The sequence below is a fragment of the Amphiura filiformis genome, chromosome 1 (genome assembly GCF_039555335.1).
Source record: "Amphiura filiformis chromosome 1, Afil_fr2py, whole genome shotgun sequence".
Classification (NCBI taxonomy): domain Eukaryota; kingdom Metazoa; phylum Echinodermata; class Ophiuroidea; order Amphilepidida; family Amphiuridae; genus Amphiura; species Amphiura filiformis.
Window position 1 is genome coordinate 28,623,673 of NC_092628.1, and position 71,654 is coordinate 28,695,326.

The 71,654-nt window shown below is 39.1% G+C and overlaps 2 protein-coding genes across 2 annotated transcripts in view; one reads left to right on the top strand and one right to left on the bottom strand.

Moving 5' to 3' along the window:
- Positions 1 to 925: 925 nt before the first annotated feature.
- On the bottom strand, positions 926 to 47,536 carry LOC140139292 (PHD finger protein 14-like). The gene is given in 22 exon segments (XM_072161101.1): positions 926 to 4,049; positions 8,262 to 8,348; positions 8,351 to 8,378; positions 14,631 to 14,737; positions 16,891 to 17,028; positions 25,875 to 26,028; positions 26,724 to 26,855; positions 27,296 to 27,477; positions 27,927 to 28,033; positions 29,259 to 29,622; positions 29,625 to 29,675; positions 29,865 to 29,907; positions 31,712 to 31,806; positions 33,903 to 34,014; positions 34,464 to 34,519; positions 34,984 to 35,096; positions 40,118 to 40,173; positions 40,632 to 40,702; positions 41,298 to 41,317; positions 41,320 to 41,466; positions 42,177 to 42,299; positions 47,387 to 47,536. Coding segments are annotated over 22 exon segments (2,787 nt in total). The 5' UTR covers positions 47,475 to 47,536; the 3' UTR covers positions 926 to 3,536.
- A 15,389-nt stretch (positions 47,537 to 62,925) lies between these two features.
- LOC140139393 (guanine deaminase-like) overlaps positions 62,926 to 71,654 on the top strand; it is a 24,969-nt gene continuing 16,240 nt past the window's right edge. The window contains exons 1-4 of the mRNA XM_072161186.1: positions 62,926 to 63,444; positions 64,572 to 64,660; positions 67,011 to 67,182; positions 69,819 to 69,906. Of these exons, the coding sequence (XP_072017287.1) occupies positions 63,295 to 63,444; positions 64,572 to 64,660; positions 67,011 to 67,182; positions 69,819 to 69,906 (499 nt within the window). The 5' untranslated portion in view covers positions 62,926 to 63,294. The remainder of the gene's footprint in view (positions 63,445 to 64,571; positions 64,661 to 67,010; positions 67,183 to 69,818; positions 69,907 to 71,654) is intronic.

Below are 71,654 nucleotides of genomic sequence, written 5' to 3' on the forward strand. Positions count from 1 at the left end.
ACAGTATTGTAACTGTGCATCCATCCACTGTTTGCTTTGTAATGGTGCATCCAACTGAAATTACTATACCTATAGCATCACAACTCATTGCAATATCGCACAGGTAAATCAGAAACGTGTTTGTGGACTTAACATGGTTTGGAAACAAGCTCTTCATTTGTTGCTTGTGTATTTTGTCTGTCTAGGCTTGTGTGTATCTAGCATGGATCAATGTTTCAATGTCAGTATTACTACATGTATCTTTATGTATTGCAACATTTCCATTTTGATAGTCTTCACAAAGGATAACAAAAAAAGTTTTCAACGGTAGCAAATTTCAATAACAAAACATCAATAACAAAACATTGGCTGGACCCTTGAACTTCCCCCAGGAACTTCCATGCTTTTCCCTTTTTTTGTGCGTTACATTTTCAATGTCATGTTCCGCTTTGTTTGCATTACAGCGTGTTCCCCTAATGATAAAAGTGGGTTTTCTCCCACCCCCACGTACCCATTCCCCCAGTGTACAGACATGGTCAAAATGTTATTCAACAACTCTTCCTATACCTTTGTACAGGAGCCAAGCATTGTTAATTGGCGATGAATCCAGTACAGTCCAGTAGCGTATACACAAGGTTACGCGTATCCGCTGCGCGATAGCGTGTAAAATTTGTCATGCCTGGAACTTATGCATAAAAACCACCTTAATATGTTGGAAGTAGCAGCTAATAAACATTTAAATTTAAATACCGCTCTATTCTTTACTCTTATTGCTGATATCAACAGAGAAATCACCGATCTTCTTGTAAGGTTGCGTTGAAAGAATCCTGTGAATTCAAGGATCTTTAGCTTGTTTTCGTTGTTGAAAGGGATTCAATCATGTGTCACCATTGTTCACCACCAATTAACAACTTGCGTGTCTGTCTGCGTAGTTTACTTACATCGTTGTTAATCGGTGATGAACAACAGTGAAACATGATTGAATCCCTAAGGTAATCACAGCTGGCACATAAGTAAGAAAGTTTACCACAATGATTAGGTGATGGACAGTATGTGCTGAAATTTGATATTTAGCACTTCTAGTAAATTTAAGAAAAGAAAATATTGCCAAGTACCAATTGACCAATACAACACAGAACAACATTACACTTGTTTGCACATAATTACTACACATATAGAGTTTCCTAGTTTTCATTGATACATATGACATGATTTCAAGCAATCGTGATCAACCAATTTTCAGTATCAAGTTACTGATAATGAACCCGTCAGATTTTGATCAACAATGACGTTTCTGGAAAATAAGCAATTGAAACATCTCCTATACTTTGTTCAACCAAAATTATTAGGTTTTTGTTAATGTAAGTGTCAATAAAGCAAGTCCCAAATTACTTTAGCGTAAATTCACATTCAGTCAGTCACCCATTATGTTATGGTGAAGGTACTGCGTCCAACTGTGTGTATATCAATCCACAATGTTATGAGTCTTGCAACATACATGTATATATGAAAGTTGAACAAACTATAGGGATGCTTTGCTTTTCCATCATTCTGTAATTACAGTATTGATAGCTATTGATAGAAAAAAGGACATTCTGCCGATTCAGATTTTGTGGTATAGTTAGTCCTGGAAGCAAGACTTCAGCCTTCTTAAATAATCATTATGACATCTCAGTATCCTGAGTTGCGGTTACTGAATTATGGTATAGTGTTGTATATTAGAATTCATAAGTCTCAGTGGAATCTTGTTATTTTTACTTCAGTCCAGGAGCAAGATTGTGGGTCGAAACCTCACAGATGCTACTGATAGCATACAGCAATTTTAAATCCTAAAGAATGATTAATCAAATATGGATGGAAAAATACCAAATTCCACTACAACATTTCTTCAGTTTCCAGATTTAATTCTTATTAATTATTTTTATTACTTCCGTAGTGTGTGCTGTGCACGAGCATTAACACAGATATGATAAACAGTCATGCCGATTGGCTGATCAACGGTCTTGACAACAAGATGGTTGACTTATTGGTTGTCAGCGCGTAGTAGAGGAGGAGACCTCACCACTTCTGCGTAATCGCCACTCAACAGTGCGTATCCGGACCACAGAAGTAATAAAAAATTTACTTTAGTCAAATGCTTTTCTTCATACACTACTTAAAACAAATTAAAGGATCAGAATTATTGACACTTTTCAAAATTAGCAATAACATTGCAAATCAGAATTTAGTAATTGTTCAAGCAATAAAACACTTACAATACCGAGTATTCGCCAGTGAAGTGGTTTAATACATAACTCCCTGGTAACTGGATCACGCACCTTTTGGAATTGGTAGTACATGCCATAGACTTTGTGTTGCGATCATTTCGATCATGGTGCAGAACTCAAAAGCGTGATCCAGTTAACATGGTGATAATCGGATTACACGTAACACTTCGCTGGCGAATTGAAGTCCCATGGCATTGAAAAAAAACCACATTGGTCAGCACCATGATAGCAGAAAAGGAAGTGTGTATATCACGATTGTCAGAGTCAACAATGTGCAGCATTGGGCTGTTCCAGTTGAAATCCATACACCCCCTATGTAAGATGTGACCTTAATCTCCTACCCAGAGGGTGTACATTTCAAATAGAGTCATCCGTTCAGATAATCTCATTTGGAATTCACACTCCCTACAAAATTAAGGTCATGTCTTATATAGGGTGAATGGATTTCAAATGGCATAGTCCAAGAAGAGAAATTGTTTTGACATTGATTCATAATAAGTTGTATAAAATTTCTCTAGGTTTAATTCACTGATTAAGCCAGTGTTTCCCAACAAGTCAGTTACAACCTCCAGGAGTTGAGAGACTATCCAGGTCAATGTGGCACACATGACACAGGTCTGACATGGGTTGTGAGATAGAGGACTGACTTTGTGTCCACAAAATGTTGGGAAACACTGGTTTAAGCCCATCATACATGGAATGACTGCAAGTTGGTCACTACTTTACATGGTCCTACTGTTTAACACTCATTACTGTTTAACTGACGGGCATGAGACTGGATTGATTTGAAAAAAAACTTCCGAAATACATATTATCTGTTTCACCTGCGTTGACACCTCTGTCACTTTTGAAGAGGTGTTAGTGTGATTTGATCAGACAGGTGCCCAGTTCAATTCTTAGTAAATCAAGGCTGTATTGATTGCAGATTTATTTACTCCATTGCCATCTCACACACAAACCTCGTCTGACAGCGAATGGAATTTGTGACGTCACAAAGTGTCACCGTAGCTGGAGCAAATAACAGACTGAAAAACGGTGTAAAATTAGAAAAAATGACCCAAAATTGGGTTGAAGATGGATTGACACATAAATTTGAGCAGCTAAAAAGGCTAAGCTGAAAAACCAGGCAGTTTTGCAGTAACTCATCTTTTTAAATTGCTTAAAAGAAATTTTACTCTTGCACAAAGTTTGTCAGGAAACTGAGCTCATTGTATACAAATGAATTTGTTATAAAAATAAGTAAAATCAGTCTCACAAAAAATACAAAAAATAGCCCGCCCTAAATCATGCTTAATCTAACAAAATTTCCTCAGCTTCAACTATATCAACCTCATCCCCAGAGGCAGAATTTGAGTTGGTTTTACTACCCTTTCCATCATCCCCATTCACTGTATCTTTGGATTTAGTCTGTTTTGCTTGAACCTTGGAGCTGCTTTTCTCTTTTGGACTACTTTTCCCTGATTTAGGGGTACTTTTCCCCGACTTTGGACTGCTTTTATCCACAGACTTTGGACTTGTCTTGTCAGCTGACTTGGAAGGGCCACTTTTTGTTTTTGGATTCTCTACTTTTTTACTGACTTTACTACTTTTGGTGCTAGCTTTCTTACTGTTGCTCTTTTCCGCTGATTTTGAAGTGCCTTTTGTTTTTGTGGCCAATTTGGGGGTAGTGTTTTTGGCTTTTGATTTAGGTGGTGTTTTTATAGTTTTCTCTTTTGTTTTTGGTACTTTAGGTGTAGACGTGTGGTTTGGTGGGTCCTCTTCTATTACATCCATTTCTTCTATTGAAATCACATCACTATCACTCTGCAAAATGAAAAGTCAAATATTTACCATAAATTAGTGTATTACATGCACATAAATTGAGTAAATTAGTGTATGTTGTTGTTTTTAATGAAGGTTTATTTCACTTAATTCGGATGCCATTGGGAACTAAGGCACCACATCAAATTTGGTCCTATAACGCTTTCGGTGACTGGTTAGGTACCGATGACTCTTCTATCATACCCCTGGTGATTGTTCAGGGTACAAAAGATTTCCAATGGCACCTATAGGGTACCGATAGCGCTACAGGACAAAATTAGATTTTGCACCTTACAAAGGTACTCATACAAAGATGGTGCTTATTATATTCTAAAAATTAAATCAAATTTAAGTGTTTTTATCATCTGTTTATCTTGCACCAGATGTAGGGCTCAAATAACTTTTGACAAAGTGTTTCTAGTCCATTGCACATAAAGATATCCCAGACCATTTAAATTTGGATATTATTCTGCAGTTTGAGGTGTGCAAACAAACAAGATGTCCTTTTCACTACCCATCCCCACACACAGACAAAACATACATGAACCAAACCATAACTACATTAAATTCCAGAAAAATACAGCAATTTCTTTTTGATTACAAAATAGTATCCCGTTTTATCTAAAAGAAACATAGCTAAATCCTAATTATTTAGTAAGACCTACCTGACAATAAAAGTCAAATGTTACTCTTTGGCCAAATTTTGGATATAAGGGCCAAAAACATGCATTTTTAGCATGTTCTTTGTATGCTGTGACAATCAAGCCCAAAGACATGCACAAAGACTAATTTCAAGTTATGCATTCTAATTTTTGGAAAAGAAATTTATTAATCTCATTTTCAAAATTAACATAAAATATCAAAATTAAGAGCAAACTGTAAGCTTATACTCAAGATTTTGAATGCATATATTTTTTTATTTTTGTGACTGCAATTGTAAGAAAACATAAAAAATCCGTTTACCCTCCATTTGCAAATATTACAACGTGGCTTTAATTGCCAGTTGGTGTTAACTAAAGGATTAGGATTTAGACATATTTCATTTGGCAAAACAGGATAACAATTTGTCAATCAAAAAAAAAATAGTGCTGTATTTTTTCTGGAATCTGAAGTAGTTATTCTAATTGTCCCAATGAACACAATAAGAGATGCTAAGCTAAACTAAAACCAAAACTGAACTGAGTAAAACTGAACTGAACAGAACTAAATTATTACAAGCTAAGGCTCATGCAAATCCCATTCATCTTCTCCCCACAAAATATAGAATAACAAAGCAGTAAGGTCCCTGCAACATACACAAAATTATAAAACAAGTAACTTTTGCAGCAGCCAGACTTCATTGCCAAAGAGTCTTTAATTTCAAACGGGAGCCTCCTGTGATATTGGTAAAAATGGAATCCTTTGCTAAAACGGTAACAAAGATTGTATTGCCCTCATGACCCATTATTGAAAATAACGCACTGTAACTTGTCAAAAGCTTCACACATTGCACCTAACCCATTATTTACATTTTTACTGTCTAGGTGGTGTATGGATTCCAACTAATAATAGCCCATTTTAAGTAGTTAGGGTACTTGCCTAGAGTATACAAGTTAAGGTCAAGTTTCAATGCACTTGAGAGGAACTGACTAGATTAAAAAAGTCCAAATTTCAATTCAGATTTCTTCTCGTCTATGGTATCTCACATGCACAGACAACCAATAGCATCAATTTGCCTTATTACAACAAACTGTCTATTATTCAATGGAATATAAAAGGTCCAAGTCAATATCCAGAGATGTCACAGGCTGACCCAAAAAAATCCTGAACTTGCCAAGCGCAGCGAGCGAAGCTCTCGCGCAACACGGCCACTTAAGGGCCCTGTTAGGGGTCGAGGGGGCGAAGCACATTTAGCACCACAGTAAAGGCCATTTCAGAGGGTAAAAAGAACAGTTCAAAGCTCCTGGCTTGTTCTACACTTTTAATAAAAAGTGCTTCCTTCTTCCAGAAAACATGCTTTAAAGTTTTCAGTTTCCTATACTTTTATGTACAAGAGACACTCTTAAAAAAATGGACAATATGGCTGATGTTGATATATGTGAAGCAGAAAGATAAGACAATAGGGCCACTCAAAAAGCGAAAAAAAAAAAAAATTAAAAAAAAAAAAATTTAAAAAAAAATCCGGAAATTTTTTTAATCCCCAAAATCCGGAAATCCGAATAAATCCGGAAATGTGACATCTCTGAATATCCAAGCATCAACTTGTAATGGGTTATTGGTCATTGGGAATGAATAGAGAAAAACAACATGCTGCAATAAGCTTTGCTACACTATAAAGAATGCTCTCACATGAAGCAGCTATGCAACTATTTCATTTTCACAGGCTACCTTCTTGCACTCTCATCATTATACTTTGTTCAACTTATAAATGGCAAAAATCATTTCTAACTTATGTTTGCTTAAACTCATAAGGGCAAACCAGCCAACTTGCATAACGCAACTATAGTCTGTATGGCCATGTGTTTTGAACTTGCCACCCTTAGCGTTACATCACAAATATTATGAATTTTTACACCAATGAAGTTTCAAATTAGAATATCTCCACAACTATCAACCCTAAACTAGCAAAAGTATACATTTTTGGAAAGCTGAAGGCAAAAGCAATTTTAATATACACATTTCAACTCACTGTACAGGGTGACCTTGAAGTTATACAGGGTGGAATAAAAAAAAAAAAAAAAAAATGGGTCATTTAATGCATTGCTTATTACTAACTTGCAGTTATAAACTGAAAGTAAACAACATTGATTTGGTTAGAGGTTAGGGGAGCCTACTGACTCTGGAAGAAAAAAATCACAGCTGTTTGGTAATCTCGAATACAGGGTGTCCCAAAATAGGTTCAAATTATTTTTACAATTCAACATATTTTGAACTGAAACATTTTACCCCTAACCCATACAAAAAAAGTAAGTCCATATTTAGATTCCTCATCAAATTTCCTCTCAGAAAATGTAAACTTTGACTATGATAGGGTAAGTAATTAAAAATTTACAGCAACTTTTAGATTTTGAAGACATCCGCATTGCTTACTACAGTGTTTAATATGAAAACGGGTAGTTTTGTACATAAAAGTTTGCATTTTATAGACTAAACCAATCATAAAGAGTTAAAAATGATTAAAAACAATTAGCAGAATTAATAATCTTTCAAAAGAGCTCTTAACCATGTCTGTAGCCCATATGGATGCAAAGATATGATCAGTTGATTCAACGCACACACACAAAATCTTTATTTCCCATAGACTTTGCACATACCGCCACCGCCTCATCCGCCACCGCCTCATCCACCACCTCGGTCATTCTGAACTCAAACAACTCTAACTCCACTATCTTGGCTGATAAACAATTCTCCTTTGGAGGTCTGTTAGGGCACTTATATAGCTACAAAATGACACCAAACACACTTCAATACCTTTCGTTTAAGCAGAGATATAACAATTTGAACGAGTCTCGATTTGGAAAAGCGTAACAACACCACCATTTTTGGGTGGCGAGTTCAAAACGCGTGGCCGTATATCTTTATCCAGGGATGAAAGTGGCCTGAAGTGACTTGGCAGGAAAAGCCTGAAAAAGCGCGTAAATTTGGGCTATAAAGCCTCAAAATGGGCTGAAAATAAATAAAAGTGCGTTAATTTGGAGTAGCAAAGGGCCTGAAATCAGGCAATTGCCTGAAAACTGACATCCCTGCTTTATCGAGTCAGTAAATTAGATATTGTTTTTTATTGTATCTTTAAATATAAAGATATATATTTGGTTTTACTTTACTGACTCGGGAAGATATATGAACTATAGTCTGAGTGCTGCGCCCAACTTCGTGCACACCATTCCAATGATTCTATATCAATCCATGATGTAATGAGTCTTTCTCATTTATTAGTTGAACAAAGTAAAGGAAGAGACATTCAAGTCATGATTGGTCCCATGTGCCAAGTCACACCTGTGCACCAAGCTCACAGTCAGTCTTAATAAGAGCAGGTTGTTTACCCCCGACTCTCACAATCCGTTCCAGTGAAGTTTGGGTATGCGCAATCTAAGTACAAACGCCTTCACCAATACTATCTATTCCATATACATGCACATATTAACCCCTTACCATGCGTAACTTTACCTTTCTCATCCTTCTGTCTATAACCTCTTGCATCTCTTTAACCGCTGTTTGCTTGCTGCGTACACTTACCTCAGAGTTGGTATCACAGTCTGTGCAGAACCACTGATAGCCTCTGATCTTGGGAGTGCTCTTGCACGGAGGATCTAGACAGCCAAAAAATGATAGCAACGCTTGCAACCGTCACATCTTAGGTAAAAGATGCACAGAAAACAGAAAAGCGATTCAAACTAAAAACACAATGCATGCAGCTGCAGGTGGCTGAATGGGTGGGTGTTCAAAAGATGAATTGGGGTGGGTGGGTGATGGATGATCTATTACAATAATATCATTGTGGCTTTGGCATAAAGACAAATGGCTATTTCTGCATTTGGGAAATTTGTTGTTATCATGATTCTAGGGGTTAACATGTCCCCTCAAGAATTGTGGGTAATATAGAGACTTGTGGTCGGATATCATCGTCTGTGAAGAACATCCCTATAGGGTTTGTGTGTAAAATTTGGTCAATTTCAATGTTGAATTACGAGAATCATGGGGCATGTGATCGTAAGTTAATACCGAAATTGAATACAGATCTCATGTATTCTTGAATCTTGGGATAATATAATATAATATAATAATAATAATTTATTCTTATATAGCGCATTACATCAAAGACCACAAGGCGCTTTACAATTAAAACATGTGTACGTAAAACAAAATACCCATCAAATACATCAAAATCACCCACCTCTGGATTCTTACAATAAAACATGGAAGTTGATCCAATTTTACACACAAACCCTATGAGGATGAACTTTGTGGACGGCAATTTCGACCCGGAGTCACCATGTTACTGGCAATGCTGAAGGGACATGCTACCCCAAGATGATTCCAATGAATTGGAGAATATTTTGAGGTGTTGAAATTATGTTCTGTCATTGGATATAGTGCCTTCAAACAAAATTCTCAAAAACTGTGCAGATCAAAGCAAGTCTTATTGCAAAAGCCATTATGATAATACAACAACAACATAACTTAAAATATTCAATTGCAAAACTACTTACTTGTGGATAAATGAATATTAAATGAATTAATTAAAATAAAACAAATAAAGAAATAAAAACAATCAATGTGAAAGTGCAAAGAAAATGGGTTATCATGAGACAAAGTAAATACATGCCCATCAAATGTCTATATGGGGTCAAATTGGTGTCAGTTTATGGTTGGTCTTAACCCTGGAATTATGGACTCTTTTGGGCCTCGTAACTGCTCCATTGTTTTTAGAATGGCAAATATTCGACAAATCCATCTGGGATGTCCAAATTTTGTAAAAATGCTCAGTTTTGGAATAAACCAACAAATCTTTTCAATTTTCCAAACATGAAATATAAAGCTAGGAGCCTATTTTTAACTGCTCAATTAAAAGTAAACATGATGGACTTGTCAAATATTTGCCATTCTAAATATTTATTCTTTTTACCAACAAGTTAGCAGTTATGAGGTACAAAATTTTTCATAATTCCAGGGTTATAAGACCAACTATGAATGACAGATATGATGGGAAATTCTGCTGTGTGTTTGACATGCATGGTGGGCAGTGTGGTACACAAAATTTGAGGGCACATGTGGTCTAGTACGTGGTAGAGCATAGGACTGATAAACATAAAATCATAAGTTCAAGTGCACACACATGTGCATGTTTTGCCCTTGAGCTAGCAAGGCAGTTAACTGCAATTCACTCCTCTCCACCCATGTGTATAAATGGGTTGTGCTGAAGACTATACTTAGTTTCGCCACTAGTTTGGCAGTGGCATTAGTCTCTTGCACCACAAGGGCGCTGACAAGCCACCCTTGTACGTACATGTATACGCTATTAAGTTAGCACACACAGTTTGATCCTGCAACCATCAAAATATGCACACCTCTACATCACTACCTAAATTGAGGTGAAATGGAGTCATCCATTCAGGTAACCCCATTTGACATTCACACTCCCTGCAAGGTTTTATAAAGTCTATAAACCTACATATTGCTTGTAGACCCGCTGTGTTTACCAAGGTTGATCATACATGGTATTGCAAAGTCTGGAAATGAAATTTCTGGGGTGTATAGATCTTAACTAGAATAGCCAATTACAAAGAATCTTTTGACCCATTCACTATGGGGAGATAAGCACTGATATGCGATTACCCAGTTTTCCCTTCCATTTGATTTTCTAGTAATATACAGAATGCCATGTACAAAATAATCTATTTTAGATTAATTTCTGTTTATGGCTTTCCATGAAATCAAGCTATATTCCATTCCTTTTAACCTTATGATATCATCAAATATGGAGAACAACTGAAAAAAAAAACATGCGAGAATATGGGTTGATGTTAAAAGGGGGGGAGAAATCAACGAAGGTTGGTAAAACAAGAATTGACTATGCAACTGAAATAAACAAAACGATAGCTTAACTGCGGCGAATGTAAAACTTAACACCTATTACAGGGATGCATATGTGCATTTTGTATCAATTTACTTAATGTTTACTAGCATCATCTTTATATATTATTTTCTGTGTACTGTTTGCAAGATCTGATGATTACAAAGTGTTATATAAATTATCATATTGCTTTGAATGCTAATTTTTGTTGCCTTTTGTCTAGCTCTTGCTATATCAGGATCAGGCTAGAAAAAAGTTGGGTTTCCTGTAGTAGATGGTCTGAAATCCAAAATGTGAAATGCATTTTTCTATTTTTATTTATTTTATATTTTTAGAACTGGAATTTCTGGTAAATTATGTCTCAAACCACAATATTGTCAAACTAGTGCAACATAGGCTAGATATGTACATTATCAATTTGATGTTCATAGGATTTATTGATTTCTTATTGCTTGTAAACAAAATGCATGAGAATAAAATAAGAAGGGGAACAAATGAAACGGCAACCTCTGGTTTACCAGACCCGTGCTATACCATCTAGGCTATCCATCCAGCCCTATGAGTCTCCGAGTATTTCTATTTTATAAAGTACTAACTTCCAACTTTTGCCATGTTCAAAGACTTTTGTCTGACACGGCGTTTATTTTATAGGCCTATTGGTCTAACGGCACGCATCCAACACTTTACTTGGGAAACCACTTTTATCCGCCCTATGATGGATGGCAATCCCAATTGCCAATATCTTTCCTCGGGCGCTGGTCCATAGTTGGCAGTGGTGATACAAACCCACCCTTTTATTTCAAACCCACCCTTTTTATTTTATACCCTTTATACCAAAACTCGGAAACCCACCCTTTCTAAACGTAGTTACTGAGCTGATCATAGATAAGTGGTTATGGTGGTCCAGGAGGTGCAGATTTGCATCCAAAGAGAATTACATATAATGAAGTTTCGGATGACCAAACAGAATGGGATTTCCATATTTTTTTTGTGTTTCATTTTAGTGTCATTCAATCGGAAATTACAGTAAGCTTTGAGATTGCAATTGTTGACTTCTAAACCCACCCTTTTTATCAGTGACCACGCTTTATATTTGGACACACATTTCAACCAGAAATTTTTTAAACCCACCCTTTTAAGCATTTTGTGGTCCCTTCAAATCCACCCTTTCTAAAGCGTGGGTTACCAACAGTGTGGTCAGAGCCATGAAACCGTGCTGTTGTGTGGCCGGATATCACACCCACATTACGATACAACCCAGGAAGCAACAGTCGAGGGGATAATTTTTTTCTTGAAAATGTCATTTTTTTCTGGATTCTGAAATCAGCGACAGGAAACAAACTTGGCCTCAGCTGATCTGACTTTGACTACATGACTGGGGATCTTTTGTACAATTTATTTTGTTGTTTTCACTTTTAAAGGATAAATGCATTTTTCAAAATCAATCAGATAAGACTCCAGTTCAAACAACATGATAATTAACAAAATCAAATATAACAAAATCTAAACTAAGAAATCACTGATGATTAAAATCCCTGTTATCATGTTCAAAATAAAAATTCATGTTGAAGTGCAAAATGTGTCAACAAGAACACAAAGGATTACAGTACACAATATGTAAGCTAGTTCAGCAGAACTTGAGAATAATGGATGCCACCCCAAGAGAATATGATTAGGGCTAGGGTTAAGGGTTAGTATCATCAGGATACAGTATCAGAGAAAATATCTTACACTTCCAATAATGCATTTCTCCCATTTTAGTTTTCTTTACTGATTTGCTATGTTGTGCCACATGGGTCAATTCTGTCGGTCGGACATCCGGGCTATCTCTAGTCTCGGGCCCAAACTGCATGTGGCTCACAGTTTGTTGTGAACAACAGAAACCGGCTGTGAAGGAGGCTACATATCGATGTTGCTGGAGTGACATTCAATTTCGGAAAAAAGCGACACTCGACCATGGAATTTAATTTTAAGTTTGTCAGTATATAAGCGGTAAATCAAGTAAGTTTCTTTCACTCTGAAGACTTAGAAACGGTTGTTTGATTCCACTGACTATTTGCGATCGTAATTTACATTACACCAATGACAGAAATCATCAACAAAAATCGAATCAGGGACTTGTTTTCACTCGAACATCATCAACCGGAAGTGACGTGACACAGACCGACAGAATAGTTACGAAATATGCTTCTGTGAACTGAGCACATCCAGATCTTGCAAACTTGACTATCGATCATGTTTAACCAGTCTATTGACAAAAACAAAGAGAACCTGTACAAAAGTAATGGGAGTGTCATTTGATGAAATGATGGGATGTATCATGTTGCAAAGGATTCTGGGAAGGGTACGTTATCTTCTCTATGTCAGTATCTTGAGATGAGCATTCATTTAGGGTTACGATTAGGGTTAAGATTTGGGTGGCGACCACTATTGTAAAATTGCTTTGTTGGTATTCATCATACAAATTCAATGTGGACCTGATTTGTTTGGCTGCAAGATATAAATGAAGTCAGTTAAACCATTTGCCCTTATAGAATTTGATAATTTTGATTTGATTTGATAACAAAAACGCTATCTAGGAACACCATCACCAAAATTCAAGATGGACATGTTCATCGCGATTGAGAAATGTACACCAGTAAACAGGTCAAAATACTGCTAAATTATGATCCTTGAAGGAAAATAATGAGAAAAGTTGGCAAAATATTAGGTAAAAGATAAAAGATTTGGCACTGCATTTTGCTGAAAATATATTGGAAATGGCCAATATATATTTTGAGTCAAAATGAGCTTGCTTTTTCACAGATTTCATGTAGTATTTTCTGTTAAATTACGCTGTGCCACTGTGCACAAACCTAAATATCTTCCTCACTTTGGTGAAAATATAAAAAATAGCATAATTAACACTTTTGACATCATCAAGCCACAGTAAATAAACCCCTGTTTGTGGATGCAAAATGGGAGAACTGACTCATTGACACAATTTGAAATCATGTAATCTGTTTTCATTTTCAAATGTGAAAGTTATACAGAACACTTGTATGAAATAAGAAGACAATTTAAAACTCAAAGTGATCTGAAATTAAGTACATTGCTTTCTCTAAATAAAATGAAACAAGATTCTACTTTCTAACAACTTGAATGATGAGGACCATTTGAAGAGCTTTGTTTCAAAACCCCTTACATCCACTTGAGCAATTTTGAGAACACATCATAAAATCATCAAAAAAATCACTGATATAAGAGGGTTTTCAACAAAAGCAGTTTTTGCTGGGATGCTCATCCTACCCAAGCATCCGCCACAAACTGCTTTTGTTGCAAACCCCTTATATCAGTGATTTTTTTGATGAATTTTGATGTGTTCTCAAATTGCTCAAGTGGATGTAAGGGGTTTTGAAACAAAGCTCTTCATTTGATGTCTGGGAAATTCACACAGCTGGTCAAATTTTGAATAATATTACACACGTTTCCAGAGAAAAACAGCTCTCTTGCCCTGATTGACGCACACACACCTGGCTTTGTAATGAGCACCATAGGCAGGAATTTGTGTTCCCTTTAAAATCATTCATGAGTGCCAAACGCAGCTTCGTCTGAAATCAGCCAATCAGATTACCAGTCTGCTATAATGATGCTGGGACAATTGACCTTTTCCGTAAATCTCATGCCTTTGCGGGTAGACCTGAGATGACGTCATTTGACGTCACTGCAAAGCAGTGAAGTGTGCAGTAACGATATGCGCACCGGCGTGACGACATCACAGATCTACCAGCAAAGGTTAATGGCATTTACCAAAAAGGTCTATTGAATTAGACAATTGGGACCGTACTTGCGTGTTTACACTGTGTACATGCACCACAGACAAGAGAAGGCCATTCTTCTCTGAAAACTAGTGTAGCTATCATGCATCCAATGATACAAGTGATGTGTTAGTCACACTTTTCTGCAAATTTCCAGTCTTTAAATATATCAAAATCATGGGGAGTTCTGTGTGAATTTTCCGATACATTTATTATTCTAGTTATTGTGGATACCTGACAAGGTTTTTGTTGGCTCCGGGTTGTTTACATGATGTACAATCGGTGCGTACATCTCTTGCTTTTGGAGTGTATGTTTTGCGTGGTCTCTTTACAGTCAGAACCTGTGAGAAAAGGTCAAATACAATACCCATTGTTAGAACTGCTGCAGTCTCATACCATGAGTTTATACTTCCTGTACGAATACACGAAATCAGCCTATTGTCAAGACTTCATTGAGGGATTAGACAGCTTTATTCTGTAAGCTGTATAATCCCTGTCTTGATACAAGGCTAATTCTGATTATATCCTTCATGTAAGCCTACACAGAGTTAGCCTCTTGTCAAGACTTCATTGAGGGATTAGACAGCTTTATTCTGTAAGCTGTATGATCCTGTCTTGATATTATACTTGATTCATTTTACCTTGACAGTCGCGGGGGGGTCCTTTCTAACGTTCCAATGGGTCAAATAGGGCCCAAACTTACGCTAGAGTGAACACGATAATGCCATTGATTTTCTTACACGTAAAAATACGGCCAATTCAGAGAGAAAATCTTTGTTTCTCGTATAGGGCCTACTATAGACAATTTCTTTTTGTTGGCCGGCCGCTGTGCTACATCTTTTCACTAATTATAGATACTTCATAACGTGTTCCCATGTTGAAAGTTGACAAGCTATTTCTACTTGCTTTAAAGAGAGCACAATTGAATGAAGACGATTTATTTGTGCTAGGATTTCATTTAATATAACTATTTTTTATTTTAATAATACCCCATACCTAACCAAGAACATAAGAAAATATTATAAAGGCCATAAATATACGCATTCATGCATAGGGAGACAAACATGATAAAGTTAATCTGTTCTTTTCATTCTCGATCATTAACCGTTGGAACATTTCACATGCATGCTGTTTGCCTCAATGCCATCTCGGCAATCTCGGGCCATAGGCCTAAAGTAATTTAAATCGTGAAACCGATTGGTCAGCATAGATATTGAATAAAATTTAATCCCATCACATCAATTCAAAGCTACACCCTTTTTTGAAATACTGGTTACCAGCGACTTAAAATGAATTGACAATAGGCTAACTCAGAGTATGCTTACATGAATTATAGGCAAAATATATAATTCTCGATCATGAGAGCCAACCTGGGTACGCACAGGTATTTGCATCGAGCGTACTACGCAAAGACCAGCATTTATGGCGCAAACACAGCTTTTGAGAATTGACCAATCACACTGTTGTTACCAGGCAAGGTCAAGGTTTGGTCATGTAGGTCGTGCGATTGTGTTATTTTTTGAAAAGTACGCTAACGCAGAAGGTACATCCTCTCATGATCGAGAATTAGTTATTTTGCCTAAGGTAATACCCAAATATGCTACTTGATAGTGTTTCTACCTTCAATTGATTTACAATAGAAGAGGAATGACATTTAAACTAATTGTTACAAAGAGTCCTTCAAGAAATTTTGCAGACAACTATGGAAACAGAGAAAACTGAAACTGATGATCTTAAAAGATCTAGATGTGGTGACATACAGAAAGAAAGGGAAATGTGACTTATCACAATTCCTTTACTTCAGCAGGAAATGGATGCTTTAAGAAAGCATGCAGACAGCCTTGGATGTAGATCCAGCTGCAACTGATTTTGAAAGGCTATGGCTTGCAAAGATAACTTCTATAGTGGTTGGTGAAAAGGATGTGTGATTGAACATTTGCTCCATCCCTGTCTCATGGAAGTGGGAGAGAATTTGAAATAGATTGTAAACAGACAACCCTCTCCTATTATGGGTTGTTCCTACGGTAAGATCATTTAAAACAAACAAAAAACAAACAATGAGCCCCATTTCTTTGAAGTCATACTATTTTTTTGACCTTGGGACACCAAGAAACCCACATCTTTGACCTTGTGACCCAAAAAGGGTTGCGAACGGACTATTACAGACTAACCACAAACAGTCAAAGTCTCAGAATCACCAATAACGAGGGCCGATTGTTTCATGAAATGCGACAGACGAAACTGCTGCGCACATACCGCATATTTTTACAGTCTTTCATGTAAACGGAAAGACACGTAACACTGGCGTGATTGTTAGACACTCATGATCGAACAATCAGCCCTCATGAATATGCAAGAATTCACAGCATACAAAGCACAGGGACTTTGATTGTTGATAGATAGTCTGTAGTAGTCTGTGGTTGCGATCCACTGGTTGGGAATCCCTGACCATCAGCATCCTGTTCTAAAGATTTGAATATGGAACATAGTTTACCTCAGGTGAATCTTCATCATCAAGGTTAGCAATTGCTACTGCACTGGGAATCTTTGCAGGTGCAGCACCAATATCTTCTTCTGGACGTTTCCTCTTTTTCACAACCTTTCGCTTTCCTTTCTGTTTACCTTTCAATCCCTTTGAGCACATTTAAATAAACAAAGAGAGATCAATTCTAAGTTTTTTATGAGATTTCTTTATAGGAGACATTTGAATAACATACAAAACTTGTTCAAAACTAAAAATGGGGTATTCCTCAGCATGTTTAAATCCATAAACCTCCTGTGGAAGTCATAACCTTTAGGGGGTAGATTACAAAATAAAGTTACCCATTCAGGTAATTAGACTGCTGCGGCGAGTGCTGCCTTCAGTCGTCAACCGTCTGGATTGACGACTGAGAAAACTATGTGAAAAAAAAGACAGATTTTGCAACAGGATTCCTGTAGCATAGAGCATGCGCAGTTATGTCCAAAACAACCATGTGAACGAGTTTGTTGTTTTAGAACTTCAGAGCGCGATCTTGTTACAATAGGTCAGTCGCGCTATAGCGCACAACCAAAGTCGCATTGAATATTTTCAGAAGTCCGTCACGATATGGACTGTAAGTTAATCAGTCATCACTACGAAGCATAACACAGTACATGCGAAGTGCAGACGGCTGATTGGAATTAGTCTATCAGGTAACCTCCATTTCAAATTCACACTCCCTATGCAGAAGATTAAGGCCATGTCTTCCATAGGGGGAGTTTGGATAGCCCAATGTAATTTATTTTAGAGAAAATCAAAACATTTTCATCACAAGAACCCAAAATACAGACAATTTGCTTTTTCACGGTTTTGTCACAAGGGATTTTAAAGATTTATGTAAATATTATTGTCAATAATAAATTACGTGAATGCAAACTTGCTGACAATGTACGATAATTTAGAAAGTTGTTTTTGCTCTCGTGTTTGAGCAAAAGCTTATCATGTCTCACTGCCGTAAGAATTTTCATTCATTGACTGGTTGACCGGTGAGCCGGAAGTGTTGCAAAATGGGAGTGGTTAAATGTGAAAGGTCAATAACTTGTGTGCTGATTGGTCCATTGGTCAATATGCTGCTAAATAGTCCCAAACAAAAATGTTTGGTAGACTCATAACCGGTGCGATCTTACCTTTCCGATGTTGATTAAGATACTTCTTGCATCGATCCAAAGATGCGGAAAAAACCAATAGTCATTTTGTCCCACATAAATGAATAAATAACAAAAAAACCCCGCTCCCCCGAGTGGACTCACCCATTCGGTGACGTCACACACGATAATCACCCCTTATCCGACTTGGGCAGCCCCTACTCGCCAAACTTGTAGGCGGCGGGGTCGGGATAATCAACATCGGAAAGGTAAGATCGCACCGGTTATGAGTCTACCAAACATTTTTTGTTTGGGACTAGACTCAGTACACGGTCGATCTTACCGTTCGATGTTGATTAAGATACTTCTTGCATCAACATCTGAAAGATCGATCTAGCAAGTAACCGACGGATGGAGGTACAAGATTGGCCAGCATCTGATAAGGATCGGGAGAGTGGGTAGCATGGTAATCGCGAGGTCAAACTATTTCCCCCCCCTCACGGCCGGAAACAGAGAGACTACGTGAACAGACAAAAACCCTGAACTGAAAGTTCAGTGGTTAAGAATAGAAACACTGGTTCTTACCATGTTGGAATTCTGATTGTCCATAAAACACCTGATACCCCACCACCATATTATCTCGCAGAATAGCCCTGGAGAACTTATCGCCTGGTCGTTGGTTTACGTTTTTGTAGTAAACCGTGGAAAAGGACGACGGGTTCTTCCAAGACACAGCCTGACAAATCTCTTCTATGGGGACCCCACTATGGTAGGCACACGAAGATGAGATAGATCTGGTTGAGTGGGCCTTGGGGCGGCGTCTTTGCCGCCCCGAGTCCACCAACACCTGGACCAGCCACCGTGCCAGAGTCTGTTTAGCGGCTGGACCGTGCGGTTCTGCGTGAGTGATAAATAGCGGTCATGAGCCCCTCTTAAGGTTTGTGTTCGGCCAAGGTAGTGCTGTAGCGCCCTCACCGGGCACCACAACCTGTCTTCGGCTATTGACGAACCCTGCCCAATACTGGGGAGAAAGAGGGGCGAGTGTCGGAATGTACCGCTCATTTTTTGCAAGGAAATCCAGGCGAAGAAACAGCGTCGCTCCGTTGTTAGTAAATCACGGAGGCTGACTTGAGACTGCGTGCAACTCTGAGCAGCGCCGTCCGAAAGCCAACGCCAGAAGAAAGGCCGCCTTAAGAGTGGCGTATTTGGGGTCGCTTTTGACAGGGGCTCAAAAGGGGACCCTTAATATACTCAAGACTGTGTTGAGGTCCCATGGAGGACCACCTTCCTTTCGGTGGCGCTCGTTGAACATACCGTCGAGAAGAAGACTTAGGGACCCATCTGAATTGATAGTCGACCGTCTTCAAATCCCGATGAATCGAGAGAATGGCTGACTTATAGTTGGCTATCGTTGCCTGCGGAAGTCCTGACCTGAACTTTTCTGTCAGAAAATCTGCCACTAGAGGCACAGAGGCTCTAGTGGGAGATGTATTCTCTCATCGCACCATGCGTAGTAGGGAGCCAAGCGCTGACTATACGCACGGAGGGTAGACTCTCGTCTACCCCGGCGATGAGAGAAGCAGCTTCTGATGAAAAGCCTCCCTCCGCCGCACGTTCCTGATAAGGGCCATGCAGCTAACTGCAGGTGCTCTAGTGGTAGACTTGGTACCTCTCCTCCGGGCATCCGGAGTAGATTTGGTAACTTTCGGGGAGTACTCGCGGCTGTGCGCTAGTAGATCCACCATCGGTCGAAACCACAGGTGTTTCGGCCAGAACGGTACTATCACAATGACGTTGCAAACCTCCCTCCCGATCTTGGTCACCACCCTTGCAGTAGTGAGATCGGGGAAAGCGTAAGCAGTCATTCCTCCCAGTCTCACGGACAGAGCGTCCTGGCGAATGCCTGTGGGTCTGCGACCCTCGAGCAGTACACGGCAGCTGATGATTGCGATGAGATGCGAACAAATCTATCGAGGGTGGTACATCACCTCGAAGATCGTCTGGGCGACCTGCGAGCAAGGGACCATTCTGTAGGTCCCGACACCTTTCCTCGTGACAGATCGTCCGCGAGGATGTTGGTGACTCCGCTATGTGCATCGCTCTCAGCGTAATCTGCCTGGTCTTGCACCACCCTATCAGGCGTAGTGCGTGCAGGCACAACCGTGGTGACCTTGTGCCCCCTTGTCTGTTGAGGTAGGCCACCACGGTTGTGTTGTCCGTTTGGACAACGATATGAGATCCCACGATCACCTTCTCGAAATGCTGGAGAGTTCTCTCCACTGCCCAAAGTTCGAGAAGGTTGATATGCACCTCCGTCTCCGTGGCCGACCATAGGCCGAGACTGAGTCCCGTGGATGTGGCCCCCAGCCCAGTTTTGACGCGTCGGTCGTCACTACGTGGCCTTTTACCGCTGGTGCAGAGGAACCTGACACCTTGAGTCAAATTGGGCTGATGGGTCCACCACCAGAGTTCCTCTCGCGCGATCTCCGACATCGGAACCGCGAGGGATATTGAGTGACGACTGGGCCTGTAAAAGGCTAGAAGGTGTAGTTGTATAGGCCTCATGTGAAAGCGGCAGATGCAGTACGAGGTCTACCATACTGGCCATAAGGCCCAAAACCTTCATCCATGCCACAGCGGGTGCTCCCTCTGACTCGGCCAAGAGTCGGGCACACCTCGCCATGTTCGTCACCCTCTCGGGTGAGGCGCGCGATCCCTCCTTGAGGTTGATCTGGGCCCCTAAGAATAGTGGTGTCTGCGTCGGGACCAGATTGGATTTCTTGACGTTGATCAGAAATCCCAGGTCCCGCACCGTACGGACTACTAACTCCACGAGACACTGTGTCTCCAGTGGGGTGCGTCCGTAAATGAACCAATCGTCCAGGTAGCAACACATGTTGACTCCCCTGCGCTTCAGATGCGCTGCCACCGCCCTGACCAGGAGTGTAAACACTCTGGGGGAGGTGGACAAGCCGAATGGCAGGCATCGAAACTGGTAAGTTTGACCCTGTACCTTGAAGCGTAGAAACCTCTGATCTTGAGGTGCGATCGGAACATGCAGATATGCGTCCGAGAGATCTAGCGATGCCGCCCACATACCCTTGATGGGGCAGGCTAGCACCGAGCGAGAGTCTCCATTCTGAACCTCTTGGGCCTGATGAACTCGTTCAGCGGCTTGAGGTTCAGAATGGCCTCTCAATCGCCGGTCTTCTTTGGAGCCAGAAAAAAGTGCTCCAAAACCCCTTGGTGAAAGGGGGTAGCCGGGACAATCGCTTGCTTCGTGAGAAGCTGAGTGACCTCTGACAGTAGTGCCGACGCTGGGGGCCGTCTGGCGGCACTACCGTGGACCTCTGAATCGTGCAGGCGCACGAGGGGTGGCTGGTAAATTCCAGTCTGTAACCCCCACTGACCACTGACAATACCCAGGCGCCGGTGAGATGGCATGCCATCTCTGGGCGTAATGCAGCGGCCGCCCACAGGGGAATCCCTGTGGGAAGTCCAAACCTGCCGGCATGGACTGTCGACCGCCGTGCCCTCAGGACCGATCTGGTTTGCCACCCTTAGAAGAACGGCTCTTCTTGGGGGGCTTGCCATCTGATCCAGCACTACTCTTGCGCTTCCCAGATTTTTTGGGAGGTGCTGGAGTAGCCTCGGCTCGGGTGTAGTCTGTGGTGCGCGTCCTGCTGAAGCGGAGCTGGCGCTGAAGAGCGCTTAGAAGACTTCTTCTTCTTGTGCTTCTTCTTCGCCTTACTGCCCTTCCCTTGGTCAGGGCAGCCTCTGACTTCTTCAGAGTGCTCTCATTGGTGGCCTTTTCGCCCGGTCCTCCACCGTAGCGCAAAGGCCTGTCCAAAAGTAGCCCCTGTCCCACCGAGTCTGACTTCTTCATTGCTTCAGCAAAGTCGAGCCGTAAGTTGACTGGAGGGACAGACAGGCATTCGCCCGGCGGCGAGATGACATCCTATGGGCTAGGCCCATAGAACTCTCGTTGAGGTTAGCTGTTAGCACCGCTAACAGATTAACCTCGGAAGAGTTCGGCGTTGCCCGTGGTCGTTCGCTACCTTCCTACCGAGGTGCTCGGCAAGCGTGGTAGCGGCGCTAGAGACTCTGATAGGCGAGCGTGCTCGCTTATCGATGAGCTTTAGCTCCTCCTCCCACTGGGGGAGAGCGACCCGTGCGCCTTGGCGCTAGCGGCAGGCGCTTAAACGTCTGGATCCATGTCAGGGACCCTGAGGTAGGTTTCGTAGTCCTCCTGCGAAACACGCAGTGGAAGCGTGCAAGCACGCTGCATCGAAGCTCCAGCGAGCCTGACAGCCCTCTGAAACCTACCCTTGAGGTCCGCCGGGAATGCAAGTGCAGGCGACCCTTGTGTGGGACGCGCTAGCTGGGCATCCTACTGAAAAGATGCCCTGGTCCTCCTGAACGGACTCCTCCTGAGAGCAAGCCAGGCCCAAACCTTGGGCCACACGGCTCATCACCTCAGCGGTGTCCGCAGGCAGACCATTGCTAGCGAGTTCCTCACGGGGAAGCGGGGAAGGATACCTGAAGCTAGCTGCACAGTCTCATCAGACTGTGAGTCGCTACTAGTTTCATCTTCCGACTCCTTTCCCTCGCCTTCAGACTCTGACTCACTCTCTGATGAGGAAGAGATCTGACGACGGGCATCTGAAGGTGGACAGGGAGGTGTCGCCACCGTGTGGCTAGCCAACTGAACACCAGCAGAAGAGGGAGTACTCCCGCTAGACCCGAGATGCTAGCTATAGCACCCGGGATCCATGACGCTCTCGCTGCTGTCGCCCTAGCCATAGCAGTGTGCGGCCTACCCTGAGCTGTATCAGGGTTAGCCACTCGCCGCCGGGTTGGGTAACAACTGGTGGTACTGCTTGCCCAGCGCTAGGCGGCACTTGCCACGGTGCTGAGACCGTGGAAGAAACCACCCTGCGGCGGCTACCACGGGGCATACCCTGTTGGTAGCTGACGCTGAAAGGATCCGCCACCAGGGAAACCCCATGGAGCAGCAGTACCAGTACCGCCTCCCCCTGTTGCCACAGAGACTGTGGTAACCAGGACGCAGTACTGCGGTACCTGCGTGGTTGTAGCGTAGGTGCCGGTAGGGCTCCGGCTGCGTACCACTGTACCCATGCCTCTGGCGTTCCCGCTAGAGGATCAAGCCGTGTGTATGGGTACCCGCTATACTGGCTGTCCCTTGGCTAAAAGGAGCTTGCCTAGTATCACGGGTAGCTGGCGTGTATACCCTCGATCAGTCACCTCGCTACCTGAATAGGCAGTATCAATCAATGGAGCCATGCTCCGCTGAATAGATAGTGATCGATCATAAGAGGTAATTGACCCATTGACTGTAATGGATCACCCACGCTCTGCTGGCTCTCGAGGACATAAGTGGGTTGTTGATCAGCCAGGCTGTTCAAACTACCTACCCTAACCTCTTGAGCCTCGCCCAAGGTCGCTGTGTGTGGCGGACCACTCACGGCAGCTATGGCGCGTGCATAGTGGCTACCACTGAAGTCAAGCCGTGGCTCGTCTCGGTAGCTGCCACTGTTTGCACTTGGGTCGCTGTCCCGTGAGAGACTGCGAGCCCAACCCCGGTATAGCCGCTAGCCAGTCCCGGAGGACAGCCGGCAGCCATTCCAAGGCCCAGGGAATCACTCGGCGGTCCCACCATGGGCGCTGCCGTGTGACAACCCCAGTTGGTTCTGCTAAGACTACACCTGAAGCGTTAGCCCGGTATCGTCTCTGCTAAACCCATGCACGTTTTCCTTCGACCCTTGCGGGGAACGCAAGGCGTGCTGCGTGCCGTGGCTCAACCCAGGCAAGCCCAGGGTTCCACTGGCACGCTGCGTGCTACAGACCGGCGAGGCAAGTCCGCTGCACGCTGTATGCTAGAGATTCAACCCAGGCAAGCCCGGGTACCCTTGGCATACTGTCCGTCGCCGGCTACCTCCGCGGGTGCTAGGCACGGTCGTTCGCCAGCAAGAGAGCGGGTGTCCACCTGCAAGAAGCTCGCTAGAGATCTCACTGGTAGACTGGTACTCGCCTGTTAGGGCAAGTACCGCCCTGCTGCCTGCTACTAGCTTAGGCGTTAAGTCAGTGCTTTCGCTGGCTGCTAGGCCTTCGGGCTCGCTAGCAGTCCCGGAGGGTCCGCCTGCTTGCCGGGACCGGAGCCCCAGAGGTTACCTTAGCGTGGCCCTTGCCCCGCGCTAGTACCTACCATATCAATCTTACCTGTAGGCTTCTGTTTCTTAGTCTTCGTCTTCTGTCTGTGTCGAAGACCTAAGCAGCGCTTACTTTCTAAATCCTCGAAGTGGATGTCCGATAAGCCTATGCAAAAGGAAGCACACTTATTTGATTTAGAGCAATCCCTGTGGGTGTAGCAGAGTGGATGCGGGTCCCACTCTGCCACAAGGAAGGGCATGATTGACAAGGCCTAGACATTGTAGTAATCGGGAGCGTACAGCACTACCCCCGAACACAAGCTCAAGCCCAATAAACAGACCCACACGCACAGTGGCTGACGCTGATGTAGTGGTATGATATAAAAATATATATACAAAGGGATGAAAAACTGAAAACCTTTTGGGGAAGATTTGTCAGGCTGGTCCTTCGAAACCCACGAACTCTTAGCAGTAACTCGTCATCAGACGCGTACTGAAAGATATAACGATAGAGCACACCATAAACATAGCGATAATCACTCACCATACATGTATACACAGTACTGTACAAACATCTATTGTAACTTACTAGTCTGCTATAGTTGTTTTACGTGAGAACAAAAATAAAATGGCGTCCTAAGGGCGCCCACTTTGAAAACGTCTGTCCCGTATATGAACGACAACACACATCCCCGCTAAGGTTTTGGATCGTTTTTGTCACTTTTCTAGCGAAAAATCAAAACTATCTCCCTAGCGACTATACTGGTTGGTTTTTACCTCAGTGTAACAAACAAACTGTATATCTCGATCCTTTGGTTCGTAATGATACTTAGCGTTGGTAAAGAAAAATCCACACGTCTATCTCATCTAGAAACCAAGGAGGATAAGGGTGATTATCGTGTGTGGCGTCACCGAATGGGTGAGTCCACTCGGGGATCGGGGTTTTTTGTTATTTATTCATTTATGTGGGACAAAATGACTATTGGTTTTTCCGCATCTCGGGATCGATGCAAGAAGTATCTTAATCAACATCGGAAGCGGTAAGATCGACCGGTGTACTGAGTCGTATTAATTTGTGCACGATGGAGGTTTAGAAATTTTCATGATTTTTATGATGATGAAGTTACAAAATAGAATCATTGCAAACACAAATTTGGTAAGCTTATAATCACTCATTTTTGGGCTGAATCAACTTGCTCAACGGGTTGATGAAATTTGTTGAACATTGCGTCCAGCAATACAAAAATGCGTCTGGACGCAAAAATTCGCGTCCAGCAGGAGCCTTGGTACATACAGCGTGTGTATATGCTCTCTTGCGATTAACTTTACACGCATGATTGAAACTGCGACAGGCCGAAATACACACGTACATCACTACCCAACTTGAGATGAACCAAAGGCAATCTATTTCTGGACTAAAATCTATTTCACAGTCAATCATTTGCATTTAACCTCAGTTCCATTATTTTATACAAAATTGTCAGTATCAACAACAAGGAAAATATTTATCAAGACTACATGAAGTAGAATAATTTAAATTCTACTGGACACCCTCTGCAAACAAACGCAATGCTGTCAATTCTATTTTATAGTCTTAATTGTGTTGTTAGTAGTGTGAAACAAATCAATTTTTATCTGACCTTTTTGACCCTAACATCATGTCAAGAAGTAAACTAGTTGGGTTCTCTAATAACACTCTTACCTTTTTGACCCGTACATCGTGTTGAGGAGTAAACTTATTGGGTTCTCTTATAACCCTCTTTTTACGTTGGTTCCCATCTTCTTTCTTTTCTTTATTTGTTTCATCTCCACCTTCTGAACTGTCGCTGGACTCGGACATACACTCTGAACATTGCCTGGAAATGAAAATAAAAAAAGAGATTCCAGTGAATATTGTTGTTTCTTAGCAAATGTAGCATTACATAGGGCTATTCCAGTTGAAATCCATACACCCCCTATGGAAGACTTGGCCTTAATCTTCCACACAGGGAGTGTGAATTTCAAATGAAGTAACCCATTCAGGCAATCCATTAGAAAATCACACTCCCTGTGTGGAAGATCACACTCCCTGTGTGGAAGATTCAGGTCGTGTCTTTCATAGGTGCATAGATTTTAACTAGAATAGCCTATTTCCTTGAGCTCAATAGGATCGTGCTCATCATGGTGCACATAAGTCTAGCGGATTCCTTTTTGTACCCCATTGTTGTGACATCTGCTCATTACCACCGATGATGCTGACTGTTCAGCAAGGCGGTTGCCTTTTCGTTTTCCAACATAGCAAGACACCATCATGAACGAGGGGCATTATAATCTTGGTCATGTTTTTGATGATCTTCTTGGAAAACGAAACTGGCAACCGCCTTGCTGAGCAGCCAGCATCATCTGTAATGAGCAGATGTCACAACAATGGTGTAAAAAAGGAATAGGTCCACAGTGAGTACGGTTTTATTGGAAGTATGGCAAACTATTTTTGTACCAAATAATCTTGGCATGTCCCTTTGAACTTAGCTATCAAATCTGAATGCAGTACTACAAAGAAGGTCTTCCTTACCATCCACTGAAAGCAGTCTTCTTGGGCATCCTAGTCAACGGTGGGTCCAGACATCCTAGATGATAGTGCTTCTCACATATGTCACACTGTACCAGCATATGTTGATCATTAGAGTCCTCACATATACCACACCTGGTGAAATAAAAAAAGATATTCATGCTGGAAACAATCACATGCTACTCACATTAATTTGGAATTAAGTATGCCACAGAAAAGAAATCTTATAAAAGTACATAAGACCCGTCAAGAATAGGTGTCATCGGACAAGCACAAGTAATCACAAATACCCATGGAACAGCCTCCGCAGGTTTTTTCATCTGGGTCACAAAACCTCAGAAATTGGTTTACAGAATTGATGCATTTTCTCCATGTTGTCAAGTGCTTAGTTTTCATAATTTTCCAATATGTAAGCGAAATCATTTTAGATACAGGCCATTATTTTGAGTCTATTTCCTGGTTCTGGTTAGTATACTCCAACAAAGCTGGGTCTTGCATCACATCAGAGTTAAAATACCAGCTGCAAATCCCCACCCAATCACACTCAAGAACCCCGGGAAAAAGCCCAAACTTACAGGTTGAAAACATTTGCTTTTGCTCCTTTTTTGGCCGGTGTCTTCTTGATTTGAGGTGGTTTGAGAGCACTTGGTAGTGGTATCTTCTTGCCTGTGATTTCACCCAGTATCTTCCATAGATTCTCACCATGACATCTCTGCTTGCCATTAGTCATGCGAAATCCCTCCACTTCAGACGTCAGCTAAGAACAGGAAAAAAAACACCCATAAATTATTCAAAGTTTTCAAAGCAAAATTCCAAGAAAAACTAGTTTCCTAGAAGTTTCAGGATAATTCTTCTAAACCCTAATGCTTGCAATATTTTAGCAATCCTACTACTTGTAACCCACACATTTTCTACCATATACCAAAGGGTAAAATGTGGTCAACAGCCCTGGTTTCTTTAGTAAAATTAGGTCTTATCCAAAGTTTTATAAGGCACAGCTTCTCAAGACTTTATTTTCTTGAGGAGATAAGAGATTTGATTGACTATTCAGGAAATTACTTTCCAAAACCATACCATGTCATCGATGCATGTGTACATGTTCAACACTACTGCGAAAAGGTGTCACACAACATGGCCAAAACATAAGCAGTAGCGTCAAGAATGTGCACAAGTGATGAAGATACATTTTTAGTGTCATCCACTTACCTTGTCATATTTTTCTCTGCATGTTTTCTCCTCTACTGTTAGTCGTTCATTCTGAGTCATTAACTCATCTAATTTGTGCTTCAGATTGTTCACACGTGCATCACGATCTAGATAAAAATACAAACAAAATATTTAATTCCTAAGTTATTTTTCTTTGAAAATGTATTTCATAGTGCCAATGAAGCATTGATCTCATTATTAAGTTTATATAACTTCTCATTAAAGAAATTACATTTTTCTCTCTCTTTGCAATTCACTTTTCTACCTCAGAGGCTCAATTTTGCTAGAATCAAAAAAGTGATTCTGGCACATTCATCTGGCTGGAAAAACTTGAGTGAATTGACTCATTCTTTGTTTCTCACTGTGTGAAGGAGTACATGACTTTTGGAGCATCATTTTTTATTCTCTCGCATTTTGTTTTTAATTTGAAGCTTTGGACAATAATAGATATGCCATGACTTACATTCTGTAATCAGGGATATACTGATAAAATCAAGCTCAAACCAGCACACAGTAGCTTTAGGCTAAAAAATAAGATTGTTTGCTTGTCCTCCACCACCCGACCCTCATCTGGTTTTTTGTTTGTTTTACTGTACAAATGAATACCGACCCTAATTTTGGAAATTCCAGAAAAAGTTTTTTTCTTTCAACATTTTTGACATCCTGTGAAGTGGTATACAGTAGAGAAATATCCCAATTCACAACTATTTGGGCTATTTATTAAGCTAATTTAAGGCATCTCTAGTCATGTTTTGGCTATGACCTTTAAAAAATTTTTTTTTTTAAAAATCCCAACCGACCAACCCAATTCTGATAAAGTTGTGGATGACAAGCAAACAATCTTTTTTTTTTTTGGCCTTAAAAACAAAGCGGAGTTTAGAGAATACCACTTTTCTTTTTCACATACAGACTTCATGCTTTGTAAGTAATATCTCATTTTCTTACAAAAGGATTGAATGTCATTTGACATGATTCCCTATTTTTCACCTACATTTCGTGTTAATTAAAATATTGGTCTAAATCTGGGAGATTTTCAGGTTTGTCAGGCAGTAGGGAGATTGGTGTATTTTCAGGGTTCCTCCTGACATCTGTAATAATCTCATACGGTAACAAAAAAAACTACATTCTACGAACCCCACTTGGCAAAGATTTTGACTAATATTTTTTTGAAAAAAATTCATAAAATTGTCAAAATATGTTTCCAACAATATTTCAGATTTTTTCAATTCAAATTTGTTAAGATTTTGGTGATTTTTAGAATCATTTAGCCTCTTCCAGATAAAATTAAAAAAATTTCACTGCCTAATGATTTTTTTCAGGTTGTCTTCTCACCCAGGTAATAGTTGATGAAATCGGCCGAGAATGCCGGCGCCACATGATGCTTCCTCCTCGGTACCTCCCCACTCGCCTTGGTTGGAGAATGATGAATAACCTCGGTACTAATCCCCAACAGCTCAGCCTTACGCATCAGTCTACGACAAGCAGACGCGCTTGTAGTCAACATCCGCGCCACCTTATCGGTTCCCGTGGGGTTCCACGCCTGTGGTTTCTTAGTCTTGCGCACCTCGGCATACTTCTTTTGGCATTGCTTTAGCTTGCGTTTGATACGATCCATTGCTAGATTGTCATCTAGCTTGTTATTTTCCTGCTTAATGCGGGATTGGACGAAGCCAGTTCTGGCGCTTCTGACGGACGATAGCCTTGTCTCGCGTGAAGTTTGCAGTAGGCATAGAACGGGTCAGCTATTTCCTGTTATATAAAAGATGAAGGAAAACAACCAATTTGAATTTGTCAGAAATACAAAGATTTCAAATTAAATGATTCCAAAAATAATTATACCCGATTTGACTCTCCCGCTTGTGCAAAATGGTCTTTGGGCAAACAAATTAGAATCTTTGGAAAATATAGTAATAAAGAAAGAAGATAAATTAGACTTACCTCATCCAATGAAGCCTCTGACAGAAGGCCTTCTCTTTGGCCACTGGTGAAAAAAATACAAATAAAGTGAAAGAAATTACCTTGTAAGTTAACTGGGAAATAGTTTTGTTTTTTCTGTTCTTAAAATATCATTTGTTTCATTTTGGTGGCTTCTTTCCACTCCAACAGTGAACTTATGTTCCTTTCGTTAGGATATCCTGACAACACAGTATATAAATATTGCTTAACCCTCAACATGTTTTAGAAAATGTGCATATTCATGAGTATGCAAATAACTTGACCAGAATTCATCATGATCCATCCCTCCAACTAGACTGCTGCCCTCATTTGTTAACATGGGTTATTCTGGTTGCATTAAGATTGTCCAGTTGTGTCCAAATTGACCTTTTGACCGCATTTTGTTGTTGTACACATATTTTCAGAACTTCAGAGCACTAGTTTGTCTCAACGGGGCAGTACAACGGTGTAGTACACAGGCGCCAATAGGCAGTCACGCTATGGCACACAACCAAAGTCCAACACGTTACAAGCCGTTAGATTTTCAGTCATCACTACAAGCAGGGTTGCCAAAACCCGCGATTTGGTAGCCCAATTGGGCGACTTTTGAAGATTTTTCCCGCGACTTTTGACAATTTCCTGTCCCATAGAAACCAATGGTTAAGAAAAAAATTGGGCGATTTTTCAACATTGGCTCCCGCGACTTCCGATAGTTTCCTGCCCCATAGAAACCAATAATAAAGAGAAAAATTGGGCGACTTTTCGATTATTTGACCCACGATTCGGGCTGAAATCTTTTGGCAACCCTGACTACAAGCCAACAGTGTAGTGTAGACGATTGATGGCTTTAGTATACCTTCCAACTTCATTTAATTGTTCACTATTGGCTTTGGCAGTGGAGTGGCTATAACACACTCCAAGGTTTTATAATATACTCATTCATTTTTACCATACCAACTTTGCAGTTCACTAGTTGTTATGTTTAAGTGGTAGAGTACATGGCTCAATTTGTATGTTTATTACAAAGACTATTTTGCACAGATTTTTCCACAAATAGCCCTATATGCATTCTTGCCATTGGTAAATAGTTTTGCACCATGGCTTGTGTCAGCCCTCGAATTAACCCATGGCACCCATGGCATTTTACCGTGGGTGCCCATCCCGTAATGCCCTCAAAATATGTCCTTTTACCCAAGGCAGTCACTTGCCGTGCCCTCTAATGAAGTTGCCGTCAGTGCCCCAGCCCTGCCCCTTCATTATAAAATCATCTATCAGACTGTTTGTGTGTGTTTTCTGCACTTTTGAGAAATTGCCTTGGTGCCCTTCTCAAATTTTCAACAGTTGCCACGATGCCCTCTTGAAATATTACAAACTGCCGTGCTGCCTTGCCTTTTCAGTGAAAATCCAAGGCAATTGTCAACTTGCCCTAAAAAAGTTGCCGTGCCCCTTCAGATCCTTAAATTCGAGGGCTGGCTTGTGTAATTTCGGGTGAAATTTCCCTTAGCCCTGGTAGAGAGAATTAAGGCTTCAATGGTTTTTACAATCTACATGGTAAGCCTCACACATGATGTTGTTGGGACTAAAAACCTGTTGACCCATTATGTCAAATAAAATTGTGTTTTAAACTTTGGCTTACCTCAATTTTGGTAGTAACATGGGTGCTTATTTCCCTGGTTGGAGTATCAAATCATGCAAGTTAATTACAGAGCATACATACATGAATTCATACAAAGAGCGGGTTGTCGGTACGCATGCTCGCAACTACCGAAAAACATTTACGTCACTACCAAACTTGAGGTGAACCAAAGTATATATACTTTTTAAAGATGAATTTGATCTGGCATACTAACCATGTGACATGGAAATAGTTACGACACATGCCTGCATCACAGCCTACGCATACACCTGTCTTGCCAAAGCGATCATCCTCACAATAGCTACACACCTGTAACACACAAAAATATAACATATAATAAATTATAATTTAAATTTTAAAATGTGGTTCAGTTGACCAATTCTATATGTAGTATGTACCATGGGAAGAGTGGAAGTGTGAATTTCAGCTATAGATGTTACCAATTAATTTTTTTAAAGTAAATATCACAGCATGTTGCACAGTGTCAACACCCTGTATTATAAATATTTTTTCCATACAGCTCAATACTCCGTTGAAATCAATATTCTATTATTGACACGGATAAAGAAAGTTTACATATGCATTGTGTTATAGGGCTTGCACCTGGAACTTAACTGAATGGGCAAAACGTGTTCCTTTATACCTATAAAGTATTAATTGTAATTCTCAAAATTAAATATATCACAATTTTTACTTTGGATTTCAAAATTTTTACTTTTAAAATGCAGTAAAAGATATCCACAGGAAGCTGCAAGGCCCCGCTAATTAGTGTATTGCTTTTCGAGTGAGTGTACTGGAAACAAAACCCTGGTTTTACCTAAAAACAAATCGATTTTCTTGTAATAGAAACATCATATGGGGTACTAGAGCATGCACAAATCGTAATAATGTGTAGAATATAGAAACTCTGTTGTATCTCATATGATAGTCATGGTATGCTTAGCCTGAGTCGCTCGGCCTATCTCGAACAAAATCGCGATCAAAGCTGTTGAAAAACGAGAGGATTCGCTGTACTATCACGGCAATTTTTGACACGAAGATATAGGGATGATGACGATGTGTGTTGCCACCACAAGGGATTGAGACTAGTATCTCATGTACACAAATACCCTAACCACTTCCCCTTATTTTTCTTCACAATGTCCCATTATGTTACAATGATTTTGAACTATAATTTAGCCTATATAGACTTGACAATTTTGTCATTAAGATACACCAAGTACACTCCAGTAAGAGGGCAGGGTGGGCTCTGACTCGTGATCAGAACATTGCTGGTTCGTACCCCCGCAGCGTGATCGTATTATGCACTTAGACACAGCACTTAACTTCAATTGTACCCGGGTGTATAAATTGGTACAGGCATAATTTAGTGCTGGGAGGGTAAAACAGATTTCTTGTGCAGGAGTAGTGGTGACCCTCCCTAACAAGTTAAGGTTGGTCTGAACCCTGGAATTATGAAAACTTTCGGGCCTCATAACTGCTAAATTATTAGTCTAAAGAATATAAAAGTATACATTTTAGAATGGAAATGACTTGATGAATTCATCTGTGAGGTCCAATTTGGGCCAAAATGCTCATTTTTGGAGAAAATCCCAAAAAACGGATTTTTTGGCCCAAATTTTTTCATGCAACGTAACAAAAAATTATTTGGCCAAAATTTTTTTTTTATTAATTTTTAGAAACTAGATAAAAATATCTAGGGACCGTTTTTTTCATTTTTTTGAATTTTGACCAACTTCACCAAAAATATTTGAAATTTGGGTGAAAATCAGGCTTTTTTGTGATTTTTTTTGAAAATTTTGCATATTTTGACCATTTTTGGTGCAAATTTCTCAAAGTTGGTCAAAATTCAAAAAATAAAAAAAATGGTCCCCAGATATTTTCATCTAGTTTTAAAATTAATAAAAAATTTTTTGGCCAAACAATTTTTTTGTTACGCTTACCTAAAAATTTGGGCTAAAAACCTGTTTTTGGGATTTTCTCCAAAATGAGCATTTTGGCCCAAATTGACCTCACAGATGAATTCAGCAAGTCATTTCAAGTCTAAAATGTATACTTTATATTCTTTAGACTAATAATTTAGCAGTTATGAACCTAAAGTTTCCTTAATTCAGAGGACTGGCCTAAACACCAAGGAAACAGAGATGGGCACTTTGACCTCTGCACATTACTTGGCATGACCTTTCCTTTTTCACATCTAGTAACCTAGTTTGGTGGTGACGTCAATGCTTTTTTGCTTCAAGCGTGCGGACAATCTACCCTTGTACATGTACAGGTACACTCTGCATGACTAACTGTACATGTGCAGTTTGATAATGTGCACAGCGAAATAAGCACCTACGTCACTACCAAACTTGAGGCAAACCACAGTATATAGTTTATACTCATTTAGCATATCAACTTACCCTTGTTCCCCATTTACCCTGTTGCATCTCTGATAGCGTCACCCATCGCAGCTTAGTCACATCACCAAATGCTACTCCTGGTATATACAGGGCACACACTATATGCACCCACCTACACAAGGATAAAAAGACCAATATCATACATTTGTCAAACAGTAAAATTCCTATAAGAAACAGTAAAAATAGTAAAATGAACATATTTGCAGTGCAGTACAGAGCTGCTTTGGCTAATTGTTGACAAACTTAAAAGTGATATGAATATCAAATGACTGTGTAAGTTAATAAGAACCTTTGAGAAATGTTAGAAATCACTTAGTATTTGTCAAACACTTGAAAAAACCAATTGTGTAGGATAGTTTATTTGGGACTGAGAAATGTATAATAATGATTACTAGTATTGATAACATCATTCATGCGATCACTCTTGGAAACTTTATTTGATATTTTTGCATTTTTTCCACAAATAAATTGGGGGCATTTGTTTGTATTGCCTTCTTGTGTAAACTTATAATTTGTCAACAAAGAGATTATATTAGACCACACATAACCACCCCTACTCACCTTCCTGCGTCTGTTTCCTTGAATATTCCACCTAAATTTGGACACAACTCACAGGACTACAAAAAAAAGAAGGATAATGCAACAGAAAAATATTATTGTACTCTCCCTCAGACTCCTGTCAGCTTGAATTTCAATTTTTTCTCGTTCCATTTTTTTGTCTCTCCATGTTTTTTGTTGTTCTTTTCTATTGTTGGTCTAGACTAGATAATAAGCTAACTCCAAGAATACCTACATGAAGGTAATGCCTTTCTCTCCTCTCCCTCCTACCCTTTTAGTCTGTGTCTCTTTCTCTCACCCACGCACACATCCATCTCTACACTCTCCCACCTAACCCCATCCACCATCTCTTTCTCACTTGCTCACATAAACACATCCCCCAAACACTCTCTCTTTCCATTTATGATAATTATACTGCAACTATATCTTGGAAAACAGATTTGTGTCGTTTTCTTGCATGATTGTTGCTGTTATAACGCTCGTAAGTTTGTCTTTGGTTATTAATATACATCCTTAATCTCACCGGACTAGTAACATCTGCCTTGCAAGAATCACAGAACCAAGGCTCTGTGGAGCTTGCGGTCTGCGCACTGCTGGTAGAGTCTGTATCAGAGACAAAATTCTCTCCATAGCAACCTGAAGAATTAAAATCACCATAGCAACCTGAGGAGTGAAAAGGGCTCATAAAATTTTTTATTGATCACTTTGTTGTTCAATGAGTGAGTGAGGGAGTACATGTATGAGTGAAGGTTAAATTTTGATGTTATAAATGTACATTTTGGATAAGTATAGAGAACTGTATTCATTACAATAAGCACCCATGGCCCCAATAAGCACCCAGCCACATATTTTACAACTTGTAGAATATGATTCAATTAATGCTCTGCGTGCTAGCTTCAAGTTTTTGAAACATTTTCTCAAAATATCAAGAGCTATCTTAAGAACTACTGAATCAATACTAGGCTTGTTTGTACTCATTTTAATGCATTTTTCATGCTGATCCCAAATATGGTCATGAAAATTATTTCTGAAATTTTTGAATTAAAAAAAAAATTTAAACTTGTCGTCTGCAGTCGACACCCGCATGAAGAGAGTTAAGCACCCACCCTCATGGTTCTGTTTTCATCATACCTTTTTAAAACAATACATGGTGTTACTTCACTGGTAAATGTCCATCTAATTTAGCTACATGTATTTGAATGGGGCTTCAACTTCGTCACTATTGCTGCTTTCTTTGTTTTTTGCCAAATTTGTCATTTCAAAAATACCAATTGACAATTTGAATGACTTATCCTTCACTTTTAAGCAATTTATAAACAATTTTAATTTTTGTACACTTGCGCTGGGATCACTGAATGGGTCTTTAATGGAATGAATACAGTACTTATAACAACCCCCAAACATCACCCTGAATAACTCAGTAAGTGTTTGTGAATTTGTGCTAGTGGTGGAATGTTAGCTTCATAATGTTAGCAAGGTGTATGTGCTACTGGTCAAGAGTACCACATCAAAAGGAAGTCCACACTTTTTGAGTGGTCTTAACATGACTGATCAAGAACATTGAAATATAAATGTGCTAAGAATTTTGTTAGCTACAGTTTAATACCTCAATTGGGTAAAAAGAATTAAAAAAACATCTTGATTTTAATGAATTTGTAAAAATATGTGCGATTTGGAAAGTTGCGGCCTAGTCTAGAAAGATACATTTTGATGGGTATCAACTACTCATGATGCTCCCCAAATTGAAGACTAGTCAGTGCAGGTTCTTATCAATCGACGTCACATATTGACAACCACCTACAAGTAAAACGTCTCAGGCTAAGAAATTGCACAACCCGTAATCGGCTTGACTTTCTGAATCGCAACAATTTTCACCAAAATCATTGAAATCAAGACCATTTGGAATTGGTTTTACACAAATGAGGTATTATAATGCTAGAAAATTCTTGTTCATATCAATTTGATATTCATCATCAATCATGTTATTGTTAACAAACATTAGTGTGTCAACTTTCCATTTGTACGATGTTTATTTAGAGTTGAATACAAAGATATCTTTTTGGAAATGAACTATTATTGGGCTTGGGTGAGATTTGTTGCAGCATTGCACTTGCAGAAAAATGGCAATACAGTACTATGTGTTCCCATTCAGGAAATAACTATATGTATGGCCTGATTAATTACAGCTATATATAAGGTCTATGGTTAAGTAAGTTAATCATTAATATTAAAGCATAATGCTTCAGATCATAAACAGCTGATATGTCACGAGCTCTTAACAATTATAAATGGATGCTATACACATGGCAGGTTGCTAAACACATGCAGGATGGAATATCTGTTGATGATGCGAATAATTCACTCAATTAATATAACAATATGGTGATATTTTTGGACTGAATTGCTTCAAGAACGACATGTAAATGACCAAACAGGTCTGTGCATCAGCATCAATACCAAATGCCAAGCAGAATGGCCAACATAAAAGTATGAAAGTTGAGCAAAATAATGACAAATTTTAAACATGCAGAAGTAAAGCAGTGATAGAGTAGTGCTAGTTTTTTACACAATTATAATGTACTTTATTATTCTAACATACGATGTAAAATTCAAGACTTTAAGTGCTGTAGTTTTGTCAAAATGGAATAAAGCGCAGGAACTGTCGTTTAATTATTACGATGGCAATATTACATGTGGAATGTAGTTGAACACGTACGCAATGTTCATAACACAGTACCTCCACGGTGTGCAGGACAGTCATACACACATCAAAGGACTGTGCCGTAGCACAACCTACCAAGTGACATGCATTGGCGACATCAGCGCTGATAGTAAATTTCAATTTTCTTTGCTTTACCTCAGTTGTTCAGCTCAAAATTAAAAGGGGACATATCTGACAGTAAAAGCTAACTAAACACTAATCTATTTTTCATGGACATGTTATAATATGGCTTTACAAGTCACAACCAAAGAGATGAGACCCAAAGAGTGTTTGTTTTGGTTTTGACCATAACACACATATTTCCCCATGTGCATGGTACACTTGGATTTCAAGTGTGGGCTTGTATGTGTTATGCAAGAAATATGTTATGCTGATAACTTAAGTCAAGTTTAGTAGCAGTCAAGTTAGCTCAATCGATAAGGCGTTCGACTATGGTGCGAGAGGTTGCGGGTTCGAACCCTGGCGGTGCCTAGTACGCTCTCATGGAAAAATTGAGTTAGCTTGAAATTCCCTGGACAAGGAACTCACTGCTAATTTGTCTCGTTGTAACCCGTACGAAACTTGGGGAGCTGATCCTGGTTGCGATGGTTATTTGTGGAATGTCTAGGGTGTGCGCTCTTGAAGCAGCAAAGACCCTGATTTGTTGTTTAATGGTTTATGGAATGATGTGGGGCCATAGTGGTCAGCGACGACCTGTAAAGTGTGCTGCGGCTTGTGGATCAACGTCTAGGCGTTGTGCCTGTGCGTAGCGCACTATAAATCACTGCGTTTTTGGTTTTTTTTAAGGTGGTTCGAAAGGCAAGGTTTAGGGAAATCATGAATTCCAACATTTTTGCAAATATCTCCAACACCTTTCATGATACAATCTCAAGTGAGTTTGTGCTTATGTAGGATATGTTGGCCATGTTATGAAGGTAATAAAACTGTTGCCATGGTAACCAAGCAGTCGATAGCTATTGGCTTCTGACCAATCACATTAAAAAAGTTGGTTTTTCGCAAATCACTTCATTTTTCCCAATAGAAGTATACTCACATGTTGAGTCATGTTCCTGCACACCTCCACTGATTTTCCCGTAAAAAGTTTGTAAGTAATATGGAATCTGTGGCCAAAAAACGAAAATTTCACTTTGACCCCCCCTCCACTGGGATTTTTTTTACGGGAAAATCAGTGGAGGTGTGCAGGAACATGACTCAACATGTGAGTATACTTCTATTGGGAAAAATGAAGTGAAAAAAAAAAAAAAACCAACTTTTAATGTGATTGGTCAGAAGCCAATAGCGACTGCTTGGTTACCATGGCAACGGTTTTATTACCTTCATAACATGGCCAACATATCCCTACATAAGCACAAACTCACTTGAGATTGTATCATGAAAGGTTTTGGAGATATTTGCAATAATGTTGGAATTCATGATTTCCCTAAACCTTGCCTTTCGAACCACCTTAAGTGCTCACACATTAATATTTGTAACACTATAGGTTGATAGTAATTATGCTACTGGATTGGATTAGGCCAAGCAAACAAAATAACATGTAAATCGTCCTGACTTTTTCAAAAATTGGTGAGGGAGGTCCTTATTATTTGTTATTATGTCATTTTTTTTACCATTCATTTCTGTGTAAAATTACAATTGCAAAGTGTTTGTCAACACATCATAAAATCGGGGAGGCCCCCTAATATTTTTGTTATTTCCCCAAAGCCCTACCCCTAGCCTGAAGAAAGCGTTTGCAATGTATTTATAAATAATAACCAAGAACTTCTTAACATGTCTTTTCATCGCAACAAATTTAGAAACAAAGTAAGGAAGAAATAGGAAAAATAACAACAATATCTCCAAAAATCGGTGAGGACGGGGACGATATACATATTATTTATTTTACTTGGCCTTGGACTATATTTATGTAATAGAAATAGTGGGGTGCAAGCACTTGAGAATAAAGAATTCTAATAGTATTTTCTATCTAGCTGCAGTGAATAAAAATCTTGTAGATGTACTTGAAATTATACTACTATGATGATTCTATAGACCACTTGACATGTGATGTCATTGCCCGGCAGTATGCGCGCGCATTATGGCAATTTCCATTGTTCTTTTCCCTGCAGTGTGCGTACGCATCGTAGTTTGCTAAGGGCATGTGCATTTTAAATCGCCCGCCACATTTCATATAGTACAAGAAAGTTATTGAACAGTGTATCGGCTCTTTCAAGCATATCGACAGATGAGTCCCTCGCCTTTGTTGATAAACACTGATGTCAAGTGGTCTATAATATAAGAGGATCATGTACGTTTGACATATCCATACAAGTCGTTGGGGTTGATGCACTAAAACATAAATGTGCACAAAAAGTCATTACATCTCACAGGTCTAATTAAAATGTCTGTTTGCCCCTGGGGTTTAACAAATTACCAATGACATTGTGCTGTAAAATAAGATTGAAAAATATCGCTGTATCACCTATTTTTATAATAAAATGTTGACCTATGTTATCTAGAAGGCAGGGCACACATTGATGATCACTGAACATTAGGAGACAGGCCTGTATACGATATATTATAACCAGTCCTTCATAATCAATGCTGCAGTGGGGAAGGGTGAGGGGAAAACAGTGTCAAAAAGGGAAGCAATCTTGACTTTCTACACAGGTACCTGTGTAGACTCTCAGTTAATTTAGTGTGAACAAGGGTGTGAGTGACCACAGATAGAACTTTGGGAAGCTCCTATACTTTTGTACAGAGGAAGTGCAGAAAAGAGATAAAAATCAAGATCAAAAGAATCAAGATCAAAAAGAGTTAAGATTTTAATCTGAACTCTCGCACCCCTGTGTAAAGAAGGGTAAAGTTCTACATTGGAGGTAAATATCTCTACTGGTTGAGCCACTGATTTCATAATTGATCCAAGAAGATCTGAGGTGAATATTTAGTCCATACTTACCTTCATGCACGGCTATGCCACATTGGTCACACTCCACTATTTCATCACTATCCTCGCTGTAGGAAAAATAAAAGTCAGCAAATTTGAAGAAAAGGTATTACTGCTATGTGCCAATTACATATGTGACACGATCTGGTTCATGGAGGCCAAATTTGAAAATGAGATAAAGGCAAAAATATTTTCGCCATTAGGAACTGGTAAATTAAAAACTCTTTTGTGTAATAAAACATATTGAATTTGATATTTATTGTAATGGATTGCATGTGTTAGTTAAAGTCACTGAAATTATATTTTTGTACATTTCAGACCGTTCAGTCTCCTGTAAAAATCATATCTTATGGCTTCCATTTTTACCCTAAATTTCATTCAAAGTCCAGAGCTTCTGGCAGCTTCGCCCCATGGACACCCACCAGTGGCACTTGGACCCCACCTGTGCTGCCCTCAGTCATATCAACTGCTCCCATTTTAAGTGATTAGGTGTAGCCATGATGAGATTACAGGTACATGTACTTACCTATGTTCCCCCAAACAAACAGCGCATATCAGCATCTTAATTTTATCTGACGGTCTATTCTTGGAATCAATCTACATGTAAAATCAATTGAAAACACACAAATCAATTGTTGTGGTACACATTTTATTCTCTATTTACACTTTGCATGGTCTCTATCACTGTTAGCTTCCCCGATATTGTAGCTCTTCAACTCCATATCTTTTCCACCTAAATATAAAATTAATTACTGATAATTTTGTGTCTTGACATGACATACTTGTTGTTAATCATTTTTAGTTAAAAATGTCAAGCCTCATCTAGCATTCAAAAAACTTCCTGTTCTAAAACCCAAAATTGTCCGCTTTACAAATGTCAAATTCCGCTTTTTTCCACATAGTAAATTTTGCGATAATTCTTAGATCGATATATAGGGCCTATGCAGGTGAAATGATATAGTTTATTATAACTTAAATTCACTTTATTATGTTGAATTGTGAAGCCCAAGAGTTGAAAAATTCCACTCTTACAGTATTGTGTCTGAATTGAGTGAAATCAGACACGAATCCGCAAATTGATTCATGGCAAAGATTTTCAAATTCATGAAGGCTTAAAATAAAGTAAGTTGACTTGCCCTGTGGGCCAGTTGTTAAAAAAATTTAAGCGCAAGCCGTGTTGAGTATTTCTTACCCGTTTCTCCTTGGCTCTAGCGATCATGTCACCAGTTGACATCTCGCCTGTAGTTCTGATTCCGAGATATCAGAGTCATCCTCCTCACCATCATCGTCGTCATCATCTTCGCTTCCCGACCCTCCAGAGCTTCCATCATCTACTTCATCTCCAGAACCGCCTGAATCATCTAAAGAAATAAATAATTTGGGAAAATTGCAGCTCCTAAACTGAGCATACATGTACACAATGTATACTGTATAGAGTGGTTTCAAATGCATGGAGTAAAAGAATTACTGTGATCAATACCAGTTAAACAGGTGATCGGTATTGAGCTCCATGCATTTGCATGTCTTTTGGTGGCTGCGTGTCTGGAGGATGATTTGAACTAATGACCTTCCGTGCAAGCACCCTATACAGAAACTACCAATAAACAACAAGGTTGCGTATTCATGCACTGAATATTTGTAACATTAAAACGGAATATTGGAATGTCATCTTTCCTGGGTAAGATCCAGACCATGGGCAGACAGTAACACGGGTAGGTTTATTTTACCTTGAAGGCATGAATAGCCTTGCAAATAATGGGCTAACTTTCCCCTAGGCCATCCAATATGCTATGAATTAGTAGGACTACAATTGGTATCTACTGGTCAGTTTGTACTCTTATTTCCACATCTATTTTTATGTGGGTCTTTTTAGCTACATGTGATACCAGATTTATTACACCTTGGGTTTGAGTGACATCACTGGAAACAGTAGAAAAGTCACTCACTCTCTTATGGCTTCATTTGGTTTCAAAATTAACAGCAACTATGAGGTTGGGTGAAAAACTGACCATATAACAGATAAGACTCCTACTGATCCTGTTCAAATGCCTCATGAATTTGATTTTCTTACCATGATCTTCATGATCCTTGATCTCAAAGTCACTGTCCTCTTCACTATCACTTAAACCAAAATCTAGCTGGATTAGGTGTCTTTCCACTGGCTTGACACGTCGTTTCTTTGGGTCTCTCTCATCTAAAAAACACAAGTATGACAGTCATTTAATTTCAATGAGGATGACTCCCTCAAGAGTGACATTATATTGCATACCCATAGGGTTTGGGCTATGCTGTGTTTTAAAGTGTTGATGCAAAATGCATTCTGATGCATGCTAGATAGAAGGTGACAGTCCAAAATAAATGGAGCTTATCAAGGCTGTGTGGACCGCTTTGTGGGCCAAATTAAAACTTCTGCTAAAAACAAGGGTTGCAAGACTTCAGCATTTTTCCTAATAATGTGTGATAGGTACCATTGACCGAACCCCATTTATATTAGAATTAACTGACATTAACGCTTTTAACGCTCATAAATCACATCAAAAACATTTAAGGTAGCTGCCTTGGATACAACACCCTTGCAGGAAAATAGCTCCGAGCTGTGTCAAATCAATCAGGTATATTATTACAAATCATCAAGAGTCTTATAAAAATTGTAACAATTCTTATGTTTGTCCTTATTTTTGAAAATTCCTAAATTTTAAGTTTTTGTTTTTATTTGCCCACTTAGGAAGGAGCTATGGTTACCAAACTTTCAAGGATGGTAAATAAGCTTAATAGTAATACCTAAATTCTCTCGCCAGGATTTTTGGATAAAGTGTTTACTTTTGAAAAAAAAATCCCATTTTTTATTTTAGGGAATGTTAGAAACACTGTAGCTTAAAATAGAAACACTTAAATGGAAAAAGCTGGTGACGGAATTTAGATATTAATCTTATTTACCACCCCTGAAAGTATGGTAACCATAGCACCTTCTAAAGTAGAAAAAAAATCCTAGAATTTAGTGTTTCTAGACAAAATAAAAAAAATGTAAAAAAGTACCACCATTCCTTTTAAAATTTAAATATATACCGTACTTAAGTTACATTAAGTTAGAAAATAAACTTGGTTTTTATTATTCTGTGATATATTGGCAGCAAATGAAACTTTTGTACAACTGCTATAAAGGAGAGAAAAATCTGTTTGAATAAAATCTTTGTTTTCAAAAATGTGGCTATTTTGAGAAATTGGCAAAGTGCCAAAAAACCTTCCCTGTAGTAATTCAATGGGATTTTGAGATCATGACAAAAAATTGCATAAATCAAAAACACATTTTTGGAAAAAAATTCAAACTTGGTAAGTAAGGCTAAACTCTCATCAATACGCACATCCTATATCATTTTCAAGAGTTCTGTGCATGACACCGTAGCCGATAAAGCTATCTTAAAAAATGTGAACTACGTTACTGTACTGTAGCTACGTTACGCACTCATTTTATGCATTTAAAACTTCTTATAATACGTTCATGGGACCTTTGGACGTCCAACCGATCGATTTGAACGTACCATTGGCCTGGAGAGGAGGCATCTTTGTAGACGATAATTCAATATGACCTTCATCAAGTGAGGATCAGCCAAGCACGAAAAGTCTCAAGTTTAGTGTAACTAGCATATTATCTTTTTTACCGTAGCCCTTATAATCATATAACACAGGCCTGCCTCGTGTGTAATGTGCGAGTAGGAAAAAAAATCTCTGATATTCTTCTTGATTTGATCAATATTATACTTATTTCTTTTCTTTTAATACCTTACATCATAGGCCTATAACCATGATAACTTGTATTAGGCCAATTACAATTGATCCTTAGTTTCCTGTTTCCCTCGCGCGTCCAAAATCAAGAATGGAAAAATATTTAATTATTTTATTTTTATTTAGGTATTTTCATCTTTTAATTGACTTTTTAATTACTTTTATTTGCTAATATCTGTTTTTGATCATCACAACTTTGATTATGAATATAAAACAAGAACATTGTAGGGTCCCCTACTAATATTAATGTAAAAAATCAATTATAAAGTTAAAATAATTAAATCCGTAGTCTTAGTCAAAATGACCAAATGGACTGTTGATAATAGTCACAACCACATTTTCAAAATAAAGAAAGTAATAGATAATTAATAATTAATAATTAAAAGTCGCCTCGTCCTTTATTTTCAAACTTGAAACAGGAAACTAAGAATTAATTGTGAAGGGCCTTAGTGAAAATATAGTCTAAAACAAAATGTGGTTTCCCTCCACCTTTTCTTTTTCCAATTGGCGTTAAACATGTTTAATACACGCCTGCATTTGTAATGCCTGTTGGGGAGTAAACAAAATATTCTGTGTGCGTGGCCTGAACTAAAGGTCTGTAGTGCAAATCTGTCTATTTATGCAGCGTTTAGAGATTGCGTACTCAACCGTTGCTGTCAAAAGACCTTTGATTCTGAATACTTGTCCGAGTGTTTAATGACATTGTACCATATATGCCTACTGCGGATGCGGTGGCATAGCATAATTCCCCACTGATGTGTATAGATCATTAACAAACTTTAGTACTTCTCGGACCTAAAGATTATAAGAGATTATACTCTTGGATGATATTGTATTCATACTTGCATCTACTAGCATCTATTGCGACGTCGCCCAAGCTAGCCTTTCGAATATGCTTCTCGTGTGGTGTGTGTAAATAAACGAATTAGGTATGAAGCATGCACGCAAGGTTAACATTGCCACATCGCCTGCGCATGTCCGTAGGTGCTAGGCCATGTATAAACTTTCATTTAGCATTCTAACCAAGCACATGCACCTCAAATCTAACCTTCTACCTCTCTTCTGGCAAACATAGTCCAAGGGTCCCTTAAACGTACTATAGATGAAATGGTAAAATATTTCACTCTTATCTTTTGTTTGCTTTTTATGACCGTGGATAAGTAAAACCAGCCCATTTTGTACACAGTATAGCCGGTAACGTAGCTCACATTACATGTACATTGAGTTTTAGTGTTAAAAACATCATGACTTCATGAAAGAAAAATATCGGAAAAAATATGCAAGTGGTGTTGGCAATCTTTTTCATCTGAAAGTAGGGTAGGACTACCAATTATCGGACAATGCCAGTTATCGGACGATTACATGGTTTGGACCATGTGGAGTTGTTTCTTCAAGTCAATGTGAATTTATATCGCATCAAATGAAAGAACGGATACTTACTGCATTTAAATGGCTGCTTTGCAGCTGGTTCCGTTTATTATTATTTCGCAAATACGAGCGTGAATGGACTGAGTATGCCTCTTTATTATTAAAAACATGTTACTTATGAGGTAGCGTAATTTGGCAGGACCAATTTGTGTGGGTCTTGAGCTTTTCATAATTTACTAAAACTGATATATTTTTATTATTATGTTTGTAAAACTGTGTAGTTTCTGCAGCAACATCTGACATGACCGGTTGCTAACAACGCTTCTGGCTGAATGAAGTGTCCGATAATTGGCTTGTAAAATTCATGCATGCCCAATTACCGGACACCCTCTGGCCTTCATATATAAACAGTTGCCAGCCAGCCGGCGCTGTATGTCAATTAACATGTTGCACTATGTTAGGTGTATTTTAGCTTATTTTAGCTTAGTTGAGAACGCAAATAGAGTTTGATGTTAAGTTTAAGTTATATTATAATGTTATGATTAAAATAGTTGATGCGCCTACAATGTATAGGCCTACATTGTACCTAAATGTGGTTTGCGGTGGGGAAAATGCCACCGTGAAGTATCAGACAATGTCCAAATATAACCCACAATCATGAAGGAATAGACACAAACTTAACTGCATTTGGTTGAGTTGAAAAATAGATGTGTGCCGTTAGTTTTGGGTGTCCGTAACTGGCTGCGTAGTGTCCGATAACTGGCATAGGCGTCCGATAACTGGCAAGATGCCTCAATGTGGTTTTCAATCCATATATCTATAATGGCTTGTCTCATCAATTCAAATTTTATGTTACATTTAGGGCTGTCTTTGGTCATTACGTGGATGTTCTATAGTTGGGAAAATATTCTTCAGTTTTTTAAATATTGAGCAAATTGCTTAAGTGTCCGATAATTGGTAGTCCTACCCTAGTTAATATATTTACCGTTACTCTTAAAAAACACAAAAAGCAGGTCTTTTTGAACAACTTTCATTTTTTTAAATTTTTACAGTGGATTGGCACCCGACTATGTAGAATGAGCGATATTGGAATCACATGGAATTCCACATTTTAGCCACTGGTGTGTCCAGAGCTAAAATGTGTTGACACAACAGTTTTTCTGATTATGCATTCGAATCTCAACTTTTCCACATACACGCATTGTTTCACACTAGGGGCTGTGCAATAATTATGAGCTCCCCCCTCCAGGTGTAAAATTTACAAACAGCATTTAATATTATGGCTCGCCAAAAATCACTTGCCCCTGGGCCCCCCTCTCAGCCCGCCAAAAAATCTTTGGCCCCCCCCCCCCCCCCTTGCACATGCCAAATTTTTGGGATCCCAATTTGCAAACCTTAAATGGTCTATTATCTATATACATGTTGCGAACGCAGCAAGCAGGAATATTTGCATATATATATTTAAGCGTAACTTCCGTACAGTTTTCCTACGCCTTTTTAGCCCGTTTTATTTAAAAGACGCCCAAGAATGTGTGCTAAAAATCTCTTGCCCCCCCCATCGGCTTGCCAAAAATTGCTTGCCACCCCCCTTTTGGCTCGCTAAAATTTCTTCCCCCATTTTACCCTCCCCAGGGCTCTTAATTTATATTGCACAGCCCCTACTACTAGTTTGCGGTTTATAGTATGACTATGATCTAACGTCTAAGGAGAGTATGCGATTTATAAATTCCTAAAATCGAGGATTGCCGTTTTTATTGAAAATTGAGTCAAATCAATTGACGTGACGTGTACGTGAGAATGGAATTTATCATGTTGTAATCATGTTCAATTTTAATGTTTCGCTTTTTTCTTTCTCAGACTCGGAGTCTCAGTTCTGTTAAATTTTTGTGTTAAAAGACTTATACCCTGCTGAGAAAATAAACAAATATTTAATTTTGAACCTGCCTTAACAATAACAATGGACATTCATGACTTGGAGACGCCTCGTTTTTAATTTTAATAAGCTTACTTCAAATCTAATACAAAATTACTTGATACTGTCGAATTCGGCAGCCTGAATCCATGATATATTTATTAACACTGGACAAAAACATCACACAAAAACGTCGCCTGTTAATATTTGGTGCTTACACATAGCTCTATATAAAAAGTCCACTCCTTCGTCAGCTTCTCCTGATTCTGGAGGCTTTCCTTCTACCTCTGTTGTTGGTTTCGACATCTTTTTTTTTACCACGGTCGTTGCAAATTCTTTGCAGAAAATCCAACATACAGAAAATCCTAATTAATTATGGTTCCGTGTGGCTCGTGGCTTAGTAGCTTTTTTCGTCGCTGCAACAACATTGAGAAAATAATTGGCTGGTTCCAACTAACTTTACGACAGGTGGACAAAGAAGCAACACACAGCAGCTTTTTGGGGCTATCATTTTCTTCGGAATTGGCAGGCCTGGGATTTTCCGGGGGGGGGGGGGGCACTTCAATATGAAATGGATATAGGTGTAGGGCTGGCACTTTCGCACTAAGGGGCATTCGGTGAGAGCAAAATGTAAAAAATATGGAATCATTGGGTGAGAGCCGAAAAAGTGCCTCAAAAACCTCGAATTTCTAGTTTCAAATTTCATTGTTTTTTCAAAATAAGTAACAAAATCAGTGATAAATGAAAGTTGCTGTTCAAATTGAACTTGTAAGGGTCTTTGGGTGACAGATCATATGGAAAAATATGGGGTCTTCGGGTGACAGAGCATGTGTTCGTAAAAAATATGGGGTCTTTGGGTGACAGCGATGCTGAAAAAGGGGTCTTAACAGCCCTACATACGCGTCACCTCCAAAGTTGGAGTGCCCCCGGGGAATTGGGGTCCCAAATATACGGGAGAGGGGTCATCCAGGGGGTCATAAAATTTTGGAAAGAAAAATAGGGGGATCATAAAATTTTTGATAACCAAAATGTAGGGAGTCACAAGATGACCACAGATACGTAGTGTGTTTATTTTTACCGGGTATTTTTATTCAAAATGAGACTGATTTCAATAGGAATTTTTGGTCTGTTTGGTAAGAGCTGGTAAAAAAAATAAGGTGTAGGCCTATCGGGTATAGGGGGTCGCAATTTTATTGACGCCTACTTTTTGTAAATTTGGGACCCCCTTTCGTATTGAAGATATGGATTTTTTTCCAAAAACACCAAAAAAATTAGTTCTTTTGGCGAAAAAATCCATATCTTTATGAAAGGTCAAAATTGTCAATTGATCGTCGGCTTTTCCTCCCAGCTACATGCACTTTAAGAATAGGCCTATCATTAGATTTATAAAATTTACTTCGAGGACTGTATATATCAAAAAATGTGAAAAATATCAAATTTTAATAATTTGTCATAAAATTTCATTAGGCCTATAGGCCCTATCGTGAAATTCAAAAATATGAAAATTATTTGATATCAGAAAGACGTTCTTCGTATTCAGAATGCAATTCGATATGTCTGATGTGATCCCTTCAGGATCTGGAATGAGCGTTTTAGAATTTTTTATGGGACATGAGAGCACATCAGACATATCGAATTGCATTCTGATATCAAATAATTTTCATTTTTTTAAATTCACGATAGGCCTATCATACAAATTTTATGACAAATTATTAAAAGTTGACATTTTTCACATTTTTGATATAGGCCTATCAGTCCTCGAAGTAAATTTTATAAATCTAAAATGATATATTCTTAAAGTGTATGTAACTGGGAAGCTCGAAGAAAAGCCGACGATCAATTGAAAATTTTGACCTTCCTTATTGAAGATATGGGGTTTTTCCCCAAAAGGTGACCTATTTTTTTTGTGTGTTTTGGGAAAAAAAAGAATGATGACAGTATCGTATACAACACAATACAATCTAACTAACATCGATCTTAAAGCGGCTTTAATCCGCCCAATTGGGCAGTCACAACACCTATTTGGTGGACGGGGTTGGTGCTGCGGGGACCCAGTAATATAATAGCCGACTGATTTTTGACCATCACTTGGCTCGTTGGATTCGTCTAGGCCTATATGTTTGGAAGGGCCATGAGCCCTGTGGCCCAGGAGGAGCATTCACTACCCGGGGGGCACATCAAAAAAAATGTTGGTGGGTATGCTCCCCCGGAATTTTGAGGTGGTGGGTCTTTGGGAGCTGATAGCGTACCGGTAAAAGGGGTCTTTCGGAGCTGTGAACCGGGCTGTGAACAAGTAAAATGGGGTCTTTTGGAGCTACGAAAAGTCAAAATCAAGGGTCTTTCTTGGCTTTTTGGTTGAAAATCGCCTGAAAAAACAAGAAATATGAGGAATTAGCAATTTTTGGGTCTTTTAGAGCTGAAATGATCAAAATCAAAGGTCTTTCGGAGCTGTATTTTGGTCAAATATCGGGGGTCTTTCGGAGCTACGAAACCCAAAAAGGGGGGTCCTTCCGGGGGAGCATATCCGTATGGTAATTTGTGTTGAGTGCCCCCCCCCCCCCGGGATTCACTAAACACTGGTGACGGGGATACCAGCCCACAGGCTCGGTCTTCTTGCACATTACTCTCTTTTTATTTAAAAAATACTTACTACCCCTCCTCCCGCCCCCACCCCACCCCAATTAGGAGGCCTTAACAATTCTTTCATCGAATTATCCGGCTTTTTCTCTTGGCCAAAAATTCACAAACTTTCATATTTTTTTCTAAGGGCTGTGCAATAATTATGAGCCTGGGGGGGGTAAAATGTTCAAACTGCTCACCAAAAATCGCTTGCCCTGCCTCTCGGCCCGCCAAAACTCTTTGCCCCCCCCCATCCTGCACATGCCAAATTTTTGGGATCCCAATTTGCAAACCTTAAAGGAAGGGGTATGGACGTTTGGACAGTATTTTTTGTGGGACATGAGAGCACATCAGGCATATTGAATTGCATTCTGAATACGAAGAATGTCCTTCTGATATCAAATAATTTTGATTTTGTGAAATTCGCGATATAGGCCTAATACACATTTTATGGCAAATGATTAAAAAATGATGTTTTTGATATTTAGGCCTAAGAGTCCTCCTCGAAGCAAACTTTAAAAATCTAAGGATATGTATTTAAAGTGTTACCATAGGGCCAGATTGGCCGGGCCCCAGGCCCCCCAGTTTTTTAGGCATAAAAAAAATAACCCCCCAATTTTGTCGCTCGCCACGCTCGCAAGTGGGACTTTTTGGATCAAAAAGGGGACTTTTGGGGCATTTTGGGATTTGGGGCGGCCGGCTGGGGGCCCCAGCCCCCCTGGTTACGGGCCTGACACTGAGATATTAATATAATACCCTCATTCACATCTTTGATCCTTAGCTACCACACGAAGAGATTATAATACACTCATTCACATCCTTGATCCTCAGCTACCAGTCCACACTCTAAGAGATCATAATACAATCATTCCTATCCTTGATCCTCAGCTGCTACACTTAGAGATTAGAATCCCTCACTCACATCCTTGATCTTCAACTACCACACTAAGATATTATAATACCCTCCTACATATCCTTGATCTTCAGCTACCACACTAAGATATTATAATACCCTCCTACATATCCTCGATCTTCAGCTACACACACTAAGATATGATTATAATACCCTCATTCACATCCTTGCTCCTCAGATACCCATTATAATACTCTCACTTATATCCTTGATCCTCAGCTACCACACTAACAGAATATAATACCATCATTCACATCCATGATCCTTAGCTACCACACTAACAGATTATAATACCATCATTCACATCCATGATCCTTAGCTACTACACTAACAGATTATAATACCATCATTCACATCCATGATCCTTAGCTACCACACTAACAGATTATAATACCATCATTCACATCCATGATCCTTAGCTACCACACTAACAGATTATAATGCCTCATTCACATCACTGATCCTTAGCTACTACACTAAAGTCGTGTTCACACGGTCGGACTTAAGTCACTTAATACCGGTAATAAGTCACTAATACCGGTTATAAGTCGCTTATTACCGGTAATAACTCACTTATGTCCGACCGTGTGAACACGACTTAAGAGATTATAATGCCTCGTTCACAATCTTGATCCTCAGATACCACACTAAGATATTATAACACCATCATTACCATCCTTGATCCTCAGATGCCCATTTATAATACCCTCATTCACATCCTTGGTCTTTAGCTACCGCACTAACAGGTTATAATGCCTAATTCCCATTTTTTGATAATCAGCTACCACACTAATAGAGATTATATATATTTTATAATACCATCATTCCCATCCTTGATCCTCAGCTACTACACTTAGAGATTATAATACCCTCATTCACGTCCTTGATCTTCAACTGCCACACTGAGATATTATAATGCCCTTCTACATATCTTTGATCCTCAGCTACCACACTAAGGTAGTGTAATACCCTCATTGACATCCTTGATCCTCAGCTACCATACTAAGATATTATAATACCCTCCTTCATTATTATGATCCTCACTTACCACACTAAGGTATTATAATACCCTCATTGACATCTTTGATCCTTAGCTAACACAAAGAGATTATAAGGCTTAATTCACATCATTGATCCTTAGCTACCACACTAAGAGATTTGAGTTTATTCATGCATATCATTCAATTTACAGAGTTCACATTAAAAAACAAAACATAGAATATAAAAAAGACATTAAAATTACATTTAAAATTACAATATACAATACAATTGCAGATATGCATAGGATAACCCTTTAAGCCCTAAAAAGGGCTTATTTAAAGGGGTCCTTTAAAACCTTATAATGCTTCATTACATCCTTGATCCTCAGCTACCACACTAAGATATTATAACACCATCATTCCCATCCTTGATCCTCAGATGCCCATTATAATAATAATACCCTCATTCACATCCTTGGTCCTTAGCTACCGCACTAACAGATTATAATGCCTAATTCACATTTTTGATAATCAGCTACCACACTAAAGTCGTGTTCACACACTTGGATTTAAGTCATTTAATACCGGTAATAAGTCACTAATACCGGTTATAAGTCGCTTATTACCGGTAATAACTCACTTATATCCGACTGTGTGAACACGACTTAAGAGATTATAATACCATCATTCCCATCCTTGATCCTCAGATGCCCATTTATAATACCCTCATTCACATCCTTGGTCTTTAGCTACCGCACTAACAGATTATAATGCCTAATTCACATTTTTGATAATCAGCTACCACATTAAGAGATTATAATACCATCATTCCATCCTTGATCCTCAGCTACTACACTTAGAGATTATAATACCCTTATTCACATCCTTGATCTTCAACTACCACACTAAAATATTATAATGCCCTTCTACATATCTTTGATCCTCAGCTACCACACTAAGGTATTGTAATACCCTCATTCACGTCCTTGATCCTTAGCTACGTATACTTAACTAAAATATTATGCCTCATTGACATCCGTGATCCTCAGCTACCATAGATATTTAAATACCCTCCTACATAATGATCCTCAGTTACCACACTAAGGTATTATAATACCCTCATTCACATCATTGATCCTTAGCTAATAATAATAATAATACTAATAGACATTTATTAAAAGCGCACTAATGCATGCAAAGGCGGCCTCTAGGTTTTTAAAACAACAGCAAAATTCAAATTACAAATAAATTATACAAATAGTCTAATACAAAGGTAATAAACTATATAATTTACAATAGATAAAATCATACAACATGCCATACATTTAACCAAGGCAGTAATAACATCAAAACATTGCTTAAAAAGTTGTACCATAGAATAACATTTCTTAAACTATACAATTGCATTCAATAACATACATATAAGGCAAGCATATATAATATTGTCAGGGGCGGATTTAGGGGGGGCGCAGCCGGCGCGCGCCCCCTCTATTTTTTTCTAGCAAAGGGCGCCGGCCTAACTTAAAAATACAAAAAATTAAAGAAATTAAAAAAAATGAACAAATTCGACCATGAACAGCAAACAATGGCCAAACCCGTTGAGTTTTCGAGGGGGTAACCCCCCTTAACAAATTTTTTTCGTCGTCGACCAAAAGGCGCCCCCTCTATCAAAAATTCCTGGATCCGACCCTGATTGTAATAATAATTAAAAAACACTACTGGAAAATGATTATGCGAGGAAACGTTTACGTTGTCCTGACGCATGCAAAAACCCATCCGGGGACGAACACTAAACAAAAACCAGTGGGCGAAAAACATTAATAAAATACAATGCACCTAAACTTAACTGGTCCCCGCACGGGTGCCCGCGACAAGCCATAAAATTGTTTTTGAGTAGGCCTAGAAACCCCGCTAGAAACAAGGGACTACAAACCAATGGCAAGGAGCAGACACCATGAAAGGGAACAGAAGCATAATACAAACAAAGCTTCAAGAGGTTATAATGCCTCATTCACATCCTTTATCCTCAGCTACCACACTCCGGGATTATAATGCCTCATTCACATCCTTAATCCTCAGCTACCACACTAAGAGATTATAATGATTCCACCACATCCTTGATCCTCAGCTACCACACTAAGAGATTATAATACCCTCATTCACATCCTTGATCTTCAACTACCACACTAAGATATTATAATACCCTCCTACATATCTTTGATCCTCAGCTACCGCACTAAGGTATTGTAATACCCTCATTGACATCCTTGATCCTCAGCTACCACACTAAGAGATTATAATACCCTCATTCACATCCTTGATCTTCAACTACCACACTAAGATATTATAATACCCTCCTACATATCTTTGATCCTCAGCTACCACACTAAGGTATTGTAATACCCTCATTGACATCCTTGATCCTCAGCTACCACACTAAGAGATTATAATACCCTCATTCACATCCTTGATCTTCCACTACCACACTAAGATATTATAATACCCTCCTACATATCTTTGATCCTCAGCTACCACACTAAGGTATTGTAATACCCGCATTGACATCCTTGATCCTCAGCTACCACACTAAGAGATTATAATACCCTCATTCACATCCTTGATCTTCAACTACCACACTAAGATATTATAATACCCTCCTACATATCTTTGATCCTCAGCTACCACACTAAGGTATTGTAATACCCTCAGAGATTATAATGCCTCATTGACATCCTTGATCCTCGTCGTCAGCTACCATACAAAGATATTATAATGCCCTCCTACATGATCCTCACACTATTATAATACCCTTATTGACATCTTTGATCCTTAGCTAACACAGAGATCAGTATTGCTGGATGGTTTAGATTATGACTCTTTGAGTCTGCACATGTTCAAAAATGCTATTGTTTAAGTAAGATTCATAATCGCATTATTGTTTTTCAATATGTTCTTTGTATTATTTGTAATGTTTTATACTTATTTTGTTAACATTTTGTTTGTAACAGTTATCTGGACCTCTTGGGAGACCAGTACATATGTATTGAAGGCGCTATCCAGAATAAAGAAAGATTAACAAAAATATAAGGCCTCATTCACATCATTGATCCTTAGCTTCAAGAGGTTATAATGCCTCATTCACATATTTGATCCTCAGCTACCACACTCAGGGATTATAATGCCTCATTCACAATCTTTAGCTACCACACTAAGAAATTATAATACCCTCCAACATATCCTTGATGCTCAGCTACCACACTAAGATATTACAATACCCTCATTCACATCCTTGATCCCCAGATACCCATTATAATACCCCCACATCCTTGATACGGTACTCAGCTACCACACTAAAAGATTATGATACCCTCATTCACAAACCTTGATTCTGAGCTAATACACTAAGCTAAGAGACTATATAAGTTACATAATACTCTCATTCACATCCTTAGCTACCACACCAAGAGATTATAATGCCTCATTCCCATCCTTGATCCTCAGCTACTACACTTAGAGATTAGAAACCCTAATTCACATCCTTGATCTTCAACTACCACACTAAGATATTACAATACCCTCCTACATATCCTTGCCCCTCAGATACCCATTATAATAGCCTCACTCATACACTTGATACTCAGCTACCACATTAAGAGATTATAATACCCTTATTCACATCCTTGATCCTCAGCTACCACACTAAGAGATCCGCTCCTAGCCGGCCCACCCAAAATTTAGCTTCGTTATGTCGTTATACAGTTTAAAAACCGCTTAGTGCTCTCCGTCAACAGCTTGTTGCTCCTGTGCAATCAGGTGTGGTGTACTGTATACATCAGCCTGAGACAGCCTCCCGGGGACAGCATAGACTCTGGGAGATCAAGAACACACGTCAGAGAGCAAAAGTGCTTTTAAGAGTTCTGCGACATCTTAAGAACACTGGTCACAAATTGGACTCCCCCAATATTAGGATTGTGAAGATAGAATGAGAGTAAGTTCCTAAATCGGAAGATAAAGGAGTCCATGGCCATCAGACAAGAAATGAGTCAAGCTCAACGGGCCGAGATCTTTCGAGAATTTACGACTGTCTTCTAGAAACACCAAAATCATCCAAGTGTGAAGACGAGAGGCAGCCAGTCATTACTGACTGCCTGAGGATAGTAACAGCAGGGCTATGACACTCTATTCACGTGGTTTCTTTTCCAACGCTAAAAGATTACGAATTTTGGTGGTTTGTAAATGAAAAGTGTCCGCACTATCGATTGATTACGTAACTGTTATGAATAATTTATTAGTTTTTCAATGCAATCGCCTCGACCCATTAATACATATTATCTGTATTTATCCAAGTACTCGGAATAGCAATCTGGTGAGTTCACTGAACTACGCCCAAATACTGATGGAGTTTTAATGGCGCTAATCCTCTCCATACACAGATGAACAAATACAATAGGAGAAGGTCAACACATATGACCTCCTATATGACATGTTATATGAGATGTACAACAACCTGAATATAATAAAGATCAGTGTTCGTTTGTGCATATGAACTGCATATTTACAATACTAAATATTACTCGTTATATAGTATGTCAAATATTGGTATTATGACAACACGGTATATACATTGTATATAAAACGACTAATAGATCATACTATCATGGCGTCAGGTCATTGGTTCATCATATCCCGTATGTTTCTTAAAATTCATTCATATTTGAGACAAATTTTTGTGCCCATTTTATAGGCGTACAGGTGGATCCGTTTTTTTTGTCATTTTCATTTCTTTTTGATGAAAGAATTAAGGTTTTCCACTGCACGGAGGCCACTATGTGATACTAATTTAATGCTATTTGTAAATGAATGCGGATTCCCGGTTGTTGTTTTTCCACAGTGTGACAACTGTCCACCCATCCAGACAACATCATCACATAATAAAACGTCTGTATTTGTACGATGAGTAAATATTAAACTGAACTTTGCCTTGGAACATTGTGTAAGACGGTGTAAGATTTTGTGGGCGCCCTCAACATTATTATCCTCTTTGTATCCGTAAATGACATGGCATAGACTGTGTGAATTCTATGAAGACTACTTATACATGGGGTCATATCCATGGACACAAGTAACGATAATTGACAACACGATAAGCGACTGTATTTAGGGAGGCTAACCACTAATAATTAATAATGCCGGGTAGGGCCTACTCCTGGGCGACTCGTGTGGGCAAGGACGCTTAGGACGGTGACCAAATGAGTCTCAAATTTCAGGCCTGACGCATGTGTGGCCAACTTTTTTAAACACCCCCCTAAAACGAGTTTTACCCTACCAGCAAATTTAGGATCAATAGGCCTAAGCTAACTTAATACACTAAAGGAAGTTTTGGATGAGAAAACGGACATTTTGATTAGAAACGGCCAAAATGGTGAGAATTTAAATTTTCTCATTCTTTTGGATGAGAAACTTCCTGGTGTGTGTGTCAATCATTATTGTCTTATTAAAATCCGGGACTTTGGTTGACCTGTGCTAGACTCCAGCACATGTTAATGACGCAAAGACAGTTGTGGTAACACCATGGTCGCAGACCTGCAAAAAAGCTCAAAAACAGATAGTAATGAAACCAGTTTTTATTTTCCTTGCTCTAGCGAGTTCACAGAGAAGGTGTTTCTAGTACAATGCAGCGTCGGACTCTAGCTGAGAGCGTAGCCTGAGTCCAAACGGACTCCAAGAAGGGCTCTCCATACACAAATGAACAAACACAAAGGAAGGTAGTCTCCTCCGTGACCAGCTTGATTTCGATGGAGCGAAACCAAATTGGCTGCAGAGGAGACGGGTAATTTTGCCATGCAAATGAGGTGAGTGCCCTCTCAAGAATAACTACTCTCTGGTAACAGCATGGAATAATTGGTAGGAAATGGCACTATCTCATTAGCATGAGCTGCACTGTTATTTAAATAGCGTATTGTTATTTAAATTTGGCCTCAGCTCGTATAGATGGCGCTAGTCATGGCATGCAGACGGAGCCTGTTCGAACCAGTGGAAGTGTACAGGCATGTTTAATTGATGCATAAATCACCGTTCTGTATAGGTATAAGCTGGTATATTTTGTACACGATTTCTTTATACAACAATGGGGGTGATATTAAATGTATTAAGTTTATAAAATGTGACATTTACGTGCCTTTTATTGTCTGTAGTGCAGAGCTCCGCCGACTGAAGCAGCTTGAAGCTATAGATGGTGCCAGCGTGGCCGTCCCTGGCTGCATGTAGAATTCAATTCCAATAATATTGAATTATATCAGATTCATTTCAAGCAAACACCATTGGTCTGCTTTTGAAAAGAAATGTTAATTCCCAAAGATATATAATCGAGTACCACAATGTCATTATATTATGTCAAAACAGCCGTAGATCTTAAAATGTTCAAGGACATTGGTTACGTAATTTCCACAACGGCGTTTGGTGATAGACCTATGAAAGGGATGAAGTGGTCTTCATTTCTGATCGGTCAGATGTGGTGTAAAAGATTATGACTTGAAATACTACTTGTATTTCATACCTTCTTGAATTTCCATCGCATTATTGACAGCAAGTCCTAATTTCGACATTGCTATTGTAAAAAGTCATTCCCTTCTCAAATTAGCAGACTTTCAATAAAAAACATATCTCTGGTGCCTAATGGAAATACCAGTCCGCCATTACGGGTGCAGAGGTCAGTGGTCTCAGCTCTCATAGCGGGCGCACTTTCAGCTTGGTACTCGCATTGAACAGACAAAGTTCGCATACTGAATAGCGGCTTTATTTGTCAACCGTAATTAACATGATCAAGGGGTCGAACATGAATATTCATAACCGATCAATAACTGGACTCATTTTCTACCAAGCAAACCAGCGGGATTTGTCATTGCTTTGCGTGTTTAATAGAACAACCGTGAGTTTAGTGTCATCCCCGTGGTAACAGTTACCGAAAATATTTATTTGCCGTCAGTTTCTGTTGAAAGTTTTAAATTTTTCTTGGTTGCTTTAGTTGTACTTTAGAATCATCCTCTTTCTAACAAGATCTTAAAAGTACAAAATGGGCGGATGGGGGGGTACAAAACTACATTTCTTAGCTTTCTGTCTTATCCACATGGGATCAAAGTAGTAGGTACATATACATTATATGTACTTTATTGAAGCCCGAATTATACAGACTAGTTTGCGTCTGACCACTTTGACGTCCTGTCAACCAGACCAAAAATGCCATACTGCGCAGGTCAGCAACCAATCACACTGCGCTGTTGCCCTGACGTCAGACGCAAACTTGTCTTTTAAAGCAATAATGTGTGATTTGCATAAAGAATATATATTCCTATTTAAATGTTTATTTTCACTGATCACATTATCCTCTTTTAATTTCGAACCAAACAAATGAGGCACACCGACACCGCCTGGCTAATAATTATTTGGTGTAGCAGAGACACTAAAATGAATACACGGGATCGATACACGTGAATTGCTATGCACGATTTTGATATCAGACGAAAATCTTCGGATACCGGGTTAGAAAATGATGAATATCTCCCGTAAATGAATTTTTCTCAAGAAACCAGATGTGGTCTCATACACTTGAAAATACGCGTTGAACAGATATGATGGTCGCTAGAATGCGCTTTGAAAATTGGCCGTGCGCTTTGAACTCAAAATCGGACCAAAACTCTAATTTTATATTGCGTTGGTCCTGTATGGACTACATCGTGTAGTACAGCTGCACTCACTACTAGGCAGTATAAAGTCGATGACCATTGACCTCAATGGGGTATACAAGCTTATTCACGCACAACCAAGATCAATTACCCGGCTATTGTGAGTAGCCTTAGTCATGTCCCTCGACTAATTATTCGTCTCAAAGAGCTTCAAAGGTCTGAACCAAATGGTCAATCGTGGCTGTGGATTCAACCTACCATGGCGATTTCTGCCATGAAGATATAGGGTCGATGACACTGTGTGAGGTATAACGAAGAAAATTGCGATTTCATTACAGCGCTTGTTGTACTACAATGCGTGTACTACGCTCGCCGATCGTAACATGTAGGCCTAATACTACACGGAGCATCGCGCTCGACGTGTATACAGTACACATAAGCTGACATCCACGGGAGATGTTAGCAAGCAGTCGATCGATGAACTCTGAATAAAACCGGGTCGACCCGGTTTTAATATAAAAAGTTATTAAAGCACTTCAGGCTTAGTATTTTACGTGGTATTTTAGTACACCAGTAACACCACTGGGTATTTAATTATGCAAAAAGTAGAAATCCGAGTAAAATTGAGGGCATCGCTGTGAAGCAAATCACACATTATGGCTTTAATTCGGTCTTCAATTATAACACACGTCCGTGTCATACTTTTTAATGAATTCTCTATAGAAACATTGCAAGTATTTCCAATCAACCAGCATAGGCTACACACTTCACATGGGAAAGGCTACTCTCAAGTACCGAGTGTTTATAGTGAGCCAGATTATCCGGTATTTAACGTATATTGGCGTATATGTAATGCAAAATCAATTCTCGCTATTCGCAATAAGGGCGCCGCCAGCGGTTTGCGATGTAATCGTGATGTATCATGGGAAAGGTCGACATCAAGTCCGCGCAATACGAATATTACCATGCTATTACATAGGAACACGTGACAATATTTTTTAGTTTGTCAAAATAAAGGTGTTACACGCGAATCGATACTCAATAATACTTAATAATGTGATTTGAAATGTGCACAATTAATTTTTTCTCTATCGATTTGCGTGTAATACCGTTATATTGACAAACTAAAAAATATTGTCACGTGTTCCTATGTAATAGCATGGTAATATTCGTATTGCGCGGACTTGGATGTCGACCTTTTCCCATGATACATCACGATTTTCCCATGATACATCACGATTACATCGCAAACCGCTGGCGGCGCCCTTATTGCGAATAGCGAGAATTGTTATTGCAGTATAATCTTTCCGTATACAGCCACTATAAACTAAGTAGATGTAAAATAAAGGACTATAAAATAGATACCGAATAGTTATGGGATTCGCCGTAGAAGAAGTGATGATGTAACAAGATTAACTACCATAGCAATTCGCCATAGAAGTGACGTGATAATCGGATTAACTATCATAGCAACAGAGGAATACAGTTTTGAGTAGATCGCCCTGCACTATACAAGCAGATTGCACTAATCATGTCAGCAAACATTGATTGAATAGAATATCGCTCCTAAGATACTAATCTTACCGCAGGTGCGAGTGATCAGCCTTTCTTTCCGTCGTTTTATCTTTTCAGTTTCTGTTTCCGTATCCGTAATAGTTTTTGTAAGTCATTGTTATTCTGAAGTGGTAGTCTCCCAGGTATGACCAATCTTTTATTCTAGCCTTTTGTTAGTTACTGAAAATTTGAAGCTCGTGAATTTCAGTTTTCGTTTTTGTAAGTTATATTGATTTTTTACATAAAACCTCGAGATGTGCGGTTGGGTGCTAATCTAGACAAAAGAAGAGTCTAAATTTTACGGTCCTAAATTCGCGGGAAATTGTACGGCTTCAATTGACTTGTGTTTGGTGTATATGCACTCACGCCTAGACGTAAGTGCCTCGTAAAAATTGTCTTGCATTGAAATATATACTAACCATATTGCCAAGTTATAAGCAAAAGTTTTTCATATTGGCGATGAAACGAGCGTCTAAAATGGTCAAATATCTCCCAATGAGGCGCGTTCAAGTGGTGAGTTGGTAATCATGTTTTATATTGAAATGCAATACAAAGGAATTGCATTGGAGTAAAGATAATGTATTCTATTCATTTGTACCAATGGTAAGCTAATCTGATAATTGGTTGGGTCTATATGCAAGACTCGGGTTTATTTTAAATGTTTATATTTTTGCAGAGCTTATTTTCAGTCATGGATCATACTGATAAATTTCGCAAGGGATGGAGAGGGAGAGAGGGAGGGAGGGAAATACTTGAGACTGAACAAGTGAGAGTGGGAGGGTGCGGAAGAAAGAGAGGAGAGGAGAGACTGAAAGACTAGAAAGAGAAGAACTCGAGAGGAGTGAGTAGGGACTGGGGAGGGAGTGGGGAGACTGATCATGGGGGGGGGAGGGGGCAGGAGGAACAAAATAGGGAGATAGACATTGATGGAAGGGCGACACTGTGGTCATGCACAAGTGCTTTAGGGTTCGACAGGCTCATAAGCGGACCTTTTGTGATGTTAGGGCTTATTTGCAACGTTTTTACAGAAAAAAGTGGATTTTGTTATTCGGATTGGCATGCATTTTGTGAAATTAATGTAGATCAATTTACCAATGTTAAAGAGAGAGGGCGCTAGGCCATTAAAACACTGGTGTTAACATAATCTTTTCTCGCAGTTTTATTGACATAAGCAATCACCTGTATTGAAATAAGCTGATTGGTACTACATCTTCTCTATTCAGAGTTAACAAAGAAGTCAGATTACAGTAACTTACTGAATCCCTTGCGTTTTCGTATCTGAACAAAAGACTTACGGAAACTGAAAAGATAAAAAGACCCTTTGACATCTAGGCCTATGGTTCAATGCATATGTACCGCCGCTACCGCGTAAATGTTGTAGTGCATTCCTCGATTGCTATGGTAGTTAATCCGATTAATTATGTCACTTCTACGGTGAATAGGTGTAACAAATTTTGAATATATCGCCTTGCACAAGTAGATTGCACTCATCACCTGGTATTCAGCATCGAAGTGGTTACGTAATTCTCTTGGTTGCCGGATCACGCTACTTTGGTATGCCTTCGAGTGCCATATACTTTATGTGGTGATCATTTCGATCGTGGTTCATTACTCTAGCGCGTGATCCCGTTGACATAGTAACATTACGTAACTTCGATACTGAATAGGCATATCTGCAATCATAGATTGAATACAATACTGCTCTTTTCAAAGATACTAGGCCTATTAAATCATACAGGTGCCAGCGATGTCCTTCAATGCAGAGGTACCGCGTGAACGTACTAGTGCAGTGTGATATATTCAAAAATTGTTAATCCTATTGCTATGGTAGGTAATCCTGTTTACATCCTCACTTCCGCGAATTATCTCAAAAATAAAATTGTGTTCACTCGGGCTGTTCACCCTCTGGTTCTGGCTCTAAGCATGGAGCAACTTTAAGCTACACATCCCACGCCGTGCCTGTGTGCAGCGCCACTGCAGCAGACTAACGTGTCAATATTATTTTGGCTGCATTGCACGATTGCACTTGTTCTGGAGCTATATTTATCTTGAGTAGCTTTTAGTGGAAGAACACAATGAACTACCGAATAGAATGAACTGCAGGAAAAAAAACCCAACAAAACAATATGTTGCATCGATTTAGAATTTGCACTACAGTTTCTGCTTTGGTGCATGTTTTTGCTGTATCGTAAACTGTTGCTGGCTGTAGTGAAGGAATTTTCAGGGCTATACATATATCCGGGGCTATTTCATGCCCAGCTATAGCTAGGGCAAAACCTTGAGAAAGGTAAACTCCCGGGTAATAGGCCTTTGCCTATAGTAGTACAAATAATCAACCAGGGTCCAGTACCGGTATCAACTTGACCGTGCACGGCACGATGAACGGTATCAACAAACCTTCAAATGAAGATCATTTCAGCGTCAACGGCAACGATTTACAAATCTTCCAAGGAACATTAATTCATGCAACAAATGATCACCCACTTCTGATTTTGGAGGACCATGTAATCGGTGTTGGTCAAGGCAAGGTGAGTTTGCCGTACTTTAAAGCTCTTTCTGATATGAAACTCATAGAAATTCCATGCGATCTACTACCTTCATGATGCGATAAGCATGATAGGGGCTGTGCAATGATTTGCTATGAACCCTGGGGAGGGCAAAATTAGGGAGGGGCGCAAAAGAATTATTCGGCAGGCCGGGGGTAGGCGGCAAGCAATTTTTGTCAGGCTGAGATAAGACTTCTTGTAGCTTCAGAAGGTCCAACTAAAAAAAAAATGATCAAAGGGACCACTTAAGTTTTCCATGATATGGTGCATTGGCGTAGGAAGATTTTGAATATTGGGGGGGGCTGAAATTTTAAATAAATTTGGTGGGCCACCATGGGGGGTGAGGTCCCAAACACCCTCTATTTTATCCCCGGGATTTTATCACAATTTTTTAACTTCACCTAGGATTATTGGGGGGGCTGAAAGATATTTGTAGTAGCAGTCATAATGGCGACGGTTCGCTATCTCTAAGGACCGCTATCTCTAAGGTTCGCTATCCCTAAGGTTCGTTATCACTATTACAAAAAAGGTCCACTATACCTAAGGTTCGATATCACTAATTTTGAATAAGGTTCGGTATTTCTAAGGTTCGATATCACTAATTTTAAATAAGGTTCGCTATCTCTAATTTTAAATAAGGTCCGCTATCACTAATTTATTGAAGGTTCGCTATCTCTAAGGTTCGCTATCACTAATTTAAAATAAGGTCCGCTGTCTCTAATTTTAACAACCCCGGTATCCCTAAGGTTTGCTATCTCTAATTTTAAATAAGGTCCGCTATCCCTAAGGTTCGCTATCTCTAAGGTTCGCTATCTCTACGCTATCTCTAAGGTTCGCTATCTCTAAGGTTCGCTATCACTAATTTCAAATAAGGTTCGCTATCTCTAATTTTAAATAAGGTTCGCTATACGTCACTTCAAGTTCAGTACACGTAATAGAAGTTTAGGCCTACTACGTGTTAGTTTTTTACAAATGATGAATTGAAATTGTTTAATTTTAAATTATATGGTAAAGATCTCACTTATAGGCCTAATGTAGCTTCATATTGATACTTAAAATTAGAAAAAAAGTTCTAAATTAACGATCTCATGTTGATTAAAACTTCGCAGATTGCTTTTGTTGCGCCAAGTTCAGAGCTGTCAAATCTGATTGACAGACATGGGTTTCAGCAAAATGAAGTCAGGCAGCTGCAGAAGGGGTAAGTAAGCATGTTGAACCAGCAAACACAAAACGTTTTAAGGAAAACGGTCGGGCTATAGGCCTGCATGTAGCCTACATGTATAAAGGATACATGTAGCCTATACATGTATAAAGGATATAAAACGTTGTAGTAACGTTCCAAACACTTTATGCAAAACCATGATTTGACTAAATATTTTGCAAAAATGTTTGCCAAATATATTTTACATTACAAAGATCATTATTTTTGACATTTAAAAATGGTTTTTGCAGTGTTTTTTCATATAAAACTGTTTGTTTTGTTGATCTGTATATAACCCGACATTTAAATGTTCTTAAAACGTTTTGAAAACCAAAACGTGTTTATATTATACGCATTTATATAAACGTTGTTAGAACATTTTTGTGTTTGCGGGAATTATCAACCATTTGACGGAGTAGTTTCATATTCATTGGGTAATAGACTATTGAGGCTAACGGACTCGTATAACTTTTAAGCGAAAATATCATCATCTTAGGGGGCTGGCATTTTCTTTCGAAAGGGGGGGAGGGGTCATTAATTTTTGGAAAGTAAAATAAGGGGGGGTCATAAAATTTTTGATGACCAAAATGTAGGGAGTCACAAGATAACCACAGAAAGTGTTTAAAGGTGGGTAACCTGATTGACAGACTCATCCACAACTTTACTCTAGATATCAAAATGCAGATTTTGGTTTCAGGTGAAAGCTCATATTTTTTGCATTAACAAATTGAAATTAGGCGTTCCAAATCGTTCCGAAGAAGTCATCAAAAAACTGTTGAATTAGTCTCAAGTGTGGTATTCGTTTGAGACTAATTCAACAGTTTTTTGATAATATCTTCGGATATACGCTGATTTGAAACGCCTAAATTCAGTATGTTAATCGGAAAAATAGGATATTTCATTTGATATCAATTTATTGCATGATCATGATGATAATCATTAATAAAAACATTGTAGACTACTACCAGTTTCACGCTGTATTAAATTTCAGTAATTACATAAGGAATTAGTCGCATTTACAAGGAACATTTACATGTTCTTTTTGCATGAATTCTTACAAGGGACAACATTTTATGTTATAGGGCCTACAAAAGTTTTAAAGAATTTGATTTTCCAAATATATCAGGTCACCTTCCTTTAAGGTGCATGTGATGTACCGGTATCTGTATCAAAATGTTTGTTGCCGAAATGGGGGGGGGGGGCAAAATTTTATTGATGCTGACTTTTTGTAAATTTAGGACCCCCCCCCCTTCCGAAGAAAATGCCAGCCCCCCCCCACCCCCCCCCTTATCTGTGGTGAGGCTTGTAGTAGTATATCAAACTGGTGAGGGATATTATAGTTGCCAAGAGGATGTACCAGGTGTCAAATGTATTGCTCAAACTTGGAGTGACGTGGTCTGATTAAATTAAAAACTGACCTCAAAAATTGATATTAAATGTGAACAACGGGGTGAACAAGTATGGCACGCCCGGGGCACGCCACACCGCTTAGATTTAGCTTGATTCTATGATTTCCCGATTCATAAATGTTGATAAAATCATAAAAGATCTTGAAACCATAGTAACATTCCAACAGCCGTGTGAGGCCCAGGTACGCGAGGGTAAAGATTGGCCCTATTTAGAATTTGCTGTGATCTGCTGATCCGTCCTCAGGCAAAAAGGGATACAACTCTTTTCCTAGTAACTGTGGCACCCTTTTTCGCTTTTTTGTCCTAATTCAAAACATTCAGGCATTTTGACAACGTATGAGGGTCATTCAGAAGGTTCTACCACCATCATCAAAATTAGCCTTTCTTTTCAGACCGGTTCCGACGTACCATATCTGTATTCCTTTTAATCAACATCTAAACAACCAAAAATCACATTTTAATCAAATACTAGTAACTTTTATTTTGTAGTCAAGATCTAAGAGTATAATTTAGTTTCAATTGCCTGGCACGCCAGGGCTGGCACGTAAGATAACAACCGGGTATAAGATGTGATAATGGAGGTAGAATTTTTTGAATGACCCTCGTATACTAGCTTACACTAGGATCCACAACATGCTCATCTATCAAGGCACAGTTCTTTAACCCCAATACATTTGCGCATTCATTGAATGACCTTTGAAAATTTGGGTACAAAAACTCAAGAACCATGATTGTTTAATTGAGGTTATTGAACTGTGCCATTGGGATGAGGTCATTATGGTCCTTAGTTATACTAAATTTATCTTGCTTGTACTACTCACTTTTGTAATTATGGTAGGGGTGGAACTTGGAAGTGAGGCTAATTTGGGCTAATCATGTCGCTTAATAGTATCTAGGTCAGGTCATGTGTACCTTTAATTTGACTTCATTTATTTCAGCAACTTTTTGATGCCTGGTTTTGTGGACACACACATTCACGCACCGCAATACGTGTATGCTGGTACAGGGACAGATTTACCTTTACTATCATGGCTTACTCGTTATACCATACCAGTGGAGTCGAAATTTAAAGATCTGAAATTTGCATCTTTGGCCTACAATGATGTAGTGGTAAGTTTAGGTCGAAATTTCTGGTCTTTTGTGGTATAGTACTCTAGGGGTTAAGGGGTACTACACCCCTGTGGTAAATTTGTGACTATTTTTGCATTTTTCTCAAAAATTAATAACACACTAGTAACAAAAGTTATGTATATTATTGGGGCAAGGAATCCAATTACTACACTGAAATTTCAGTGAATCAAGACAAGCGGTTCAGTAAATATGATAGGAAATGAGGTACATCCTAGCGGTATCTCGTTTTCGATCACAAGTATCGAACCACTTGTCTTGGGTCACTGAAATTCCAGTGTAGTAATTGGATTCCTTGCCCCTATAATATACATAACTTTTGTTACCAGAGTGTTATTAGTTTTTGAGAAAAATGCAAAAATAGTCACAAATTTATTGAGGGGTGTAGTACCCCCTTAAGGGTTTCTACTCTTCAGAATCTCACATTTGAACAAAAAGAAAGAGGCTCTCCTCCTTTCCTCGAGCACTGTTGGAAAAGATCAAAAACTACTATAACAGTGCTAATTTTACATTGGGGACCCCCCAAAAAAAAAAAACTCTCAAGGAGGGTGTATGCGAAATTTGACGACAATGGTCAATATAAGGTACAAAAAAGGCATACAAATCTTAAATATCAGGGCGGGCATCATCTCACGGGGGGACCGTGTGTGTGTGGGGGGGGGGGGCAGCATTGAATTTTGTATCCAAGCACGGACCTGGATGCATTATTCTTGTGTAGGGTAGAATAAATTAGATGTAAATTCCCCCTAAGACATTTTGGTATAATCCAAAAACTTCTCGATCAATACTCTCTGTTTTAAAGTTATGAACATAGACTGATTAGCTACGATGTGAGCGGGTTTTTGTTGCTACCCTTTAGGCCTATTATCTTTCCGCAAAAAGAGTACAATTTTTCTACATAAGATTTTTATGCATCACTTTTTGTTTCAAACCTCTAAATGAATAAAAAGATCAATCTTTCTTTCTGTTTGTTAGAATAACTTAAGGGGTCGGATAGCGACGTTTGCACAGTATTTTGTGGGACCCTGAACACACCAAATTGCATTATGAATCTTTAAAAAAAAGTTTTACGAAGTGTGCCAAAGAAATACATTTATTGCTTTTAAAAGACACACAGGGCAAAGTTTTAGTAATCAGTCGCGTGAAAGGAACGAATTCGCCTAAGATAGTACGGGCGAACTTCGCTATTCGAAGGTTCGCTATTCCGAAGGTTCACTATTCCGAAAATTTAAAAGGTTCTCTATTACGAAGGTTCTCTATTCCGAAAACAGAAAAGGTTCTCTATTCCGAATATGAAAAAGGGTTCTCTATTCCGAATATGAAAAAATGGGTTCTCTATTCCGAAAACGAAAGAAGGTTCTTTATTCCGAAATAAGTCACCGTGTTCTCTACTCCGAAAATGAAAAAGGTTCTCTATTCCGAATATGAAAAAGGTTCTCCATTCCAAAATCTAAAACAGATTCTTTATTCCGAAATGAGGCCCGTAAATGAAAGAAAAGAGCTTAGTGAGTATAGATACTTTAGGCCTAATGGACAAGAAAAGAGACCTTTCTTGGCCCGTAGGCCCTAAAGCAAAGAAAGTATGCCTTATTACAATACAAGGTATCTTTTTTTACCTTTTACGGGCCCCTGAGGTCCCTTTTCTTTGCTTTTACTGCCCCATAGTAAGGTATGTTTTCTTCCCTTTTTACGGGCCCCGGGGTAACGAATGGTAAAATTACACGTTCGGAAAAGCAAACCTTTGGAATAGCGAACCTTCGGAATGGCGGACCTTCGGAATAGCGAGAGGACGCCGATAATACACCCTGAGGAACTTGAGTATAAAGTGTCGTGCTTTAACTCAGCCCTTCGTGGGGGTCAAAAGTTTAAAATTAGATTTCTTTCGTTGTTCCTCTCTATTTATTCAATTTAAAAGGATTATTTCGTGATCCTAGCATCCTCTTTTTATGACATTTTTCAATATAGGCCTATATGAAGAGTTTGCAAAAGCCCTTAATTTAATACATCTACCTTTTTGAGAAAAACAGCCTTTTTAATTGTGCAATTATTACTTACTTATTCAATTTGATTCATTTACTTTTTTAATTATGAATTTTAATTAAATTCGGCAAAAACCCCAAAACAGTTCCTTTTGGTTTTATTAGTTAATTAAAGAACATACAAGGCTACTATTTTACATCAAAAAATTAAAACGAAACTATTTTATATTCATTTCAAGTTCATATTTCCAGAAATTCCCTAAGATTTCCCAAACGGGAAATATCCCGGGAAATATACAATATCTCCGGTGAAGGGAAGGTGGTATGAAGGTCAAACAACCACCAAAATGTGCAAGAAATTTTTGTACATAAACATTTGTTTGTTTGAATTGTTATTTCTTCTTGGGACACACCATCAGTTGAAAACACAATTAATCATCTGTTCTTCCCTGAGCTAGCCGGGACAACACAATAGCCACTTTTTTGAGAAAAGTGGGGGGATGAGGCTGTGGATTACAAAATGCCCCTTAAATAAAATTGAATCACTTTTCAAATTGTTCATTATTTTTCTTTCTTTCTTTTGTTCGTTCTTTCTTTCTTTCTTTCTTTTATTTATTTATTTGTGCATGTATAAAACAGGAAACAACGTTAAAGGTAGGCACAACAACTGCGTGTTACTATGCCACCATCCACAAACACGCGTCACTCAGACTGGCAGAGATTGCAGGTAAGAATGCGTACTGACCTCAGGTGGTGTATGACGTGCAGTCCCTAAATTCAGTAAATTTTCATCGTCAACTGTGTAATTGAATGGGATTATTTTGAAATTTTAAAACGCTTGAAATATCACAAACAAATAGGCCTATGTTGATAAATAATATAAATACAAGCTAAAACCGTTGGGGTTCGATAATGAACCCCACAAAACTAACTCGAGTATATGGAAAATGCCATACGGCCGGGCGGTTTTACGAGTTGCCGGCTCGATCATGTCATCCGCCGCCTGACTGACCTGGTATGCAGGGACTGATACTTTCAGGGAATTATGTAGCTTTATGTGTTACTCTTTTCAATTAAGACCCATTCAGTGATCCCAGCACAAGTGTAAGAAAATTAAAATTGTTTATAAATTGCTGAAAAGTGAAGAATAAGTCATTCAAATTGTCATTTGGCATTTTTGAAATTTAAAACTTGGCAAAGAACAAAGAAAACAGCAGTATTGACGAAGTTGAAGCCCCATTCAAATACATGTAGCTAATTTATATAGCCTATACTGTCATGTCAGTATATAAAACTAGAGCGGTTCTCGGGTTGCGCGGTTTTCGGCATACGCGGTTGGTGTGTAAGGTTGTTGGGTGATGGTATGGTAGTGGTTGTGTTTAAATGTGAGTTTCTTTTCAGAACCCTGTATGGGCGAAGCCTGGATGGTGGATGGGGAGTGTGGGGTGATTAAAGAAGGAAATAATATGGAAATGTAATAGGCCGCACAGCTGTGTAATGTTTATGTTTTACAAGATGCCCAGAGCACGGGTTGGGATATGGAAAATCCCCTCATGGTGTCGAGTTCACAACAGGTGTTGGTATTGCTTTACCAAAACAACCCGAGCCGTGTGTTGGAAGATTTTGTATGTTTAGACAGTTTTCTAGCAATGTTGACTGTACCCACCAAGTTTCATGCCCATACGCAGGGTTCATAGTGTCAAGACCACAGTGAAATCAATGACTTTTAATGACTTTCAAATACACTTTTCAATGACTTTTTATTAAATCTCATATCTCGGATGTGTTGAACAGTATTGTTTGTACATCTTAATATAAGTACCAGTTATGTTTGTACCTCTTAATATAAGTACCAGTTAGTTTTACCCTATACAAATATACATTGATACTACAGCCTGCAGGTTCAGCTGCTGAATTCGGAAGGGTTACTCAACTAATCTACTGTTCTAATTTATCTAACGGGAAAGTATAAAGTAATACATAATAATCACATACCTGCCAACCCCAGAAACCCCAAAAGTGGAACACATATTGCGCGGGAGCACTTGTGCGACCGAGCATATAACAACGGGGGGTTCAGGGGCAAAGCCCGGTGGGGTCGAGTGGACGAAGCCCCCGAAGCCAGAGGGTTTTTACACCATTTTTGACCTGTTTTAGACTTTTTTGAAAAAATGCTTCCTTCATCCTAAAAAAGGGGTTTTAAATTTTCAGTTTCCTATACTATTGTACATGAGAGACATTCTTCAAAGTTTTTTTTTGCCTGTATAACATGGCCTACATGACCGAAATTGATATATATAATACGCAATATAAAAACGATGATTCATTAAATTTTTGCCCCCACCCCCTCCTTCAGGTATGTGGGAGGGGCCCACATGGGGAGGGGGTACTTATGTGTATTTCAAAGCTCCTGGCTTGTTTTACACTTTTAATAAAAGTGCTTCCTTCTTCCAGAAAACATGCTTTAAAGTTTTC